This window comes from Clupea harengus, chromosome 10 (assembly GCF_900700415.2).
Source record: "Clupea harengus chromosome 10, Ch_v2.0.2, whole genome shotgun sequence".
NCBI classification, from domain to species: domain Eukaryota; kingdom Metazoa; phylum Chordata; class Actinopteri; order Clupeiformes; family Clupeidae; genus Clupea; species Clupea harengus.
In genome coordinates this window covers 5,671,941-5,744,029 of record NC_045161.1, presented here as the reverse complement: position 1 = coordinate 5,744,029, position 72,089 = coordinate 5,671,941, and the positions used below count along the sequence as shown (strand labels likewise).

The following is a 72,089-nucleotide window of genomic DNA, read 5'->3' as shown; positions in this document are numbered from 1 at the left end:
TAATTGTGTCATCGTGCCTCAACTACTTCAGTACTCTCACTTTATACAGCTACATGAGATCTGCATTATGTCTTTCATCACACCTTACATATTACAGCAGCATTTTATACGATTGATATAGTTGAGTAATTTGCTAATAATTTGGCAAATTATTGGTTGAAATGAAGCAAGACTGGATCCTGTATGTGTCACTTGGTAGTAAAACTGATGTGAAATAGTGAGTTTTTATTTGGTTTATAACATTTTTCATGAATACCCACGGATAAAATGTAAATCTTGTGGTCAAGGAGGTCAACCCTCCACCACTACTGAGGGTGCTAACCATGGTGCTAGCATCAGTGACATTAGCATGAACGCTCAGGATGGTCCAAGAAGACCAAAACTCCAGAAATATCCACCTTGCATGTTTGGAGTCCAACAAAGGAGTTTTTGTAAAAGCTGGTTGGAAAAGTTTGCGTGTTTGGAGTACAATGTAACTAAGGTATTGTTAGCTGTGTAACATTAATTAAAGCTGTCTGATTTGTTGCATGCATTGATTGCCCTGTGTGGCTGAAGACTCGTTTCGGTTGATTAGCATTGATTTTGCCGTTGATTTTGCCGAAGATTTTTTACTTTTTGCCTTTTTCCTCTTTTTTGGATTTTTTCTTAAGCTGCGTTAAAAATATCACAGACTCTGTAGCCTAAGACAGGGGTTCTCAAACTTTTGCAAGCTGGGCCCCCCCAAAGCTGGTTAGGGGTAGTTGGGGCCCCCCCATCCACCCGCGGCCCGCCGCCACCGCCCTCAACTACACCACCATATATAGATAGATAGATAGATAGTGTATTGTTATTGATAGGCCTGACATGTCAAGGTTAGGCTATTGTTATTGTTAGGCCCATACAGACAATTATTATAACTATTTATTTTTATTATTGTTATTATTATTATCAGTAATAGTAGGTATTATTATAATTAATGATTATCGACCAATTATTATTATTGTATTATTATTATTATCATAATAATAATAAGTGGTATTATTGCTATCATTAGGATACTGTTATTATTATGGGCCTCTTGTGATCTTTACAAAAAAAAGAATGACGAAAGAGGGGAGATGCTTAAGTCTACTGTCACTCTTCAGCTGCTCTTTCATGTCTAGTGACAGCTCATCTGCTGAGCAGAGAAATGGATCCCGAACTCAGGCGAATGAACGGTAGTCCTCTTTGAAATAGGACCCAAACTGATTTCTGATATTCGGCGTGATACAGTGTAATTTGACATAGGAGCTAAACTCAGCACAATACCTATCATTATTCTAAACGTGTTGCGTGGCCGGCAAAATCAGTGTTTCGGCAATTGTATGGGGTTTGCCAAGCTTAGCAATTCCATGAGCAACTACATAAGATGCTCCAGACACTGCTTGGAGATAGTGCTATGCTTGGACATGGTGGTTCGTTGTTGCTGGAGGCCATCACGTTTATGTTTAAAGAAGTCCACAGGCTTCTCTTTCTGACTTTTACGAATCAGAAACTTGTCCATGTTGTGTTTGTTTGCTGATACAGCGTATGAAGTTAATAAAGTTCTAATTTCAACGTCGTGTTCTTGTATGTGTGGTTGTGAACGACTTGCACACGAACAATGGATAAGGCTGTGCTAGGCAATGATTCCTAACCAAACGAACTGTACACAATGTAAACAGGGACAGCACAAAATAGTATTCAAGTGCTGGTGTTTTATTTGTTGCGGTGGATGATCAAAAAATGTAAAGGTAGGCTAGGTGTTAAGGAGAAAAGGGCTAGCTGTAGTTGGAAAAGGTAGCTAGCTAGGCTAGCTCTCGGGGCTACGAGCTTTTCTAAAAGATTGTGGAGCAAATTACTCCTTAGAATAGGCTACGAATAGACCTACTGCAAGTGCAGTAAGGTATTACTAAGGAAGGAGTGAGTCTTTAAAAATACTGTTTATAAAGCAATGAATATCTGAATGATAGAGGAAACAAGAGAAATTGCACAAACTCTGCAAAGTGTCGTCTCAGGGTGAGCGCTTACCTCCATGCCTGCGTTTTGTTTTTATACTCGGAAGCGGAGGTGCTACTCGCGTTGAAATGATAATACTCCGTTTTGATTGGTGGATCAGGAGCAAAACAGTATTTGATTTGTTTGGGTCAGTCCAGCCCCTTGCATTTCGCTACTGAGGGAGCTTTCACTAACCAGTGACAGGTCGGCGGTTTTTTTTTCTTTCTCCGTCTGTGACATCGCGCCCCCCCTGGAGAGTGTTCGCGCCCCCCCAGGGGGGCGCGCCCCCCACTTTGAGAACCACTGGCCTAAGACAAGCAGTTTGTCTGTGTGCTAAGTACAGTATACATAAGGTTCTATGTGATTATTGATGATTGTGAACTGAAATAATATATACCTTTTTAATGCATTTCTGACTCTGACTGTTTTAGTTAATTCTATCTGCCTGGCGCCAAACTTTAACCCTCATTACCACAAGTGTTTTAAAGTAAGTTAAGTATTTGGGATTGCGGACTCTATAACATGCTGTATGCTTTTTATCAGTGACCGTCGCAGATGTGTGCGTCCGTCGGAAGTAGCCTAGATAATGATAATAATAATTGTAATAATAATAATTGTTTAGCGCTTTTCATGGACCCCAAAGACACTTCAGAGAGCAAACATGTAAACAGATGTTAGACGATATGGTGGGGAGTTGTTGTAGTAAATCACCATGTGACACGTAGGCCATCACCCTCATTTCATAGCACCCTTGCTAAAACGCCGAGCTCCCCCATAGCACCTGCAAAAATGTCTGGCACCGCCACTTGGGCTTTTTAGCCATTGGCACATTCCAGAGGGAGCTTGGAGACAGGGTGGGCATTTTGCAGCCATCCATCAGCCACAGCCTCCAGTGAGTTGTTGATGGGATCGTCCAACTAGTCACAGATTACATCTGCTTCCCATTCAATGACCAGGAGCAGATCCCAGTGAAGAGGGCCTTTTACGCAATTGCTGGTCTGCCCAACACCATCGGTGCAATAGACTGCAGACACGTGGACATCAAGGCACCCTCTCCAGAGCCGTTCCCCTACCTTAATAGGAAACGGTACCACTCCATCAATGTGCAGATAATCTGCGATGCCCAGAACCACCTGCTCAACGTGGTCTCCCCCGTCCCAGGAGGTGCACATGATTCCTACGTTGTGTACAACAGCGCTGTGGGTGTGCACCCCGAGCAAGAAGACGCTGGAGACGTGTGGCTAATTGGTAAGTATCTGTGCGGAATTGATTGTTCCAGCAACAGTAGGCCTCTATTCTTCTAATTACTTGTTCTGTTAGGAGATCGCTGATATGCGCTGCCCCTTGGCTGATGACCCCACTCACCAACCCCCAGACGGAGCAGGAGGTGGCCTACAACGAGAGGCACGCGCGGATTCGTTCCACCGTCGAGCGCAGCAGGTGGCAAGCTGCTGTACAAACCTGAGAGGGTGTGTATGAAGGCTACATCTTAGAAATGGTGTTTCATTCGTGCTCAAACATTACAGCGTCCACCTCACCCTAATACAATCATTCACATTGAAAAGTTTGGAGTACTGCTCCATCACTTGAGGCTCCCACTCTAGCCATCTGTTCATTGCACCACTCTGCTGCACCCATTTAAGAGTTCTCCTTTTCTCTGCAAACCTCATAAAATCCACCAGTGGTCACTCTAGGCTGTTGCATTTATTTCCATGACAAACATTCTGACTGTTCTGTGTACTTTCCTCCGTCAGTGCTGGCAGCTTTAACCTTTAGGGTCTCCTAATGAAAGCTCAGGTCACAGTTTGGGACAAAGTGCAAATTAGATGAAAATGTGGCGCCCTCCACTGGTAGTGTAGGGAACACAGGGGCATCTGGATTGTTTATATGTGTTCTTGTCAAAACATGGAGACACTAATAGAATAGTACTGAACCGGATGAGGTTCAAACCTGGAGTCAACAAAAGAAAGCTGACAGTCCCCTAAGAACACAGAATATAAGAGGTTGGGGCCTCAGGGGTAAGATAAGATAAGAGGTCTTAAAGTTAGCTGGGGAAACTAAGGTATTAGGAAGTGTTTTGGTAATATTTAGCCTGTATTGCTCAAATGCCACATTTTTTTTACCGTTCTTGTCATCCTAACCCTTGTATCCTCCAACGATTGCTAAATTAGAGTGGACGCAGCGATAAATACTCTATAGCATTAGTTTGTTAGTTCCAGTGTTAAGCTAAATTCACGCTCCTATGCTTGCTACCAACGTAAAGTTAAGTCATGGAAAACTGACCTCAGGATGGATTGTGAGCCAAATAGTTTTCTTTGTATGAAGTTTTCTGGGCCAGGGGAACAGAAATCTCTCATGTCATCACGAGTCAGCTGTGGGGAAATTGCAAGAATCACATGGCATGGAAACTGATGAGTTTCCTATAACTGAACGAAACTAGTAGATATCGTTGCTTCAGTCAAGCCAGGTACCCAGATAGCAATGATTTGTATCCAGATGAAAGCATTTAGCTCACAGAGCTGGGTTCAGACTGGGGTCCATTTTTTTCATCCCTCAGTTGATTTTCATCCCGCTGTTTTTACACGCTCGATTCTTGTCCCTGTGCTCATTTATATTCTATTAAGATAGCAAAATGACGCCATTTAAATTAACCTGGATAAAATGTCTACATGCGTTGAAAATTAAAAGCCTACAGTAAAGCAAACACCTAGGCCAATATAGGCAAACACCATAAAAAGATGCAGACATGTTAGTAATACTTGGATTGATTTACTGTAGTTTTATATCCCAAATTCACTGGCCTCATTAAAACTGTCACTAAGATACACATCACAACTACAACCCGAAACAATAGCTGTGGTGCTGCAGTCCCACGACTGCTTTCCCGTGCTCCTCCTGGCTCCCACACTCTCTCCAACCATCTACCATCTGTGATGGGACCAAAAAGTGTTTGCATGTGTGGATGTGGGTGTATGTTACAAGCCTAGTAAAAGGACGCATTAAAACTAGGTCTGCGTTTGGCACCCTCTGTGAAGCTGTCATTGTACACACTGTACAGATGCTGGTCGTGCTGCGCTGCAGCCTTGTGCAACCGCATTATTGCTCCTGCATGCTTAGATTCTTTGTTACAGTGCATTCTGCTAGCAAACCTCTGATTGCCTTTGTCACCTCTATTGGTCTCTATCATTTAAATATCATGCCATTCGGATTAAAGAATGCCCCCGCCGCATTCCAGCGGCTGATGGAGATTGTTTTGGGCGAAGTACGTGGGCAATGCTGCTTTGTTCATCTAGATTAGTGTGTACTCTTCCAGTACCCAACAACATCTTGACCATTTGCAAACGTTTTTTTATAGACTGAAGGTAGCAGGGCTATAGCCAAATTCATGACCGTCCGTTTACGGAGACATGGAGACACGGAACGAGTCCGTCGAGGCAACTGTGTGACCATAGTTTTAACTTGCTTAAACTTGCTTGAAGATGTCTGCGCAGACTGCGTCTTGCGCCTAGAAGCAGAACAGGATGCTGGGCCGAGAAAAACAACACATTCTGAGAAATGTCACAGAGTAAAACTTTTGGACACCGTCTTTAAGACACAGAAATTTGACAAAATCAATGAATAAACCATTAATAGTCCAGAAATTACGGTATATGTATGAGCTAAGATTCAAAGTATTCATTTTTCAATTTTTTTTTTAGAATATCTGTTTTGGCTCTGCCAGCAATTTGTTTAATTGTTGTGAGGCCAGTACAATATCTGTAAATCTCTTGTGAAGTACAGCCAACGATATAAGTGTAGTCAACATGTGTATGATGTATGAACATGAAGAAATGGGCCCATTCTCTGTGGTGTATATATGCAAAGTATGTAAAAGGATAGATGAATGTGCTGCATGGGAATAAATATTCATGTGGGAAATGGAAAGTTTATTATTTGTAATGTAATCAGAAATACTGATGTTTGGCCTTGTGAAAAACATTTATATTGTGATTGTGTCAGTGTAATGTTTTGAAGGCCAGCCTCTCTCTACAATTGAGTGGAAAGATGATTATTTACTCTATTATTTACTTAGGTAGGGAACTTCTACTTCCCATCGCAAGCCACAATTTTTGAAAATCTGAAAATGAAAATCCTGTTGATCAGCTGCAGCTCGTCTGGGCAGTGCCTCACCAAATATGCATCCACTTGAAATCATAGATTCTTAAAATGAATATTCCATCGATTGTTGTTTGGCAATTACATCTTCAAAACCAGTGAAGCATTTTTTTTCTTCAGTGTTATGTTTATCAGTTGCAAAACAATGATTGGGTGTTGCGTATGAAGTTGAACTTGTGCGTAGCCTCTTGCCTCTCCCGCTACACTTGTAGTATGTACGTGTAGTAGGCTTCATGTGGGGCAGAACTCCACAGCGCCCCACAATTTCCCCATGTAAATCTGTGGCCAGATATGGAACTGCAGCAAGCCCTAATTGACAACCGTTGGGCAGATCAGGTAATGCTGGATTTTACAACGGCATGGAACGCGATTTAGCCAATCACAACAAGGATTGGAACAATCAGTTTTAGAAAGCATTTTAAAATCCAAGCTATCTCCACCAGATAGTCCAGTCACAAGCCATCGGTTGACAGTGGACCAATTGCAGTCAATCCGGGCCGTGATCTGTTCGGTGAAGCGAGGTCGCTGTAAAGGCGCGGCTGATGCACCCTCACATTGTTGGGATTCCCCGGGGATCCCCAGTGACGTCAGTCGGGGCCTCCCCGGCCTTGCAGACACGTTCACCACAGAAGTAGTAATCAACGTTCAGTCGGTCCAATGTACAAAACACCACAACACAGGGCACAGTATCAAGATGGTAAATATACTTCCCTTTATGTTGGGTATTGTGAACGTTGAGTCATTCACGTCGGCGGCTTCTCTTGGTTTCCATGGTTCGTCAGTGGAGTTTCTTCTATTCCGGAAACAGCAACCAGCAGTCCTCGGGTAACCAGGCAAGGGATCAACACTCCGCAGGCCACGTATACAGTATAAATGAAACATGCAAAGATAAAAGAAAGCTTACGTCCCTTAGCTCAGGGAGTATGAGCATTGATCAGCCAACAACCGGAGTTCTCCGGTACGATGGCGTGCTCTCGTCTGCTTCCCTCAGTGGCAGCCCGGTTCGTTCGTTCGTTTCGTTTGTTTGTTTCGTTCGTCCGTTCCATCTGTTCGGTCGGTCCGTCACCGTCCCGTGGTCCCCGCCGGGCACCCCGTGTGTTCTCAGCTCCCTCTTCTTATAGCCCTAGGTAGGTAATTGTCCAGGTGAAAATAGTTAAGTAATTTGCTAGTGTAACCTACTGGACTAATAAGGTCTTGGCTCTAAATGCGACTACGCCACCTGGTGACTTTCACACCAAGTTATAGTGTTAGGTATAATGTGTACCTTTTGATAGAGACAAGTGGGTTCTCACTCAGGTACGCTCCAGTAAGGACAGAGACGAGGTATTCAAAATAGAAGAATGACAATATTTATTAATACACGGCTAGATTTCGTGGAAAGCTGGCGAGAGAGTTGGTAATGGCTGCCACCAGGATAGTAAGGGGCATAGGGAGCAGCTGTTCAGGGGGTTACCTGTCCTGGAAAAGGGAGTGAGACCGACACGCCACCCGTGCTCTTGATTCTTATGCCTACTCACACGTTCACACACACACAAAACTGCATACAACACACGTAGGCACAGGCACCGCAAACAGGTATCACATCAATGGTGAGGTGCACGTTACCACGGCGACCTGCCCCGTAGACAGCTGCAACACTTCCAATTAGGGAACAACGCTGGGGCAGCCAATACCACACCTATCACTCTAGCATCGCGGGGAGGAGAGGGGACGATAATAAAAGTAATATAAAAACAGCGCGCTAAACCTAGCTCCTGCACACAGCCAGGGTGGGGTGAGCGTGTTAGCTACGTGGCATTCGCAAAAATGAAGCGGTCTAAACCATCTGGAGCACAGGGACGAAAACGAAGAAAGGAAGAAGAGGAAAAGAAAGCCAAGTATAGAGGTAAGTCTTCTCATCTCAGCCATTAAGGTGTCAAACGAAATAAATGTAGTATTGTGCATCACCTAATATTGGACGTTTCATTGCTGTCACTTAGGCTAGCTATAGCTAGCTAGCGACTGTTACTTTGCTAATTTGCTACGTAGGCTATTACTAGCAAACGTAACTTCACTGATAACCTACATGGATGTAAATGTCAAAAGACCAGTATCTGGATAACGTATGCTAGTTATGAAAACTACAGTTGCTGTCTACATTCATTATAAATGGCATAAGTTCTGTTTAGTGAATTCACAACTAGCAGGTGCATACACACAGTAACCATTTTGGGGATAGTGGTGTTCACCCTTCTGTACAGTTCCTTCCCAGGAATATACTAAAATATATATGTTTTTTGTTTTGTTTTGTTCTCATTTTTTATTTTTGTTTTAAATTGGCCAGATGCACTCAGGCAATTTTTGCAGGGGCCGGCACCTGCTGGAGAAAGGACGCCTGATTCGCCTCTGTAAGTAGCCTACACAACTAGTACTATTGTTGCTGTTTTTGTTATTGTTGTTATTATTATTATTAGCAATTATTACTTTCATAATCACATCACATTAATACTACTAATTGTAATCAGTAGCCTAGTATTATTTAGCCTTGTAGCAGTGGTGGCAGTAATTGTAATGTATCTACTACAAGTTACATGGTCAGATAAAATGTATTAATGCAACTATGTGGTAGGATGATAGAAATGACCAAATGCAATTGTGTAATGAACAGCATGGATGAATTCTGTGTTTAAATACAGCTGCAGGAGAAGGGACATCCAGTAGTTCTCAAGGGGCCAGTAACACACAGGCCAGGAACACACCGCCTGCATCAGGTGAGTCTATTTAATAGTATTTATTCAAGCCACATCCATACTTTAAAGTACAATAGAAACATGTTAGCATGTATTAAATACAATAGCTTGTTTTCTTAAAAAAGTTCAACCACATTCATGATCATTTCACTTATTATATTAAACACTGCTTGTCTGGCTATACAATATGCTTGAATACAGGTGAAGGTGGCGGGACATCCAGGACCACATCAAGCACTCAGGGCACCAGTGAAACTACACTGCCGCCTGCAGACACCTCACCCTCCGCAATTCCTGATATCCAGGGAGAACCTATAGATCCTGCTGACTGGCCAGCCCTCTGTGATCCAGTAAGGATAGTTAGTTAGTTTGCAGAGGACCATACCAGACAAAGTCCAGACTTTACATTTCCAAAAAAGAGATGATGGGAGAAGCTGCCACCACAACCACTTCTACAGGAAATTAGTAAATGGGGAGAAAATCAAGAGAAGCTGGCTTGTATATTCAAGGAAAAACAATACTCTGTATTGCTTCTGCTGCAAGCTATTTTCACAGAAAAAGGACCACCTCATTAGTAGTGGCCTAAATGACTGGAAGAATTAGTGAGGTATTTGAGATATTTTGTAGTGGTACGAACAGTATCCATAAAAGCTCTTTTGTTTGTAGAGGGTATAGTTAGGGTATAGAGGGTCATAATTTGCTTACAGGTGCTTAAGAGTGTTTTGCACAGTTTATGGTTTTGCACAGTTTATGGAGTTGATTTAGTCCTAACTTTGAGTGTGTAATACATTATTTTAAATAATAAAAAAGAAAATGTTCTGAAACTATTCCGGTGTTTTTTGTCCATGCACCATTTATTGTTGAACTGCAATGTAGAATAGTAGAATTATAAGTGGGTGAAAAAACTGCTATGCAAAGTAAAGCGGTTAAGTTAATATATGTCTCTTCAGTGATGTTAAGTATTGTGTGTGTGGGGAGGGGGGGGGGGGGGCGCAAAACTCAATCTCGCCTAGGGCAACCAAAGGGCTAGAGCCGGCCCTGACTGCAGTGGTTCTCAAACTTTTTCTGTCATTCCCCACTTTGAACAAGGGGGCTATTCAAGCCCCACCTATCGCTCCCATAAAATGGTAGGCCAAGCCCCCTACTTACGGGCTACATTGCCGAGGGGACACAGGTTCAAGTTCAAGTAATTTCCCAATCCTCTCCCCACCTCACTTCCTGTCATAACTTCATGTCCTATCCAAATAAAGGCATTTAAAAAAAAAGAAAAAAATGCAATTTCTTTTTTTTTTTAAGTTGCGTTAAAATATTTTATCGTGTTAATCGCGGCCGCATTAATCGCATAGATTAACGCGTTAACGTTGACAGCCCTAGTTAAACAGTGACGCATCCATACAAAGCTAACACACCCAAAAGCATTTCACTTCGCAAGTAAAGTTTACCTCGACCAGTCTTCTCAATGTAATTCTCAATGTGTTCGCTCGTTGTCATTGAACCAAGACCTTCGGCAGCCAAACGCATGCTGCCCGAAAGCGTCTTGTGCATTACAAACACCTGTATTGTCCTACCTGGTTAGCTTGTTATAGTTGAGCAGCACTTTGGCTAATGAACGAACAGCCAGAGTGCTACTCTGGGGCGTGGCGGAGCAGGACCGGGGCTACGGTGGCTGCTGGGAGACAGGACCGTAATTCTGCCGTTTACACTAGCCCTCATAGAAAGTCTGTGCAGGGAATAGTCTATGCAATGCAATGCAATTTCACACGGTGCATGTAATGATGAGATCACAGCAATACAAACAGTGAATATAAGAGCGTGATACATTTCACTGGCACAGCAATCAGAAAGTCACATCACACAAAATTTGCACACAACTAAACCTATACTGTCCTAATAGGCTGACAAGTAACACTGGTGATTTTATTGAGGCAGCCTTGCCTGCTGTGTGGTGTGTTTTAAGGATTAAAACTGAACTTCAAACTTTGCATTTCATGTAATAGAAATCACTTCTAATAATAGGCAATGGCAAGGATATAATGCCCCCTCCAACTTGGAGCTGCTCCGGCCGGTAATTAAACATTACTTAACGGCGTGCGTTTGGTGTGAATTAGTTCCAGTGTGCCTGCTATTATGAATTTGGGTGATGCAAACTTAACAAACGTCCATATTCTGTCAAACCGTTGACATCACTTTCCGGGTAAGCTAATCTGTACAAGCTTGATATGGTATTGTTTAATTCATTTATTACGTTGACATCTAAAACTCCTGCCAGATGGATAAGGGATTTAAGCTCTACGCTTCCTCACACATTAGCAATTATGAGGGTATGTATGTAACGGGGATAATGGAGCAAATTAAGGTAATCTTACCTGATAGACTTGCCATGGTTTTAGATTTGTGCTTTCCAGCTGTAAGCGTTGTTGGACATATCTAAAATAAAACATCCATGTAATACTGACATTGCTTCAAGGTGCTCCTTAAATTTAAACCTTAATGCATGTCTGATGAGACTGCCTGTAAGTGATGAGAAGGTGGTAGATTGACACCTGAATTAGAAATGAAATTGAATTGAAAGTAATTAGTTGCCAATGCTTAACAGATTACTCTTTGAGTTGAAGCTCTGCAATGTAATCACTTACTTAGACTGATATAACCCAAACCCTCACTTTGAATTGTCGTATTTTGTTTGCTACTTTGTGTTCTGTGTCTGTTGCCTTTTTATACTTGGGAATGAAACTCTCTTCACTATAGTATTGAACTGTGATGATGACATCACCGGGACTAAACCCCGGATGACGGGGACGCTGGCGACTTGACGCCGCTCTGTCTGGATCGGGACTTGTTTGTTTGTTTGTCTCTCTGTTTCTACCTGTTGCACCTAGTCTCCACTACCATCTATTCCCTGGACAACTAGTTAGCTAACTGGCTGTCTCCTGCTACCTGCTGGCTAATTCAACGCAGAGTTTAACGCGGCTCTGCCTAGGTTTGTTTGCCTACCTTATGCACCTGCTCTCCGCTACCGCCTACTCCTTGGACAACTAGCTGGCTAGCTGGCAGCCTCCTGCTTGCCGGTGACTACCGACGAGTCAGTCAGCTCCCTGCTGGATATTCTTGTCCACGCTCCATACTACCACTCGGAGTCAATCTGCAGGCCTGGATAGCTTCTCAACTGTCCTGGCACGGTCAGTCTGGCCGCTGTTTTTTCAGCTAGCTTTCAGCTAGCCCCTCTCCCGTCAGTGAGCAGCTAACGCTAGCAGCTGACTATAACTTCCTCCTGTTCCCTTCACTCAGCCCCGAACACCTGCCTGCTGTGGATTATCCTGACTTGCCTGCCATCTATCCAACTCTGGTCATTAAGCCGTGGCTATTGACAACAGACCCCAGGATTACCATTACATCCTCCTCGGCTGGCATGGCTCTGCTATACTCCTTCTCACAACTCATCAAACTCAACAACTTCTCTCCTCCTCTGTGCATCTCTGCCATCAAAACACTTAGACTTCTCCGTCGACCCCGTTACATTCACAGAGCCTCCCGAAGAAAGTTTGTTTACTCCTTGCCTAAATGTTCCACTCTTTTCATCCCCTCCCTCTGGTCAGCCGTGCGCACCGCTGCAACTCCTGCGCGTCATCACCACAACAACTTTGACGTTCGAGCTGCCTGCCTCCGCCCCCTTACCAAAGCACCCCTGCCTGTCCTAACCCACTCACATCTCAAAATTGCGCTGTTTAACACCCGATCCCTAAACAATAAGGGCCTCTTACTCAATGAATTCATAACTGACAATAATCTGGACTTTCTCTTTTTAACTGAAACATGGCAAAACCAACAGGATTACTTTTCATTAAATCAAACCACACCCCCTGGATACTCATACATGGACAAGCCACGCCATCATGGGCGTGGTGGTGGAATAGCCACAATTTATCGCAAAGACATCACCACAAGTGTCATAACCATCCCGGCTCCCCCCTCCTTTGAACACCTTGTTTTTAAATTGTCTGGCCCCAAACCCTTGGTTACTGCAGTCATTTACCGCCCCCCAAAACCAAACCCTGCTTTCCCCTCTGATCTGTCTGAATTCCTCACACAACTCTGTGCCATCTCTCCTTCCATTCTGCTACTTGGCGACTTCAACATTCACGTCGACTCACCTGACTCCACAACCTCTACAGAACTTCAGGATATTTTTAACTTCTTTAACATCATTCAACATGTCGACTTTCCCACCCATAAAAAAGGACACACACTTGACCTGGTCTGCACTGCCGGCATTACCATCAGCAATCTAACCAGCATTGACCTCACAATCTCTGACCACCTGGCTATCACCTTGGACATTAACACCCCTACCCCCCACGTTAAGCAGAAACGCACCATAACATTCCGGAACACCAAGTCCATTAACCTCCCCTCGCTTTCCTCCGTCTTGGCCGCCACCGTCTCTGCCTCTGTTTCTATTCCTACTGTCTCCCCTACTGCCCTGGTCAACTATTATAATGATGCACTTTCCTCCTGTTTTGACATCATCGCCCCCATAAAATCAAAAGTCACATCCCTCACCCGCTCCGCCCCCTGGTACACCGACCAACTTCGCCACCTCAAACGGCATGGCCGTCAACTTGAACGTCTGGCCAAAAAAACTGGGCTCACTGTTCACCTGGATGCTTAAACTCCACCAGCAACAATATATAGATGCCCTCAACACCGCTCGCTCCTCTCACTACTCCTCCATCATCCAATCTGGCTCCAACAACCCCAGAACGCTTTTCTCCACCATCAACAAACTCCTCAAGCCCATAGACACCATCTCTACCTCCTTCACCACCAGCAAATGCAACTCATTTCTATCTTTTTTCAATGACAAAATCACTGCAATTCACAACCAGCTGGCTGCCTCCTCCCTCCCCACTACCTCCCCCCCCAGCCCTCAACATGACCCTCCCCTACTCCCAAGCCATTCACTCTCATCCTTCAGTTTAATCACCGAAACGGACCTTTCCTCAATAGTACACAGCATGAAAACCTCGACCTGTGCCCTTGACCCCCTCCCCTCTTCCTTAGTCAAGGCCTGCCTCCCCTCGCTCTCACCTCTCATCACCAACATCGTCAACTCCTCACTGTCCTCTGGTCTTGTACCCCCCCCACTCAAGCTCGCTGCTGTCACCCCCGCACTGAAAAAACCTGGTCTTGACCCTGACATCCCCAACAACTACCGGCCCATCTCCAACCTCCCCTACCTGTCCAAAGTCCTTGAGAGAGCTGTTGGCTCACAACTCAAGTCCTACCTCAACCTTCATAACCTCTATGAACCCTTCCAGTCCGGCTTCCGTTCCAAACACAGCACAGAAACTGCCCTACTGAAAGTCACAAACGATATACTCCTCTCTGCTGACTCTGGCTTCCTCACCATCCTCATCCTCCTTGACCTTAGCGCCGCATTTGACACCATCAACCACTCCATCCTCCTCTCACGTCTCCAGCACTTCCTTGGCATAACTGACACTGCCCTCTCCTGGTTCACCTCCTATCTCTCAGACCGACATCAATTCATTTCCATAAACAACAGTAAATCCTCCACCTCCCCAGTCACCCACGGTGTTCCCCAAGGTTCCGTGCTTGGTCCCCTCCTCTTCATCATTTACATCCTTCCCCTTGGACAAATCATCCGTCGCCACGGCCTCGACTTCCATAGCTACGCTGACGACACTCAACTCTACCTCTCATCTAAGACCATCACCTCAGCCACTCACTCCACTCTCACCATCTGCCTTGCTGATATTAAATCTTGGATGCAACAAAATTTTCTGAAACTCAACTGCAATAAATCTGAAGTACTCATTATCGGCCCAAAACACCTCACCCACTCAGCCCAGACTTTCTCCCTCAACATTGACGGCTCCACCATCACCCCCTCCACCCAGGTCCGTAACCTTGGTATCATCTTAAATCCCACCCTCTCTTTCTTACCCCACGCCAACCACGTCACCAAAACCGCCTTCTTCCACCTCAAGAACATTGCACGCCTCCGGCCCTCTCTGTCCTTCGACTCCACCCAAACTCTGATTCATGCCCTCATAACCTCCAGACTGGATTACTGTAACAGCATTCTATATGGCTCCCCAAACACTGTCCTCAATAAACTTCAATATGTCCAAAACTCTGCCGCTCGCCTGCTCACCTCCACCCGCCGTTATGAACACATCACCCCGGTCCTCCGAAACCTCCACTGGCTCCCGGTCAAACACAGGATCAACTTTAAAATACTACTCATCACCTTCAAAGCTCTCAAAAACCTGGCCCCTTCCTACCTCTCTGACCTCCTCCCCCTCCATGCCCCTACCCGTTGCCTCAGGTCCGCCGGCGCAAACACTCTCAAAACCATCAGGACTAAGCGCCGGACCTGGGGTGACAGGGCCTTTTCTGCCGCTGCACCCTCCCTCTGGAACGACCTCCCTCTCCCCATCCGCCTGGCTCCCAACATAGAACTATTTAAACACTCCCTCAAAACTCACCTGTTCAACCTCGCCTTCACCTGACCATCCTGTTCAACCTCGCCTTCACCTGACCATCCCCTGCTCCCTCCCCTCCACTAATAGACTAGTTGCTACTTTTCTTTTTATATAATGTTCTGTTTGTCCGACCCTTTTTGTTATATTTTAGTGTTGTCTTGTCTTGCTTGTCCTAAAATGTCAAAGCGACTTTGGGTATATAGAAAAGCGCTATACAAAATTGAAGTATTATTATTATTACTTGTGTATGCAAATGCCGAAACTATCAGAAACCAAATGCCATTTACCCATACTGTCATATCATGTTACGTCACAAGGGTAATGTTTGTTTAAGTGTGCTCTACAAAGACCTCTCCCAAGCTCTGCAGGTCACTCTCCCTCCGACAGGGCCAAATGGTTCCCACCCCATAGACAGATCAGCAACCGACAACCGAATGGGGACAGATCTTGAAAGGTATGATAGATCCTAGAAGACAATGGAACATTCCAGAAAGCCCTGGTCAACTGATGCCAACTGCTATGCACTGGCTGGGGAAAAAATGACCTTTGACGCAGTGTGAGTGGACATTTTCTGGCCTCTAGAGGGCGCCAAGGACTCCCTTAGCCTGCTGTTTTGCTATTACCATGCGTTCTGTGGACTAGTCATTCAGCATGCTGGAGTTACCTTTTGCTGTTCCCTGTGATGTTTTGCACATTCTTGGTTTTTCCCTTTTTGCTTGTTAGCTGTTAGCTGCTTGAGCTGTTTTTCTTGGCTTGTTTTGTGTTTTAGAATTCCCTGGAATTATTTGCCCCATATACCTTCTGTTTTTGTTTGGATCTTTTGAGCTTTTGGAATTAATCTTGATTTTGAAAATGAAAAGATATATTAGCGCGCTGCACATTAGCAATCCAGCGGCCTGGGTTCAATCCCTGACTCCAGCCTGACAGCATAAGGTGGACTGCAGCAGTTTCTCATCCATTTGTCTAGAGCACAGGTGTCAAACTCGAGGCCCGCGGGCCATATTCGGCCCGCCAAGCGATTTCATCTGGCCCTCATATATTTTAGAATCATTACACATAAAGTGGCCTGTTTTAATCTTGATGATTATGGCTTACAGCTCATAGAAATCAAAAATCCAGTATCTCAAAATATTAGAATAAAGAATTCAAAATACAGAAATGTCGACCTGAGAAGATCTCTATTCAGCTAGTTAACTCAAAACACAAAAAACTATGTTCATTTATGCCCTCAGCACTTGGTTGGGGCTCCTTTTGCACAAATGACTGCCTTTTTTTGTTTTAATCATCAGGCCTCCCCTTTATGTTTCATGCATTTGAGCCGTGCACGTAACAGCACAACAACAGGGAAAGATCTCTTTGAAGAGGTATCCAAATGTGTAAATGAAATGGGGCTGCCTTGGGACAAACGTGTGGGACTGACCACAGATGGAGCGCCTGCTATGATAGAGGCAATAACTAATAGGCCTAACCTTGAGGCTGCTTGTCCCAGATTAAATAGGCATATGTTAAACTTAAGTTCATGTTTACATATGAAAAAATATAATAAATCTTTTTTTCTCCAATGAATATGTCCGGCCCTCGACTTGGACGCAGTTTTTAATTTTGGCCCTCTGTGTATTTGAGTTTTGACACCCCTGGTCTAGAGGGTCAATCTGTAAAACTGTGTACAGCTGAACATCCTCTCTCAGGGCTATTGTAAGAGGGCGTCAGTGACAGGAGAGTTGATACAAGCAGGGCCGTCATTTAGGGGTGAAAGGTGATGACAATTCTAGGGGCCCACAGCTCAGGGGGGGGGGCCCACAAAAACCCCAGTAGCCTATTATGTAGGCTTCCCTTTCTATGACTAAATTATTACGCATAGGCCTAACTAATACTCATACTAATGTATCAGAGTTAAAACAAAGCCACAAAATCAAGAAAAATTGAAAAACAAAGTTTCTATTTTCCGAGCAATAACCCCCTTCTTTAAAAAATGGTTTGGTCCATGGTTCGCTCCTCTTTTGAGAATTTGCGCCTAACGTTATTGCTCTCGAATAGCAGCAGCAGCCAGCTGGTTATTAATAGAGAAGCAATGCCAAAACAGAAACATAAATCGGGACGCCAAAAAAGAGAGGAGAGGAAGAAGAGAGGCCAGGAGCACATCAGGAGCCCAGAATATCACCGATTTCTTTTCGAAGAAAGTGAGAGTGTTAAGCTAGCTGCACAGGTGCCCTGTGGTTCACGAGAAATAGCATAGCTCGCTTCGTCCAACGTCACGATATTGGAGTGACTAATGTTAGGAGCTAGCGCTTAGCCAGCTACTAACATTACTGAGTTAACCGAATGACACTAACGTTTAACGTTAAGTGTGGTCAGCAGTGTAAAATAATCGCCTGACAAGGCTGACATTACAAAATGATCCACTAAATATCATCCACAGAAAAGATCAGTAAGGTTATAATTCGCCAAACGTTATAATACACTGTCAAAAAATTCCAGTAGCAGTAGGACACAATTTTCCATTATTACATGAATGTTTACTAAAACTAAACTGCTATAGTAGCCTATTGACATGAGTCTTGTTAATGTTAAGCAGGGGCTAATCTTACAGCTTGCCGTCCTCATACAATAACAAAGTGAAGCTGTTTGTCTAGAGCTATGGCATTGATAAGCCAATTTAGATTTTTTTTTTATGTTAATGCCAAGACTAAGTAGGTTAGTTTTTGTAGCCGTTTTAGACATTTTTGTCCGGATATAAAGTTTGCATTTGCCCTGGGTTACTTTGGTTCTGTTATGTGATTATATTGTTTCTATATTTCTAAATTGTTTCTATATCTGCATATGGGACTATCATTTGATTGAACTAGAGGATAATTGTTAAATTGTCACCTGGACGGCTCATTAGTAGATGTCACCTGGACGGCTCATTGGTATAACAGAGCATTCACACGCTTCCGTTGGAATGCGTTGATCCGTCAGAGTTGACGGATCTCCATTCACTTTGAATGGGGTGACGTCATCCTTTGCCGAACTGAATTATGGCTCCGTTGGGTTCCCGTGCGTTGCGTTTCATGCTTTGCTTGCGGGAAGAGTTGAAGAATGTTCAACTTTTCGAGAGGCAATGCATGCGTCAGCCAATCAAATTGCCTTTCATGCATAACTGACAGCACAGGCGCTAGCCAATCAGATCCCGTATATGCTCACGTCTAGAAAGCGGCAAGCTCAAAAAAAAAAAAGATGGCGACCAAACTCCGTAGATGGTCGTATTTGTACCCAGAAGTTGTTTGTTTGACTTTTTTTTGCTTAGATTTTTTTAAAGTTACCGAGAAATAGACACTGTACAATGTAAAAAAAACCCTTTATTATAACTGAAAAATACGTCTGATAGGATTTGCGAGGTGTGTGAGAACCCTACCTAATGTTAGCATGCTACTGCTTACAAGGTAAGCAGCTTGCTAGTGGCGTGATTGGTTTGTTGACCTGTCAATCTCACTATAACGTCTCTGGTATCAACAGAACCCCACGCGCCAGACTCCTCCTCCGCCATCCGTTGGCGCAACTCATTCCAACGTGCACGTCTGAATGCTGCCTGTGTGAGGTAGACACTTGTTGGCTCTAAGTGGCACTCTGTCTTAGTTCCATATGCCACTAATGGAGCAGGCTTCTAGCAACCAGTGTGAACGCGACAAAAAATTCCAATCTTCCAAAAATCTTCATTTTAAACTTTTACTGACAAAAATTTAACATACAAACAAAACATGAATTCTTTAGGTCTTATTAACAGTAAATCGATACATTGGTATTGTCGGTCAGAAAAACTGTGTTGCTCCTTAACCTGACCATCTCAAACTAAACAAGCACAAGTTGGTCACATGACCACCGTTCTCTCCTGATTCTAAAACATTCTTTTAACCAATCAAGTTACTTTACAGCTATGAATTAACTAATATTTCTCCATACATGAAATTATGGATTTAGAGATTTAAATAAACAATATTCTAAATAATAATATTTTTATACAACAAAAACTCTTCTTCAAATTGGCTCTTACATTGGCTATTTTGACTAATTAGTGAACTGCTGTACCATTGGCAATTACTTACACATTAGTCTCAGCTCTTTCGATTCTGTAATGAATGGGAAAATGTAGATGTATTTATAAGTCACTGTTCTTGCGGTCTACAGAGCCAGGCCCCTCTACCCAACAAATATCAGAAACCAAAGCTACTACAGACAGTGAAGGGGATAGTGAATAATAATAACATGACATAATAATACCCAGTGACTCTTTGTTGAGTGGTTAATTGAAAAACATAAACAAATTGGGTGCATTGCATCAGGCACTGTCAAGAACAACAGAAAAATAAAGAAAAAATTATAATACATATAGTCTAAGAAGTCTAAAAAGTTGTGTAAAATTGATCTTTGGTGATGAAAAGTTGGGGGGCGAGGGCCCACACCAATATTCTTTCAGGGGGCCCAGAATTCCTAGCAACGGCCCTGGATACAAGTGTTATTACTTATGACAAAATAACATAAATACAACTGGCCAAATCACTGAAATTTAGTTTCCAAGAATTCAACAAGGGTTAATGTCGCCGAACCGGATGCGCAAACCCACTTTAAGCGAGGAATCCCAGGACGCACCACAACAGAGACAGGAGTTTTTTTAGTTTAGAAAAATAATTACACTTTAATTACAATTCATGAATATAAATACACCTTAATTCCCAATCAGGCTTAGCGGAGGGCCACAGGCCAATAGTTGTCACGAATTCCCCTGAATTCTAGTTTGTTTTCATCTGGGTTGTGTTCATGTCTTATCATCATCTCCTGTCATTTCAGATCCGGCCACGCCCACATGCCCGGTAATCTCCTTATCTCTCGCACCTGTTACTCTCCGCCCATCTCTGCACCTGCAGCTCATCTCCGCATTAGGTTCTGTGTATTTATTATATTTTATAATATAATATATTATTATATCTCTATTACTATCATTTGTTCTTCGCCAGATTGTCTTGTGTGTTTTGCCAAGCTTTCCTGCGATTTGTATGTTTACCATAAACCTGATTACCCTGTGCTTAGACCTTGGACTGTATCTCGGATTCCGTATGCCCTGCCTGCCCCTCGTCGGATTTGTATGCTGTTTTGTCTGATCTCCCGGTTTTGACCCTGCCTGCTTGTCCCTGGGATTCGGATTACTCTGCCTGCTCCCTTGTTGTATTATTGAAACACTGGGCTGAGGTCCAGGGTTTGACTCTGTTGTGGTATAACAAAGTAAAATAACGCAATACTACATTCTGTGTCTGTCGTGCTTTTGGGTTCCTATTTTGTCTGTACCTGAAATCGTTACAGTACAATCTGGCCAACATGAACCCAGCCGACAAAGAAGCGCTTCAAGAGGAGTTGAGAGCACAGGCTAGTGCTATCCAACAACATGGCGAACAACTTACCTTCATAAGTGGGGCCCTGCAGGAGATGTTGGATCGCCACACTAGGGGCATGACCGCCATTCAGGGGCAGATTCGGAGACTGTCAGACCCGGGAGTGGGTCATGCATCACACGCCAGCTCCGCGCCTCGGAATCCTTCTGATGCACGCCTGCCTCCTCCAGAGCGTTACTCCGGTGCCCCTCACTCGTATCGGGCATTCCTCGTCCAGTGTGCACCCGCCTTTGACCTCCAGCCTTCCGCCTTTCCCACAGAGAAGTCCCGGGTTGCATACATCATCTTGCTGCTCACGGGTAAGGCAAGAGATTGGGGAACTGCTGAGTGGGAGAAGGGAGCTTTCTCCTGTACTTCAGTTGTGTTGTTCTCCGCTGAACTCAAGAAAGTTTTTGATCATGTGACACCAGGAAGGGAACAGGCAAGGGGCTTGTTCAAGCTGACACAGGGCGGAGGATCGGTTTCGGAATATTCTATTAAATTTCGCACCGTGGCGGCGGAGAGTGATTGGAACAGTAGTTCACTCTTGGATGCGTTCTACAACGGTCTAGCTGACCGCATCAAGGACAGATTGTCAAGTCAAAGTCAAAGTCAAAGTGTTTATTGTCGCATACACCTAATTTCTTCAGCGCAGCGAAATTCTTATGACTTGGCAGCCAACATCTACGCAGTAGACGGCATACAACAGGTAACACAAATAACATATACCAAAATAACATACCAGAAATAACATATAACATATAACATATAGCAAATAACATATAACAAGTAACAACAGATTGGCAGCCAAAGATCTTCCTGTGGATCTGGATGAACTTGTCGCTCTCTCTATTCGGGTTGACGATCGTCTACGAGAACGGAGGAAGGACAGGGACACGTTCTCACATTCACAAAGGCCACACAGCCAGTCACCTCATCCTCTGTTGTTTACTGCTGAAACCGACACTGGCGTTCCTTACGACAGTCCAGAGCCTATGCAGCTCGGACGTACCCGGCTGTCAGGGACTGAACGACAGCGCCGTCTGAAGGAAAATAAATGTATGTACTGCGGCCAGGACGACCATTATGTTTCATCGTGTACGTTAAAAGACGGGGCTCACCAGTCATCCAGAGGGCGCTGGTGAGTCGAACCATGACTTTTGAAATGCCCTCTCGACCCCTGATTCAGGCACAGATGCTATGCTGGGAAGAAGAACATTGTTGCTGTTCTGATTGACTGTTGTTGTCTGATTGTCTGGTGCCAATCTGTTGGACATGACTTTTGCCTCTCAGCTGGGTGTTGGTCGGGAGCTGTATGGAACACCCATACACGCCACTGCCCTGGATGGTCGTCTCCTCTGCAGGGTTACACACCAAACTACCCCTCTGCAAATGAACATGTCAGGTAATCACCACGAAACACTCTCTTTTAATTTAATTCACGCACTTCATCAACCTGTTATTTTGGGATACCCTTGGCTTAGGAGGCATTATCCTCACATTGATTGGGCATCAGGAACCATCATGCAGTGGAGTACCCATTGTCATGCTGTCTGTCTGAGATCTGCTCTGTCACCTGCTTTTTCACCTATTATTTCTGAGTTTCCAGATCTTTCAGGGGTTCCTAAAGAGTATATGGATATTAAGGAGGTCTTTAACAAGGCTCGAGCCACCTCTTTGCCGTCACATCGCCCATATGACTGCGCCATTGACCTTCTCCCGGGTTCGTCTCCTCCTAGAGTTCGACTCTTCTCCCTTTCTGCTCCAGAGACCAACACCATGGAGAAATATATTAACGACTCCTTGGCGGCAGGACTCATTCGGCCATCATCATCCCCAGCTGGGGCAGGGTTTTTCTTCGTGGAGAAGAAGGATAAGAGTTTGCGACCTTGAATTGATTACAGAGGACTCAATGACATTACGGTGAAGAACAGCTATCCTCTCCCACTGATCGCCTCTGCTTTTGAGCTGTTGCAAGGGGCAACCATTTTTTCAAAACTCGACCTTCGCAACGTTTACCATCTGGTAAACATCAGGAAGGGGGATGAATGGAAGACGGCTTTTAATACTCCTAGCGGCCACTATGAATACTTAGTAATGCTTTTTGGTCTTACCAATGCACCTGCAGTATTCCAGGGGTTGGTAAATGATGTTCTCCGGGACCTGCTTAATATATGCGTGTTTGTGTATCTTGATGACATTCTTATTTTTTTACAGATCTAAACAGGAGCATGTGGTGCACGTACGTCAAGTCCTCCAGAGGCTCTTAGAGAATCAGCTTTTTGTCAAAGCGGAGAAGTGTGACTTCCACACCACGGAAATAGCCTTCCTGGGCTTTATAGTCAATGCTGGTAACATCCGGATGGATCCGGCTAAGACCAAGGCAGTTACTGACTGGCCTACCACTTCTACACGTAAGGAGCTGCAACGCTTTCTGGGATTCTCTAACTTTTATAGAAGATTCATCCGGAACTATAGTTCAGGGGCTCCCCTCACTGCGCTCACCTCCCAGAGTGTGCCCTACCGGTGGTCCTCCACGGCTGAGAGTGCTTTTGGTGAGTTGAAATCACGGTTCACCTCTGCTCCAATTCTGATTTTTCCAGATCCCTCTCGCCAGTTCATTGTGGAGGTGGATGCTTCAGAATACTTTCTCAGCGGTCGGCTGAGGATCAGAAGGTTCACCCGTGTGCCTTTTTCTCTCGGAAACTGTCTCCAGCAGAGAGAAATTATGACGTTGGAAACCGGGAGCTGTTGGCTGTGAAGCTGGCCTTGGAGGAGTGGAGACACTGGTTGGAAGGGGCGGAGGAGCCGTTTGTGGTCTGGACTGATCACAAAAACTTGGAGTATATCCGGTCGGCCAAGCGGCGCAACGCTCGTCAAGCTAGATTGGCTCTTTTCTTTAGGCGCTTTGCATTTTCACTCTCCTACAGACCAGGATCTAAGAACAGCAAACCCAATGCTCGTTCTCATCAATTCCAGTCAGAAGCCTCTCCCTCCCACCCCGAAGGTATCCTTCCTGCGGCATGTGTGATTGGTGCGGTTACCTGGGAGGTGGAGGACAGGGTAAAGCGCTCCAGTGCCGGATTGCATTCCAATGTCTGGATTTCATCACCGGCCGGGAAAATCTGAGCAAAGTGTAATTTGCATAATAATGTGGAACGCGGTGTAGATTAGGTGAATAATATAGACACTCAATAACACAGGTAGGCTATACACAAATAGCACACAGCACTTCTGTCTTAACACGTGCACATAAGGACCACCAAGCCCCTACCAGTAACTCCCATATAGCCCACCCCCAACTCTATCACCTGTCTGGGCAGGCAGGCTAGCACTCAGACAAACAGAAAAGAACGTCCGTTCGGTCGGGTCCCTTCTGACTGAAAAAATTAAAAATAAAGGAGAAACTAACAAACTAAGGACTGGATCAGTCAAACTGCAACACCAGGCCACCTAGGTGTAGGGCCGGCGGAAGGTCTCTTGCTGTAGCCGGACTTTTAGTTTGATGCACAGGCCAGGGCCTTTAAGTCCACTCACGGGTGGCCGTGACTTTTAACTTGACGCCCGGTCGCTGCCTTTGGCATCAGTGGTGTTGGGAATGCAATCTGTGCCAAGTCGCTAAAGATTCTGGAAAAGTCCCCCACAGCTTCATGGGTCAACTGCTTGCATCTAGGCCCAATGAGATTGTGGCTATCGATTTCACCCAGTTGTAGCCAGCACAAAATGGGGTAGAAAAAGTGCTTGATATGACTGACGTATTCAGTAAATACACAGGATCAGCGAGCTCCAACTGTGGGGTGCAGCTGAATGAATGGTTTTACCAGTTTGGTTTTCTTAGCCACATTCACTCTATCAGGGTAGGTGCTTTGAAGGCAACCTAATCCAGCAGCTCTGCTCCCTGTATGGCGGTGAAGTCTCGAACCACCCCATACCACCCATATCCTGTGCAGGACTGGGTAGTGGAGCACCAGGCAAGGCTCAGATTGGCTTTTGACGGGGCGCAAGAGCGCTTGCGGGCAGCAGCGGACCGTCGGAAAGAGCAGCATGACCAAAGGGTTCATGAGGCACCTCTGCAGGTGGGCCAGTTGGTTTACCTTCGGGACCACAGTGCTAGAGGTAGACACAAAATCCAGGACCTTTGGAGTCCGGTAACTTAACATGCCAGAAAACTACACTGACATTATGTTGTAGTTGTATCTTAGCTGGATCGGTAGACACTCCCTTATTGGAAATCACCTGTCCAAGACAACTGACCTGTTGCCGGAAGAAAGCGCACTTTTCCAATTTGGCCTTCAGTCCTTCTTTATGAAGCAGACTGAGAACAACTTCCAACTGTTGTAAGTGCTGGGTGACAAAGGAAGAAAAGACAACAATGTAATCTAAATAAAGGAGCAAGGACTGGCACTGTTGGTCTCCGAACATTCGCTGCATCAAGCGTTGTAATGTGCTTGGAGCGTTGATTGTACCCACTGGCAAGGTCCAGCGTGGAAAACCACCGTGCCCCTGCGAGTACATCCAAGCTTTCCTCGATACGAGGTAGGGCAGTAGTCACCAACCAGTTTAGGCCCAAGATCACCAACCTCTGCCTTGGTGACAGGCAAGATCTACCTATTGAGGCATTGAGAGAAAAAGACTGTCCGGACTCCAGACTGTACTTACAACTTAACTTTTTATTTGGCCTAATTGTAATTGAATGAAATCAAACACTTTGGTCCAGCTTTCAAATTGATGTGACCAAGAACACACTAAATTACTTAACATAAAAAGGAATTATTTGTTATCTGCACACAATATGAACAAGAAAAAAACACATTTGCAATGAGCAGGCTGGATACGAACTGTTTTAGTTATTATTTATCAACTGAAGTTACAACACAACACTGATCGCATGTGACTCAAGTCAGTGTAATGGCTGTGACTCTGAGGCAGTCTGTGAGGTGTCTGTCAGTAAGCCGGCTCCTGTGCTTAGATTTGGTGATTTTCATCTGTGAAAATGCCACAGGTTGATCCAAAGTAGGCACTCACTTTTAGTGCACATGCACCTGAGGAGAGGAAACTTCTCTCGGCTGACAGGCAGGAATGGGTTTGAAACAAATGCAGCAATATCCTCCATGACGTCTAACTCACCAAAACGTCGACTGAACTCTGCTGCCAGTTTGTCCAGGTGCACACAGTACTGCTCAGGGTGAAAGAGTCTTTGATGGACTCTGACATTTTCTCCAGGTTGGTAAAGTGTGTCAGCCTCCCTTTCTTAAGATGTGTGGTCCAGACACAGAGTTTGGCCTTGAACGCATTCACTGCGCTTATGGGGGGCAGGTGCTGGTCTTTTTCCCTGGAGCTCGTTGTTGAGTGAGTTCAGTTTTCCCGTTAGGTCTGTCAGAAACCCCAGGTCCAGTAGACACACATCAGTTGATAGTTCCTCGTGCTCCTCGTTCCTTTTTTCAACGGACTTGCTGCCTCGTTTTCTCAAAATATTTTTTTTTAAATATGGGATTTTTGTACACGCCCAGCATTCAATGGCCTATGGAAGCATATTCAAATGGTAACAAAATGCACTAACTTTATGACACAGAGCTTAAACTGCACAAAATGCGTTATTTGATTCATGTTAAATTGTAGTTGAAGGATAACCCATAGATAGTCCTCAGATTTCTAAATATTTGAACCCAATCATGGGTTAAAGGTGAATCTTGATAGATTGTTACATTTAAAAGATCTGTGTAACACTAACTTACATTAAAAAGAAAAGAAATAGCTTGTATACTTTAGTTAGTAATTATCCATGACAACAAAGAGACCTGCGTAATTGAAAATTATGAAACATCAAATTAAAGTTCATGATTTTGCCACAAATATTGCAAATTATTTGAACTCTTTCATAAAAGATATAGCTGCTTTGATGTCACACTCCTTAAGCGTGCATGTACGTCCAGTTGTAGTGGTAGGAACATCTATTTTAGAAATTATGTGTTGCACAAGTACCCAGCACAAATCTTTTATCCTGGGCCAGACGAAACTTTTTGCTGGACCGTGAGGACGCATGAATTGTATCAGACCATCTTGCTGGGCTTCAGATGCATCCCTGATACTTCCAACCCACCAATGACCATCATAAACACAGGTTATATATTTGCCAGGTGTCAGGTTTGCCTGGTGTCATGTCACTGATCTGAAACCTCTTCTTCCACCTCATAGTTGACACAAAATCCAGCTATTCCAGACACTCTGCTGACCTCAAGTTTGGTTGCACTGACTGGCTTGAAACAGTGATTATCTCTAGTACCTGGCACTGTGATTGACTTTGCAAATCTGCTTTCCAGCTTGTCAGCCATGGACTTGACACTTTCCTGACTAATCCAGATCAATTTCACGCCTGAGATGTTTTTTTCTGCCCTGCTGAAGAGGTCTGCAGGGGTTAGAATGTAACTTGTAACAGTGGCCTGCAGGCTCGCTCGTGCAGCCTCCCGCTTTACTGTTCCGCCTATTCCATCACATGGTGACTTACCAAGTGATGTTGCAAAGAAATTCCAGTCTGCAGAAACACTGAAGTCAGGAGTGATACAACAAATTGATAAAGCTTTTACGATTTTTATATTGAGAAGCAGCTCCATCACTGAAATAGTGAATCTTGTTCAAAGTGGGCAATCATTTCTTCACTTCAGGTATGACACTGCACAGAAAGGTGTAAACAGCAGCTGTATCATGCTTAAGGCAGTCACTTACTATACACATGCTTGAACATCTGAGCTGCTCAGCTTCCTTGTACCGTAATTTCCAGACTATTGAGCGCACCTGAATATAAGCCTCACCTACTGAATTTAAAAAAAATAATTATTTTTAACATAAATAAGCCGCACATGTCTATAAGCCGCAGGTGCCTACCGGTACATTGAAACAAATTAACTTTACACAGGCTAAAATGAATATCAAAAGTAATACAATAGTGATGGATATTATTAGTTTTGCCAGTTACGATAAGTGCACTGTTGCTTTAAGAGAGCACAATTGCAAGAGTCAATCAGAAGCTAGAACGTTAGATTGAAGACAGAGAGATAGAAGAAAGACGCTAGTTTGAAACCAGTGAGCTAAAGAACTTGAAAAGACTGGATTTGCATGGTTGTAAACTGTTTTGAGTTGTGTTCTGTCTACGCCGGTAGACTGTGGTTATTTTGACATAAGTTATTGAAATACTGAGAAATCGCGTGGCGCTAAGCATCCATGCGGCTGCATCCATGCTAGCATCCTAGCTCCACAAAGCCACCGTATACAGTCACAGGTATCATAATCCATAAATTAGCCGCGTCGTTGTTTAAGCCGCGAGGTTCAAAGCGTGGGAAAAAAGTAGCGGCTTATAGTCCGGAAATTACGGTAGTATTATAATGAACTCTGTTTACTGGCCGCAGTGGGTAGCCCCGGCAATGGATTAATTATGACCGGCTGCAGGTGGGTGAGACACCTGTTGCCTGTTAAGGGTGTGTGATTGTTCCTGGAGTAGGATGTAAAAGACAGTCTGAATCTGGGCGCAGGGAGAACGCTTGGCAGCACTAAGAGAAACCCTAACCTTTTGTGGACTATTGCGTGATCGTGTGTTTGAGTGCAGGGTGAGTTAGCCCCCGGCCAGGGTTAATGGCCATTTATGCCTGATACATTTTCAGGTCAGGATAGGGAATGGGAAGATTGGGCAGAACAGTTTGACATGGCGAGCGACATAAATGCGTGGAGCGACGCCAAGAAATTGAAAATGATGGCTTTACTACTGGTCGGTAGAGCCAGAGAAATTTACCGGGGATTAGGCCCGGCGGCGCGTACTGATTATAAATCATTGCGGGAAGCTATGGGGAGACATTTGGGCCCCTCCGAAGTGGATTGGAAGCGAGCCCAGTTACACAGTATAGGGAGCATACACAAGGGGAAAGTGCACGAGACTTCTGTAATACTCTGCGAAGATTGGTAGAAAAAGCTTATCCCTCGGTTGATTTCAACACACGCGATATGCTGGCCAAAGACCAATTTATCGCTAAAGTCAGCAGTGGAGATGTGTGGATTCAATTGCGAAGCGCAAAACCTGGAAATCTAGAGACCGCTATGGATTTGGCCTCCGAATTCGAACAGATAAAAGCATTAGAGAAAAAGGAGACCGTTGCAGCTTACAAAATGTTCTCAGCCGAAGGGCCACCTGATGGCATTACCCCTGGTGCGATGTTTACCGAGCTGCGTAAATTGCAAGAAGAGGTATGTGCATTACGGAGCCTGGTTAATCCAAGCGGAATGAATGTAGCAAACCATGGCGGACAACAGCGAGTAAACCCTGGTGGGCGTGGTAGGGGAGGTCGTTGGCTTCCAGAGGGAGAGGGCCCATCTAGAGCTTGTTGGGAGTGCGGTTGCACTCGCCATATGCGGCGTGATTGTCCGTATGTGTCGGGAAATGCCAGCGGGTGGCGCTAGAGGGCCAAGTCACCACCCCTGTTCATAGTGGCCCTGTTGGATGTGCTGTTAAAATCGGGTCAGGGTTATATCTTGAGGGACATGTTCATGGACAACCATGTAAATTATTGGTTGATACAGGGGCCATGGTTTCCATACTAAGCAAATCTTTATGGTACAACCTTGATCCCCATGCTAAATTGGCTCCATATAGTGGTAGTGTGAGGGCTGCAAATGGTAGCTTGCTGGGGGTTTGGGGTATCTGGAGTACAGTGTGTGAATTTCACAATTTGATTTTAAGCTGTGATTTTTTTTGATTGTAGACGCGTCAATACAGGTGATTTTGGGCACCGATTTCCTGTCGCGATATCAAGCTATAGTCGATGTGGGTAAACGACGTTGCAAGCTCATGGGGAAGGATTTTCCTTTAGTTTGCACGCTGAGTGCAGATGATGTTAGCAAAGTCACACTGGCAGGAGATATTACTATTCCTGCGCGGGCAGAGGTCCTCGTAAACAGCAAAATCGACGGGCTCTATGAGGGATCTGATTTGGGGATGTTTAAGCCTAATAACATCTTGTCTGAGCGGTATGATGTCCTGGTTGCGCGGGTCATCGCCAGCCCATCCCCCGAACAGATTCCCCTTCGTGTCACTAACATGTCTGCCAAACCCATTAAATTGCACAAGGGTACACAGGTTGGTAGTTATGAAGTGGGTGTGGCCGTTTTGGAGGAGGGTGGTAACACTCCCTGGTCGGAGGACGACAACAAAAATGGTTGGAGTGTAGACTCTTTGGCGGCTGCTCTAAAACTACCAGAAAAGGGCTTGACTAGCGACCAATACACACAGGATCCTTTGTCAACACCTCCCTGAGTTCAGCACTGGTGATGCAGACTTGGGCCGTACTCACCTGACTCACCATCATATACACACTGGGGATAATAGGCCTGTCAAGATGAACCCTAGAAAAATCCCAGTGCATTTTGAAAAGGAGGTTGAAGCTCAATTAGAACAGATGCAACGTCAGGAGATCATACGCCCCTCTCAGAGTCCATGGGCCGCCCCTGTGGTCCTTGTGCGTAAGAAGGATGGGGGTTTGCGGTTTTGCGTCGACTATTGGCGCCTCAATGATCTCACGGTTAAAGACGCATACCCCCTCCCCAGGATTGATGATGCACTATGGTTTTCTACACTGGACTTAGCTAGTGGCTTTTGGCAACTGGAGGTTAATCCACAGCACAGAGAGAAGACCGCTTTTGTCACTAAACAGGGCCTTTGGGAATTTAACGTTCTTCCCTATGGCCTTACGAACGCGCCCAGTACATTTCAGCGCTTAATGGAGCTAGTACTTGGTGGGTTACAGTGGATAAAGTGTCTTGTTTATTTGGATGATATAATTGTAAGAGGATGGACTGATGTGGGTGTAATGTCGGGACCAATACAGCGTGGGAGCCAACGCACTTAAGCAGGAAGTGCAGGAAGTAATGAGGAGAGTGGAAGAAGACTGCCATATAAAAACTGTCTGCAAACAATCCGCTCCCTTTTGGTTTCTTGGTTTTCTTTGTGCACAGGGGGTAAGGTAGATGGCGTGCAGTTTATTTAGTTTGATTTGTTTGTTATGTGATTGTTGTTTGCGTATGGCAGTGGAATTGTTTGGCATGATGATTGTACTGTTGGAGTTTATTTCTTTTGAGTTTGTTTCAGTCCCAGCCAGGGCGACGATATCTACTGCTTTTAAGTGGCTCAGCCAGCTTGGTGTTTTAAGATCAGCATTGATAGCCCTATTTTTTATCTAAATCTTGGGAATTAACTTAATAAAGAACAAAGCTTTTAATCTATGTATAGCCCTAACCATCTACGGGCCACTGGCTGTAGCTAGGGGGTTAGCTGCTTGCTTTTAGGCTTTTCGGGTTGCTGTGTGATGTGTCCTGGTTGAGATTCTAACTCACTTTAAACTTTGCAACTGTTGATTTGTAGTGTATTCACTTTGCTGTGAGCTTCTTGCATTTCTTAACCCCTGAAAGTAGAGCAGTTATCCCCCAAACTCCCCTTTGTGTGCCCAATGGTCATCTTAATAAATTGTTAACTTATTGACTGACTGACTCTCTTCTTTGGCGCTTTACCACTGGTAGATCCGAGAACCTGGTGTTGCATAATTCTTTTTGGGAGGACGTTCCTTGAGCACATCTCGCGCCTGGGAGAGGTATTGGGGCGTTTAAAATCTGCCCAGTTAAAACTCAAACCTGCCAAATGTAACCTATTCTCTCAAAGTGACATATTTGGGTCATGTAATTTCTGCAGAGGGCTTTTCCACAGACCCGGCAAAAGTCGAAGCTGTGTGCTCGTGGCCTATACCCGCTAGTGTTCACGATGTTCGCAGTTTCCTGGGGTTGGCCTCATATTATAGGCGCTTTGTGGCTAATTTTGCATCTATAGCACAACCTCTTCATAAATTGACCGAGAAAAAGATCCCCTTTCACTGGACGAACGAATGTCAGCAGGCCTTTGACATTTTGAAAAATTAATTAACTACAGCACCTGTCCTGATATATCCAGAGATATCCAAGCAGTTTATTTTGGACAGACGCCTCTGACCGTGGCATTGGGGCTGTGTTGTCTCAAATGCACGACGGCCAGGAACGAGTTATCGCTTACGGCTCCCGGGCCTTGTCTAAAGCAGAGCGTAATTATTCTACTACTCGGAAAGAACTATTGGCTGTCGTCTATTTCACCAGACACTTTCGCCATTACTTGTTGGGGTGTGAATTTTTATTACGAACGGATCATAGCTCATTGCAGTGGTTGCATAATTTCAAAGAACCAGAAGAGCAGGTTGCCCGATGGCTGGAGCAGTTGTCATCTTTTCGTTACAGTATCCAGCACAGACCGGGAAAACGTCACAGTAACGCTGATGCACTATCTCGCTGTTTGGGGGAGCGCGAGGTGGGCGAGGTCCGGGTGAGCGACCCTGAGTTTGAGTGGGAATTGCCCACTATACAACGTAATGATTTCATTTTACAACAGGTGATCTCTGCTAAGGGAGAAGGGGGTAGCTTTGCACCAAAAGAATGGACTGCTTGCCCCCAGCTAAAACCGTATGTGGCTCTTTGGGGGACTGGAGGGCTTGAGCCTCATGCACAGGACACTTCAATGGCTGTGGGTTCCCCTTTACCACAGAGACAACAGGGGGCTGAGCCAGCAGCAGAGACTGGGGAACTTGGGTCGCCTGCACGGGATCCTGCTTCGCTGGGTTCGGAACTGTCCCGGCCCCAGAGGCAACGGAAACAATCCGGATGGTTCAAAGACTTTGATGTGGATGTAAATAATATTGGACGTGAGGGCGCCATCCTTTTCAAAGGAGGGGGTAGTGTAATGAACTCTGTTTACTGGCCGCAGTGGGTACGCCCCGCCAATGGATTAATTATGACCGGCTGCAGGTGGGTGAGACACCTGTTGCCTGTTAAGGGTGTGTGATTGTTCCTGGAGTAGGATGTAAAAGACAGTCTAAATCTGGGCGCAGGGAGAACGCTTGGCAGCACTAAGAAGAAAAGCCCTAACCTTCTGTGGACTATTGTGTGATCGTTTTCCCACCAGACAGCAGTTCGCCCTGGTCGGATCCAAAACCGTTGGCGGCAACGTTGGTAGGCAATGTACCTACGTCTTGGGAGTGAAAGCTGTAGAAAGACTGCTGACCTCCAAGCAGTTCTTCACCTCTGCTCCTCGATATAGAAAAGCGGTTGTGTTTGTAAATACAAACAGGCCAAAAGCGTTTACATTAACGTATAAATGAGCACTACCTTAACAACATCCATGATCAGTAAGCAAACTAACTGTTAACATAGGACGCTCACATGACGTGATGCATTTTTAGTCGCATACTGTGACGTTTGAGAACTTAAAACTCCGTTTGACCTAGTGCACACGCAAACACAAAATTTTTTCAGAAATCTCCACTTTGGCCGGAGTTTTTAGAAATCATCGTTTTCGTGATAACACCTCCGTTTTCGTGTAAATGAAAGGCCAAACCGCATGAAAATATAAGCGTTTTCCCTCCGTGTAAACGGGGTCTTAAGCTCTGTGTCATAAAGTTAGTGCATTTTGTTACCATTTGAATATGCTTCCATAGGCCATTGAATGCTGGGCGTGTACAAAAATCCCTTCTTTTCCATTTTTGTTTTTGAGAAAACGAGGCAAAACACCATAACATTTTTTTAATATGTTAAGAAGAAATCTTTCCAAAAAAAATAGTTTCATGTTGGTAAATGCTGTCATATTTTTGCTATAGCATGCCAAAAATTGCACAAAATGGGTTTTCATCCATTTTCAAGCTTTCATATCTTCCAGACCATTCATCACATAGGGACAGTTTTTTAATACAATATACAGAGCATACATAGGAAGGTCTATAGTATCAAGTCTCTAGCTTTAACATTGAGCTTTCCACAGGCTTAGACTAAAATTTTCGAGCAAATTCAAGCACCCCGAATACTATGATATACCCAAGCCACACCCTTGGAAGTCCATATTCTTCAAGTAATGTTATCAGATTTTAAGCCTAGAAAGCTCTAGTTATAGCAATTTGAAAATGGCTCTTCAGAAAACGCTGCAAAAAAAGCGTCTGAAAATGCACATGACATAGTTGCTAAAACATCTTTTTGTGACAAAACTATTGGGAGTAGAGAGCTAATATTTGGGACTATAGCTACTAAGAAGTCTATGAACAACCTTGAATTTTTTCAGCCAAATCTGAGACGGTCGAGTGGGGAGATTTTCTTAAAATGGTTCGTTTGACTTGGAATGACACGGTTTTGAGAAAAGCGACTGTTGAGCCTTCAACTCCACTTTCAGCTCTTGAACTTTCTTGGCACGGATTGCGCTCTTTGGTGGATAGCCGTCGATCGACGGGTTGGCGACCACTGAGGTAGGGGAAAGGAGTCCTCACGCGTCTTACTGTTCAGCAGGCGGTAGTCTACGCACATGCGAGAACAATTCCCCATCACACTCCCTGGCAAAATGGCCTGGCTGCTGGCACTGTCGACATATCAAGGGACCATTGCGTGGGGGTCTGCTTTACAATGGGGGGTTCTGCAGAGAGATCACAATCTGGGTGAGCTGGTTAAACTGCTCCTGTTGTTGCTTCAACAGCTCTTTCAACTCCCTCCACTCGCTATCCCGTGGAGATACCGGAGAGGCTAGGCGAGAACGGCCCTGCACACCCACCATACGTTGGAAGAGAGAAACTGCGCCCCCTCCAGGGAGAGAGAGAAGACAGAGGCACTGGGATTAGCAATAGGTTCAACAGTGGAAAGGCAATGAGAGAATTTAGTAATCCTGCTAGGCTACTGAGGCTACTTATCTTTTGGCAAAGTGACTAATGACTAAGAGGGCCACCGGCTTTCCACCGGAACCCCAGGGATGGTCGGCGGGGTGTAGCAGTCCTGGTCACAGTAACCTGGGTTAGCTTAGCACGCACACACACACACACTCCAGCAAATGCCCAGTTAGGCTATCTGACAGTCACACTCAGAATGACTCAGAATGAGTCATTTTCATCCTTCTTAGTTTTAGTCTAGTTTTCGTTGACGGAAACTCAGAACATTTTAGTCTAGTTTTAGTCACATTTAATAGTCCATCTTATAGCCACATTAAACTCCTTTCCTTCCCTTCTCAGGCCCATGGACCCCCTGTGTTGTGTCTACAACCGCATAATAGGCTAGCTTGCTGTACTTAAATTGTGGATACAATTAGTCTCTAAGGCATGGGTCGGCAACAGGCGGCCCCCGGGCCTATTCTGGCCCGCCAGCGATTTTTTTTTTTTTTTTTTTTTTTTTTTTTTTTTTTTTTTTTTTTTGGCCTGTCAGATTATTCCGATCGTAGCCAAGTTTTCGACAGGCTCACGAATTAGGCAAACTGATGCTAAGCAGAAATGAGAGAGAAAACCAGGGCACCATGATTTGCATTCTTAATTTCATCACTCGTCTTTAACTGAACTTCAGCCCGACAGAAGTGTTGCAACAAGATTATTGCGTCAGAGCGAAAAATAAAAAAACATAGGTTTATGTTTTGCAAACCGCGACAACTTCGTTGCATATGAGACACATGGGCTTTCCATTAGTGAAACCGGGTAAGATGAACGCAAAATTGTCTTTCCATTCCCCTTTATAGGCTCTGTTTTGGTTGTCAACTTTCCTCTTCAGACTTTTTGACGAAGACATGGTTCCCAGCTAATTCTTTGCTAACTTCTCTGCAAGCTATTTTCCCCAAACAATAAACATTGTTACATTGTAAGGAGGTGCGTCAACCAACTATTTCGAAATAAAAGTAGCCTAAAATAGACTCTGAGTAGTAGCCTAGGTCTAATTAGGAGGCTCAATGTTGAAAGAAGTCCATCATTGCTATTATTCACAATAGGCGACGCTATATTGACAGAGGGGGCTAAGATAGAGTTCATTAAAATAATTAAATTATTCAAACAGACCACCAATGGGCTCATTCACATGGTTTATTATCATTAGTTATTTTTAGGAGACCTATCCATTGTCCATGTAGGCCTAGTTGTTGCGAGGTCACATAAGGGGCACCTATTGCATCGTTTTTTTTCCGGTCGACATGCTCACGAATTAGGCAAGCTGATGCTAAGCGGAAATGAGAGAGAACACCAGGGCACCATGATTTGCATTCTTAATTTCATCACTCGTCTTTAACCGAACTTCAGCCCGACAGAAGTGTTGCAACAAGACTATTGCGTCAGAGCGAAATAAAAAAAACATAGGTTTAGGTTTTGCAAACCGCGACAACTTCGTTGCATATGAGACACATGGGCTTTCCATTAGTGAAACCGGGTAAGATGAAAGCAAAATTGTCTTTCCATTCCCCTTTTATAGGCTTTGTTTTGGTTGTCAACTTTCCTCTTCAGACTTTTTGACAAAGACCTCGTTCCCAGCTAATTCTTTGCTAACTTCTCTCTGCACGCTGTTTTCCCCAAACAATAAACATTGTTACATTGTGTCAACCAATTATTTTGAAATAAAAGTAGCCTAAGGTAGACTCCAAGTAGTAGCCTAGGTCTAATTAGGAGGCACAATGTTGAAAGAAGTCCATCATTGCTATTATTCACCATAGGCAAGGCTATATTGACAGAGGGGGCTAAGATAGAGTAACAGACCACCAATGGGCTCATTCACATGGTTTATTATCATTAGTTATTTTTAGTAGACCTATCCATTCTCCATGTAGGCCTAGTTGTTCGAAGGTCACGTAAGGGGCACCTATCGCAGCGTCTAAATAAGCAGCAACCCAGACTCTGGCCCGCCACTTAGTGGCGAGGAAAAATACTGGCCCACGGCCCAAGTTACTTGCCAACCCCTGCTCTAAGGTATATACAGATCTTCTAGTATATGCCTTCAGCTGAATTCCAATTAATTCAATGTAAATAATAATTTTAAGGCAATACTTAATTAACAGTATTATCATTAAAGTATAAGAGAATATCGGGTCTAGATTTTGAAGATTCAAATTATGTGATAACTCAATACAACTACCATGCCTACCTGGCCTTAGAGCTAAATCAACCACATATCCTCAATATGAATTGCTGTGCAATCTGATAACCAACAGATTTAGCTAGACGGCTAGTCTTGACAGTGGAAAGTGGGGCCAATATATAAATCTTTATTTCAGACGCCAAGTTCCATATAAAATAACAGACATACAACTATAAAAAAGAGAGAAAAACAAAAAGATACATAATACAGTGCATTAAAAAGTATGAAGACTTTTGTGCCAATGTCGTCTTAAGTTCAAAGTAAATCGATAGCAGCTCTTTAGAGCGGGGGTCCGCGGAGGTACTGCAGGGGGTCCACCAAATTATTTCATCTGAAGCATTTTTTCCCTCTTCCAAAAATTAAAAATGTCCAAAAGACTACATAAACATAAACAGAACGTAAAAAATGCTTTCTATTCCTTAAAAATAATATCCTACATAGGCTACCCATGAGTCTTCACGCGATAATTTGATCATAATGGTAACATATGCACTTTTAGCTACATTTAGCTATCTGGTGCCAAAAGACGTTACCTGCCATGACCATATAATATGAAATAATTGATTGTTTTGTAATTTCTCGGAACAAAAGTTCCTCGTCAGACACCACTGATGGCTGTTCAGATGATCTACCTTCAGAGGATGCCAACACCCCTTCCATGAACAGCCAAAAACGCAAACGGGAGAAGACACGTAAATATTCAGAGAATTATCTGAAGTTTGCCTTCACCTACAAAGAGAACGATGGTAAATTAGCAGTGTGCGTGTTTTGCCCTTCTGTGCTATCAAACGAAACTATGAAACCATCAAAGCTGCAACGACACTCAAAGGCAACCCATGCTCACTTGAAAGAAAAAAAACATTTAAAATCTTTTGAGGGCCAGCAGACCTTGATGAGACAATCAGCCAAAGTGTGCGAGCTAGCTTTAAAAGCCTCTTATCAAGTTGCATTACGTGTCGCTCAGACCAAACAGCCATACGTAATTGCGGAAAGTTTAATATTGCCAACAGCTAGTGATATGTGCAAAACAATGTTTGGGAAAAAACTGAAAAGCATCCCAATGCCCGCCCTATTGATGAATTGGCAGCTGATGTGAGTGCACTACTAGTCGCAAAACTCCCGAAGGCAGATTATTTTGCACTACAATTAGACGAATCCACCGATGTGTCAAACAACGCTCAGCTTTTAGCTTTTTGTGATTTGTCGATCAAAATGAAATGCAGGAGGAATTTCTATTCTGTAAGCAGCTGCCTGGAGGTAAAAAAAAGTTCAGAGATTTTCAAAGTGATCGACAATTTTTTCCGTGAACATGATATACCCTGGCCAAAATGTGTCGCGATGTGCACAGACTGTGCAAGAGTCATGTATGACTCACTGCATGCTTCATAGGGAGAATGTTGTCGCCAAAGACATGAATGATGAATTCTCAAACGTCAGATCTGTCACTAGGTATGAGATATTTCATCCATACTTAAGCTTCTCAAGCTACTCATTTATGTGTCCCTCCCTAATTGAATACAGAGTGATGGCTAACTGTAAGGGAGAAAAAATGTCAATAATAAACAGAATAAATTGAAACGAGTTGTGTGTCACAGATGATTTGTAATTCTGTTCAAAAATGTGTAGGGGAGTGTGTGTGTGTGTGTGTGTGTGTGTGACTGACACTTATAGGCCGCAACATGAACCACGAAAAGTCCTTTAGAAAACGAATCCCGCTCCACAGGCGCGCATCTACACAATCTTTAGCTCATAAAAAAGAACGAGTCGTGCTTAGCTACCAAAAAAAAGTTAGTCGCTGACTTTCCAGTCAATTTTTGGTGCGTCTATGTTTTATGCCGAACTAGTTTCTTCAGAGCGCACAAGGATCTTGGTCGCGAGTGCTGGCACTTTTCGACACGTGATCATGCTACACCAATAAGGTAGCTGCTTTTTGTCAACAGAGTTGCAAGATGGCGTCCACCATGCCTTCGTCGTGCAGTACGGAAGACGAAGAAAATACACCGGAATGTCTTAATAAATCAAAAAACAAACATTGTTTTATGCATATTACTTCAGTCAAGCACGAGGAGGTACATTATTTCACCACTACACGATGGAATACATACAGGACAAGCCTACAAACGTGGCTCGGGTTGGAGGGTGAGTCTCGAGACATGGCTGAGAACTTCAAACACTGTGTTGATGTGGAGTTTGAAAATATTCCCGAGGATGCATGGGCCAGCTGAGGAAGGCCTTAATTGAACTGGTGAAAGCCAATGAAGGCCTTGATGCTTCAAACTACAGGTAACTGCAATGCATTTTTCTCTCAAGTCTTATTATTTGTCATGTGCAAGTCCAGCTTTACACAACATGTGTGTGACAGGCCTGAGAAACTGTTTTTAAGTCTTGCTGTTTGCACAGACATGTACCAGTTGGCAACAAGGAGAATAGCTGGTGTGTGTGTGTGTGTGTGCGTGTGCGTGTGCGCGTGCGCGTGCGTGCGGTTAGTGATGTTGTGTGCCTTTCTTGGGCATCTTTGGTGTTAAATGTGCTGTATGGCAGATAGGTTCTAGCCTGTTATGTCTTGTACCACCTCCACCACTCTCTGCTTTTCATGATACTCCTGTGACTCTTAATTGTCACTGTTTTGTTGTGTTGCAGACAGGATATGTTGAAGAAGAGGCTGACTCGTGATTTCCCCCATCAGTATCAAAAACCTAGAACGGTCACGTAGAGCTGATGCAGGGTCACAACGCATACAAATCTTAGACCCGGATCAGAGGACCCCAACCCAATGGAAAAAGTTTCTCTCAGAAGGAACAAATAAGGAAGCACTTGCCGAATTCCTGTATGTTGCATGGAAAAATGCAGACCTTACAATAGTGGGCAAAAACCTCTGCTTGTACATCGCACATACAAATCAATGTCACTGTGTGACTGTTAAGGAGAGTGTACAGTCTGTTCGTGTTGTTGAAGACCTGTTGTTGTTTTTACATGCACAACATGCTGCACGGGAGCATAAAGCTGTCATTATCAAGAGCTCTGACACTGATGTGGCAGTCATTGCTGTAAGTGTGCAGACAGATTTCCCATGCAGTTTATATGTTTTCACAGGGACTGGCAACAGGACACGTATCATTGACATTACCAAGGTGTCATCAGCAAACAAAATATAAGTGCTCCATCACCTGCTGAATGTGGTTGGCAAATAGAGGATGGGACCTTGCACCTGGATGACCAGAAATCCGGCCCCTGACAGTGGTTTGCATGTGATACACTGCGGCTGCAAAGGTGCCTGTGAGACAGGAAGATGTTCCTGTTTTTCTGCAGGACTGTGTTACAGACTTATGTCGTTGCTGTAATTGTGCCAACACAAAAGAAACTGAGGAACTGGAAGATAACTCTCCTGACACTGACAGTGAGGACTGAGTGTCCTTAATCTGTTATTTCTTATTTAGTTTTGTACAGTTTTATATATCATATTTCATATTTTTCATAAAGATTGTTTTTATGGTTCATCAGTGTTGTTTTCATTTGTGGAAGAATGAATGAATGAATGAATGAATGAATGAATGAATGAATGAATGAATGAATGAATGAATGAATGAACGAACGAACGAACGAACGAACAAATGGTCATTGGTATAAGTACAATTACTGCCTTTTATTGATACAAGGAAGGAGGTTTATTTGTCACATACATAGAAATACTAATGTAAAGCATGTAGTCATTGTGTGTGTTCAGGATACGGAATGCTTGAGGAAAGAAGCTCCTCCTCAGTCTCTCTGTTCTGGTCTTGTAGCAGCAGAGACGTTTGCCTGACCTCAGTGTTTTGAAAAGTCCATGGTCAGGATGTTAGGAGTCCTTTACAATACTTTGGGCCCTGGTATGTAGTCTTATCTTGTAGGTCTCCTGCAGAATAGGGAGAGGTGCTCTGATGATGCGGCACTGCAGTCACAGGCTGTACAGTTCCCATACCAAGTGATGATGCTGTCAGGACACACAGCTGATGGGTGCTGATGCTATGAACTTCCTCAGCTGACGTAGGAAGTACAGTCTTTGCCTTGATTTCTTCAGTGTGTGCTGGGTGTTCACAGTCCATGTTAGATCGTCAGTAAGGTGTATTCCCAGGTATGTCAAACTTGATCTAAATGACTTAACATAAGCATAACATTATCGTATATTTGCCTCATTGTTCTTATGGGACGCGGCTATGTATACAGCACTATTTAGAACCCATTTAGCCCACTTTTGAGGATGTTCTGGTGTTTTCCTCTTTATCGGTAACGTTGAATCTAACCACGGGAGCCGCCATCTTGCCATTCTGTTGACAAAAAGCAGCTACCTCATTGGTGTAGAACGATCACGTGTCGAAAAGTGCCAGCACTCGCGACCAAGATCCTTGTGCGCTCTGAAGAAACTAGTTCGGCATAAAACATAGACGCACCAAAAATTGACTGGAAAGTCAGCGACGAACTTTTTTTTGGTAGCTAAGCACGACTCGTTCTTTTTTATGAGCTAAAGATTGTGTAGATGCGCGCCTGTGGAGCGGGTTGAAACGAAAACAGTGTTCATGTTGCGGCCTATTAGTTCCAAATAAATTATATGAATATCAGGCCCACATTTGGGGGGGTGGGGGTCCCTGCTCAGTGTCTCTCTCAGCCAAGGGGTCCTTGGGCTGAAAAAGGTTGAAGAGCCCTGCTTTAGAGGGTTGACCAGCGCCTCTACTATACAGTTCTCAGACTTGTCCAGTCGACACATGAAACCATACATCAATTGTCTCAAGAGTGCCTCACAGGTTGGTAGGTGCTTAGACACAAACAACTGACTAGCACTATGCCACCTAGGCACATGAAGCAGCAATCTAAAAGCATCACTGTAAGCTACTTTCAGTCTCTGTATACTCCTTTTCCTGTTATTAGACCACAAATGAGCAGTGTACAATGGCGTTATGTAGGTTCTAAACAGGGAACATTTAACTGAATCTGAGCACACAGAAAACTTCCTTAGTAACATATTGGCCTGAGAATATATTTTACAGCGCTGTCGATATATATCGTTGTCATCTGTCCAATCATCAGAAATTACATGGCCCAGATATTTTATTTCCTCACAAACACTAAGGGGACTGCCAGATAAATTAAAGGTAGGGAAGGTTAATGTCCTGTCCTGATTACATCTGACTCATTATGTGGCTTTTCTTGATGATAATAACAAATGCCCAAATAGACAAAGATATGTAAAATCACATATTCATTTATTTTTTCTTGATCAATGTCATGCGTGGCCTGTCCTATAGTCCATTCTGCAATGAGTTTACTAGCCAGCTATCGTATAACTAGTATAACTAAGTTATGCTACCTCATCGTTATCTGATGTTAGCTAGTTAAACGTTTTGGTGATCATTTGCCAAGGCTAACAGGAGGCTTTAATCGATAATTATTAGCTAACTATCCAAGCTGACACCCTATACACTCCACTGCCCATTTGAAGGTGACTTAACGTTGGCTAATATATGCTAATAACTAGTTAACATTAGCTAGTTATCATTGACAGCTACTAGCTAATTTACAGTGGCATGAATTGCAGGGTTGTGCGCTTTCAGGTACCTCTTGAGGTTTGTTGTGTTCTTCCCACCTATTTGGAAGCCACATGGTTTCTCTTGGAAGCCCCATGCATTAAATCAAAGAAAACAAACAAAAAGATAGCATGCGGGTCAAGCGGAGATGGAAGGCAGCATATCACAGCATAGCCCCATACATGCACGAAATCAAAGAAAGCAACTAACAAAAATGAGCATGCCGGTCAGTCCTAAACATGCACCAAGGACTAAAGATAATGAAACAATCAAGCATAATTGTAATGAAGCAATATTTTAATCAATTCAATTAGGATCACCCACATTAAAATTCAATAAAATACAGCTGGTAAAATCTCTGTCTTAGAGTGTGATATGGGTTTACTACATACAAACACAGATTTATCTAAAATAGACCCAGAAGCTATATAATGAAGCAGTCATATAGGGTATAAAAACAAATGTGGAACTGATTCTTTTTTAAAGTAGATTTTGTTGAAGTAGATTCTGTATCTGGGGGATGTCTTCCATCAATTTAACCCATGTCTACACATTAAACAATATAACATGGGAAAAGAGGATGAAACTTGGGGAAAACAGGGGAAACTGTTCAAAAAATCATCATCATAAAACCATTTCCGGTGACTAAGGAGATATGCATCTCTTTTCCATGCGAAAACAAAAGCAATAGCAACTTTGTCCTATTACATAACCGTAAGGTCTTACGTAGTGTGGTCAGGTCTGCCGAGTTCATCATAGGCAGGGAGCTCCCAGCCCTGCAGGACATCTTCCACACACGATGCATCAGAAAAGCTGGCAGGATCCTTAAAGACTGCTACCATCCATACTTTTTCCCCCTTTGCCTTCTGGTACCGAAGTATTCGATCTCGCACCCGTAGATTGGAGAGCAGTTTCTTTCCAAGGGCCATCAGGCTTTTAAATGGACAGTGATACAGTCTCGCCACTTTACATGTTACAGTTTTCTACTGTTGCACTATTAGTAATATTGCACTACCTGATACCAGGCACATTTGATTTGTCTTTAGGTTAGTATAGGTATATTAGGTTAGTATAGGTTACTATATGTGTATTATATGTTTAGCAGATTGTATTGTATATTTATTTTGTAGATTTAATATATGTTTATTATATGTGTAATCTATGTTCAGAGTACTTATATGTTATGTTATGTTATTTATGTTATGCTATGGTAGTTTGTTGTGCGGCGTCTTGTCCTAAGAATTTCAGTGCCCTGTGTGACTCTGTTTTTCTGTGCATCTGACAAATAAATACTTGAATTTGAACTTGAACATTACATTAGTCGGATTTGCCTGAATAAAATATTGACTGCACTTCTTCGAGGGGAATCTGTATTCCAAAATTTTAAGTTTTAAGCTTTAAGTTTTAAAAGATTTTAATTATCCAAATACTGTATTTGTGTTGCTTAAGACCTGTAGCAATAATTTTCTTGTCAAGAATGCAGCAAAGCGTCTTCCCTGCTGGTAGCTGCAACATGGACTTTTAAAAGTGCACTTGGCAGTGAGATGATTCTGTTTTTTGGTGACACAGCAAGTAAACTACAAAACTACATTGTGAGCCAGGTTGAGTGACTATTCTTCACCCCTATATCAGAAGTGAAACGGTCCATTTGTGTAAGGGTAATACATGCTAAATCACACAATGCATACAGTACATCTGCATTTTGTTATCATTTACCTTCTCTTAAATGAATACAACTGTAGAAAACATTACTTAATGTAAAGCTTAAGAAAACAACCCCATAAGGGTGCAAAATATTTTGAAATGAGTGTCCTATAGGTCTTTAAATAATAGTGAGGACTGGAATAGATGTGCCTCACAGAGCAACGGTCTCAACTTCTTGAACTGGCCTTAGGATGACTTCTTTTCTATAAGCGAAGCGGGTTAGTTTGACCCTGTTGTACAGTTGCTGCCCTTGCTGAAAGGAACAATACAGGGAGTAGGTGAGCTTGGCAAGTACTAAAGTAAAGAACAACCCCACTGCCAGAATGGCAGAGTAAAGAATCAACTGCTCCTTAAAATCTCCAGTGGGGCTACCACCCGATGGAGGGCTGTGAGAAGGGGAGAGTACCTGCTCAGGACAATGGGTGCTGAACCAGGTGAAATGGGTTGGGGTGGTTGGTGACCGAGTGGTCATAGTTACTGATAATGTAGTTGTAGCTGTTGTGGTCGGCAGTGTTGTAGTCTGTGTTGTTGTAGGCACAGGTGTAGTAGTGGTTTGTAAGGCTGTTGTTGGCACTGGTGTGGTTGTTGTAGGCACAGGTGTGGTAGTGGTTTGTAAGGTTGTTGTAGGCACAGGTGTGGTAGTGGTTGGCACAGGTGTGGAAGTGGTTTGTAAGGTTGTTGTTGGCACAGGTGTGGTAGTGGTTTGTAAGGTTGTTGTTGGCACAGGTGTGGTAGTGGTTTGTAAGGTTGTTGTGGGCACAGGTGTGGTAGTGGTTTGTAAGGTTGTTGTGGGCACAGGTGTGGTAGTGGTTTGTAAGGTTGTTGTGGGCACAGGTGTGGTAGTGGTTTGTAAGGTTGTTGTGGTTGGCAGTGTAGTGGGGCATATGAAGTCACTCTCTTCTAGACTGATGATCTCTCTGCTTTTCAAAGACTCAGGTGAGGCACATAGTGGTTGAGATTTTAAGATCTTTTCATGTGATTTCATCCAGTTGTATAAGGGTATTAGGTTACAGTCACAATACCAAGGATTGCCATCCAGGTATAATTTACTCAATTTTGGTAGAGAACTGAAAACATCATCTGGAAGCCATTTCAGTTCATTTTTAGAAAGCCTTAGGGTTGTTAGAGATTTAAGTTTCTCAAAATTGTCTGATGTAAGGGATTTAATAACATTTTTCTGAAGATTAAGGTCTGTGACCTTCTCCAGACCATCAAAAAACTCCCCTCCCACAGTTTCAAACTGATTCTCAGACAGATCCAATTTACGCAGCTTTGAAAGGCCTTTCAAGCCTCCTGGAGGAAGTGAGGTGAGTTTGTTGGTCTTCAAGCTTAATTCTGTAAGTTTAGGCTTTTCTCCAAATACGTTTGGGGGGAGATGTGTTAATAGATTACTCTGCAGTGTTAATGATTTAAGTAATGGAAAGTTGACAAACATCTGCGGTGGCAGCTCCGTTAAGAGGTTGTTGCTTAGAAATAACTTTTCTAATTTGTCTTTATTCTGAATTAATTGTGGCTGTATGTATGATATTTTGTTGTTCTGTAAAGCAATCTCTGTAAGACCTTGTAGATTGTCAAATAATCCATCAGGTAGGGATGTTAATTCATTTTCATACAATCTGATTTTTTCGAGCTTCTTCAATTTTGAAAGGAGAGATGATGAAATGGAGCTAAGATTATTCTTTGCCAGATGAAGAGTCTGAAGATTTTCTAGCTGATCAAATGTTCCTTCCTCAATGGTGACAATCTCATTAATGTGCAGCTGTAGTTCTCTGAGTTTCTCAAGACCATCAAATAAGCCCTTCTGTAAATTCTGGATTTTGTTGTTTTTCAGGACCAGAGTTTCAAGGCTGCTCAAATCCTGAAAGACTCCAACGTTAACTGACTCCAGCGGTGTACTAGATATCTCAATGATCTTAATGTTATTTAATCCCTCAAATGCTCCAGTCTCAATGGAATCTGTTATGGTACCAAGGAACTCGATCTTCTCAAGCTGAGGATTGGTGGCAAACGCTCCTTTTGGAATTGAGCTGAATTGACTGCCCACAAAAAAGACCTCTTTGGTTCCAGCTTTCAATGTGACAGGAACAGACGTTGCTGTTTCATCATAGACATCCATGTTTGTACAGATGTCTTCATCCGGGGCACAAGGTTGACCAGCACAGCCCATTAGCAAAGGCGCCAAAAGCCATATGCAAATGTGTAATCGGAACATTTGTCCTAAAATAAGAGAGAATAAGAGGTTTCATTATAATAATTCATGTTTCTTTTTTTTACGGATACTTAGCTTAACATTTTGTGGGTGTTCATTGGCATCCGCAAGTCAATTATGATGATAGCTTTTTTAACAACCAAAAGAAGAGGCAAGAGAGATTACATTTATGCTAAGCACACACAACAAAGCAAAATATACAGGCTACTTGAGGTATTTTATCCTTCTTTATTGTGTTTTTGAGTTGTTGTTAGTTAATAGTATGACTTCCGTACTGTCCAAACATTGGACCACAAATGAATGGATTAACTGTATTTACATGAGTAGTAGAATGTCTAGTCAAGTCTAACAGTAGTAGAAAAACAGGCCAGATTGCTCAATATCAGTATTGTTCTGGAGAAATGTCAGTCATGAATATCCAAACTGATTATTGTGAAAACAGTTATACAAGGTCAACAGAAACAGAACAAGACGTACCCCTTTGATGTGTCTTGCAGGAAGCTATGAACATCAGCACTCTGCGGAAAACCACAACCACGTAGCTGACCTGCCTTATCTTAGACTTGCCATAGGCTTAGTCTCAGTACTTTTAGTTGGCCAGTAAGGGCGAGGCCAGCTGGCTTTCTGTTTGAACAGATAAGACATGGCATTATTTACTTGCTTTCTCTGTGAAGGCATAATAACACATATTTGTGCAAATATTGCAAATGCATATGAATAACACCCTTGAAATCATAAAGATATGAATCAATTAAATATTTTAATTTAGTTCAATTTTATCAATCATATTATTGAATAGTTTAAGTTCATAATTTCACACTAGTGTGTTTAATGTACAGCAGAGAGAGACCAGGCCTAAACATGCAATTCCGAGTACGAGCTGGTATAATACTTCTATGTGTGCTGTGGAAGCTGTCCTTGAAATACACTGAAAAAATGTTGACTTATGGGAAATGGACTTAAAAGCACCACATTGAGATGAAGCCACAAGATCTCTTGCTAGAATGAACAGATCAATTTCACTGCAATTTCTTAGAAATTTGGACACACGTTTATGACGTGTTCTGTTGAGTTAATAAGTGTGTATTACCGTGTGTATCTAAGTTTATAGACAGGTGTCAGCCATCAATCATGTGTTGCCAGTGGATGATGCCAAAAACTCCCACTAAAGAAGTACAGCTAGCCGACACCTTAATGGCACAAACTCATCCAGCTCCAACAGAAATCCCATGTTATATGAATCAGGGTGAATATTTCTAGAGGCTATCGCAGGCTGACAAGTTAAATTACTCACCCTAACACCCCAGATTACATGACATCCTTCCAAAAAAGGTATTGGCAAGTCATCATGTTGTAACATTTTAATCAGATTGTGGCCTTTTTTTTGCAAGGAACTACAACTCTATTTTTAACTGTGTCATCGTGCTTCGACTACTTCAGTACTCTCACTTTATACAGCTACATGAGATCTGCATTATGCCTTTCATCACACCTTACATAGTACAGCAACATTTTATACGATTGATATGGTTGAGTAATTTGCTAATCATTTGGCAAATTATTGGTTGAAATGAAGCAAGACTGGATCCTGTATGTGTCACTTGGTAGTAAAACTGATGTGAAATAGTGAGTTTTTATTTGTTTCATAACATTTTTAACGGATAAAATATGATATGTAAATCTTAAAATGTTTACATTTTTAGCACTAAGAGGCATTGAATTGGTTTACACACTAAACATTCCCATCCACATTGAAATGGTTTACACACTAAACATTCCCATCCGCAGATTGTGTTGTCCTATAGTTGTCTCCATATGTAATATACTGTAGCTCAACAAGGTTAGAGAGCTAAAGTATCTAAAATCACAATAGTCTACTGGCACAACATTTCCAGGGAAAAACTCGACTCAACTGATAAAGCCTGTTGCATCAACAGTAGGCCATGAGTGATTTTGTAGGGAGTAGGTAGCACACATACTGATAAATATATACCTTACTAAAAATAAAAGCAACTGTAGAATGACTGTAAATGTATAAAGCCACAGCAATGACAATAAAGGTAACTGTTTCATCCATTGCGCCTCTTTCACAGTGGCACTGCCATAGTTTGTGCTGGAATAACTCATTTCCTATGGTGTGGACTTTGACATGACAGAATTTGATATGGCATGCTTGACATTTGCTGCCAGAGACTGTGATCTTAATTTAGAGTTGCAAGCTACAGCCCACATATTCCAGAGTGTAAAGATTTATTGGTCATGCAAAGTACTGAAGTAGTGAACATGATATGTTAGAAACGCTATAATATACATATAGTATATTACAGCAAGACAGTAAGACAATTTTGACACCTTGAAGCCAGGTGTTACTTCATTACAGTAAAGCATGTATTCATTTCCACAGCAGTTTGCAAATTAATATAGATGCATTTATTAAAATCAAATTTAAACTGCTGGTATTAAAAGTGTAATTACTCAATTTGAGGCAGTAAAACCCACACATTCTCAATCAAAATATGTACAGAGCATTTCAAATCATTGAAATCATATTACAAAGACAACAACAAATCAATGTTAGAGCTTAAAGCAGCGCTTAGGAGATTCTGACTAAAAGAAAACCTAAGCAAAGTCTTTGTGCAAGAGAGTCTTCATCCTAGCAGGTGTAAGAACTGACTTTAGATTTCAGCCCTGAGAAAACATACAGTCGGGAGACTAAGCAGCAGGCCTTCTGTTTAATAGGTAACAAACAAAAAGGAAAGATCTCCTGGAGCAGTGTCAAGCATTTCTGATTTAAGGCTTTTGTAAAACGGGCTAGATGACTGAGTTTTTTGGCCGCTGGTGCAAGTCTCTACTATCTTTCTTGTTCTTCTTCCAGCAGGCCACACCCAAAATGGCACCTACGAGGACAGTCGTGCAGACCACTGCGATGATGATCCAATCGGTGTCCTGTAACTGGCTCGAACTACCGCCTTGTCCACTGTTAGTGTCCCCTTCCTGGTCTGGCTTTGTTGTGGAATTGGTGGCGGGAAGGGGTGTGCTTTTCCGTGGTGGGTGTGTGTGTGGTCTTCTCCTCTTTTCTGTCGGGGTCACAGAGTCTGTCTCAGTAGGGCCTTGGGTCGTTGGCTGGATAAGACGCTCATCTGATAAGTCTCGAATGACATAGTCCAAGAGTGGTGGTGGACTCAGGCACACTACAACATCTAAGCTAGGCACTTTCTGGGGAAACCGTTGCAACCAGTCCCTGAGAGGAATAATGTCCTCGTCACATTTCCAGGGGTTCAAAGTCAGAAGCACTTCATCCACAACCTGGAGAGACTCCAAAAAGTCTGGATCTAGATTTTGGAGAGAGTTATTTCGCAAATCCAGTTGGTGCAATTTAGACACGCCATGGAGAACATCCCCAGAGATCGACTCAATGTTGTTGTGCTCCAAAGAAATGTTGGCTAGCTTAGGAAGTCCACTGAATGTGCCCTTCTTGATATTAGTGATGCGGTTGGTGTGAAGAGACACTTCCCTCAACTCGGTTAGGCCACTGAAAGCACCAACAGAGATGGACTCAATTTGGTTTCGGCTGAGCACCAGAAGTTTCACGTTAGTCAGATTGCTAAACACATCGTCTTCCAAGGTGCTTAATCTGTTATCATAGAGCCACAGGTCTTCAATGAGCATAGGTCCAAAAGTGCCACGAGACAACTTTTGCAATTCGTTGTCATGTAGAGTAATTTTGGTAAGGTTTGGTAGGCTTGTAAAGATACCCTCAGGTAGCTCAGAAATCTTGTTACTGGAAAGAGACAGGGTTTGAAGTTTCTGAAGATTAGAGAACAAGTTCGCTGGTAGTTGAGTGACGTGGTTGTCCTGCAGTGCCAAGGCTTTAAGGTTCTCAAGGTCATCAAACGTGCCTGCTGGGAGCTCCTTAAGGTAGTTTTTGTTCAGCCGCAGAGTACTGAGCAGACGAAGTCCACTGAAGGCATTGTCTGGCACTGAAGTCAACTGGTTTTTGCTCAGATCTAGATTCTGTAGTCCTTTAAGCGGTGTGAGCAGAGAGGGAGGTAACAACTGTATGTTGTTGTCATTTAAAGTCAACGTTTGCATCAAATGTAAGGAATGGAAAAGGTCTTCAGGAAGGGACACTAGCTGTGTACCCTGAAATGCCAGGTTCATCAGATTAATGGTCTGGTCAAAAGTATTGTTCAGGATTTCATGGATATCTGTGTTCTTCACAGCAAAGGTTTTGAGGGACTCTGCAAAGTCCTCAAAATCTGCAGGTTTCAGTAAGGAGATGTTTGTGTTTGAGAGGTACATGGTATTTGTGTCAGAAGGGACGGTTGATGGAAACTGTGCGATTGTCCGACCATGACAGAGGACTGTACTCCCCTGGCATTGACACTCCGATGGGCATGCTCCAGTCACAGCACTAATTGCAGAAATTAGCACAAAGTAGATTTGCAGATCCATTGTGACCTTAAAAAGAGAACAGGGTGAAATGTTATTTTCATTTATCTTAATCATTTATTGATATCAACAGTTTTTTATTTTCCATTAACAGCCAAGGGTAAGGTGACAACTCTGATAACTGGGTGAATAAATATTCTTTGCTTGACTGTATGGGGAACCCTCAAGAATGATGTATCATTAAACATCTAAATATGTATTCCAATGATCCTTACTCTAAAGCATTTGAACACCTCTGTCCACAAAGCAATACGGAAGTTATCCCAATGCTATACTCTATGAATGCCTCATATCCAGTAATGTACTTGATCATTTACAGCAAACCCTTTACAGAGATCCAAAGAAGTCACAAATCATTCAAGGAGCACATATGGTATATCCAACACATACAGTATTGTTAAAAAAAATTTGGTGGCAAAGGAAACAATGGTATTATATCTCAAAGTTTTGTCTAAATGTATTTGATGTATTTGGTGGGCACAGAAGAGCTAGATAATGCATTATTCAATATGCAAATTGAAAAACATTGAAACAAATTGCTCTCTGTCATAGGGATTAACTATGTAGCACTGTAGTTTGTGATTGTTGTCCAACATGGACAATTTCCAAAATGTCTGCCAACTAGATTTTTTCGCCCCAAAAAAGGTTGTCTAAATACCTAGATGGTTCTGGTAACTGAGATCATACTGAGATCATTAGTTAGACGTCATGACTCATGCATGTACAGAGCCGCCCATGTTCTTCTCTCTGAATAAGAGAACTTCCAGAATGAAAATAAAGAAACCATTTCTATTTCAGTACATTTTAGGAGACACGCCAAACCAGAGTCAGGACCTGGATGAAATTTTGAAAAGCGTAATCTCAAAAACATTTCCAGTCGTACATTAGCTGCTGTGATTTCTTTCTGTCACTTCTGGAAACCCTAACAAAACTCACAACGATGCTTACTAAAGACCACAAACTGCCACTTGTGAGAATGACAAAAAAAATACAGTGGTAAATTATGTACTGTCACACATCTATAAAAAGGTGAAGGAATTCCTACCATCAGGCTGGAGCAGATGTGTTGAATGGAAGAAAAGGGTCTGTGATCCAGTCGTCCCGTCTGAATTGAGAGCGTGGTGTTTGCCTGGCTTTTAATAGTAAGCCCTGTGCATTAGTCAGACTTTAGTCACTTCCAGTCCGCCTGATTTCTATTCGTCTGTACATCTGTGACAACAACTTTCTACGTGACTGAGGAACAGAGTGAACTCTCAACAAAAGTTACCTCCCAATTTTGCTCTCTCCCACCCGTTCTCTCACTCTCGCTAGCTCCCCTCCCTGTTTCTCTCTTTCCCTCTCTCTCTCTCTCTGAAAACTAACCGTGTGGAAAGTACTGGTTGAGGAGGGCCTCACCCATCTGGGGAGGGGTGACTGGAAACAGGCTGGATGTGTGTGTGTGTGTCTGTTGCCATGCTGACAGCGGGCTTTTTAGTATTTTACACAAGCAGTGCTCCATGAGTTCTCTCGCTGTTCCCCATTGCGCTGTTGTGTGGGCTGTGCCAGGCAGGCCATAAATATAGCTAAGCCCCAGACCAGATAAAGATGACATTTAACACATGGTAGTCTTCAAAAAAAACTCCAAGAAGAATTGTAAACTTACATTTTAAAGGGTACATAACACTAAAAGGCAGACGCTATTCATTTCTGCATTTTCTTACCTCGGATTATTTCTAGATATCACCCTAATTTAATGTGGGTATATAATCTTTCATTGGATCTGATTCCAAATGCATTCAGTGTCAACTTTTTGAGGGAAAATCCCACTCACCTATTAAATCTCTGTCCAGCTTTATTTCCAAATGAAGTATGGTTTGCATTAGTTATACTAGCAGCCGCCTTTAATTAAAGAGTTTAGAGTGGGGGAGGGTTGGGTGGTTGGAGGCTGAACTGTGGTATGCAACATTGCCAGAGTTATGGCCTTGTAGGCCCCTGTTTTAGTAAGGCCTACAGTATCTCTACAATAGTCCAGGCACAGGCAGAGAGTTACTTGAACCTGCAAAGGCAGTTCTTGTATGAAACTGAAGCAACAATATTGTTGAATAGATGAGGCATGAAGTAATCTATTCTAGCATTCAGCATGCTTTTACAGCATTGAAGATACAACCTGTAAGGTGAAATGTACAATCCTATGTACATAAACACATGGATTTTCTAACATGAATACAGTTTGTCAATATTAACAAGATATTTAGAAGTAAAACACACAGTACCCTTGACAACTGTGTGAATTTCACAACTGTGTTACAGTTATACATTTGAGGAACTCTCTGTCATGTCTATATTACATCAGACGTTCCACAGTCATCTGTGTACCATAACGTTTTTTTTTGGGGCATTTGCACAACTTTGTGAAGTATGGCTCTCTATATGAAATATTTCAGTTATTTAGTAAATTCCTTCACGTCAATGCATGAGTCAGTACGTTTAGTATCAAACCACACTGTCATACTGACAAACAGAGGAGAGGAAAAAAAAAACGATTTCAAAGACAAAACCACAAAAATGTCTAAAATGTGAACATCTGAGCACACCAGCCATGTATTATACTGGATTATGTCTGTGCTCACAGAGTTGTTCATGGGTTTTCTTTCAGTCTTTGACTGGCACCATGTTGTAGATTTCATTATATGCAGCAGCACTCCAATTTTCGTTGTATGCGAATACAATGACAATAAAGGCTTTTCTATTCTATTCTATTCTATGTTGTAGATTTCATTATATCATGGCTTGGTTGAATTGCCTATTGTGTTGCATTCTTTCGAACGCCAATTCAATTTTGGCATTTTCACACCTACGAAGTAGTTGCAGTTTTTTTTTTACTGTATTGCACTTGCAGTTAGTTGTGAAGTTTGAGTGAACCGTTGCATTGTGGCGGAGTTGTACATTTGTGGACAGATGGAAGCAGAGAGTAGCAACATGTTACATAGGTATGTCTGTTACGTACCGTTACACAACATTTGGTCTAAGAACCACAGTGATTTTACAAAGATAAGCCTCAACAGAATGCTGGGATATGCTACCTTGGCAACGGGAGGTAAGGACTCTGGCCATAGCAACCATGCATTTAGAAATTGAAACGGCAGTTTGTCCTGTAAGTTAAGAAAAGACTCGATGTGTGGCAGAAAGAAGTAGTTCCACAGACAAGTCAGTTTTAGCGATCAAAACATCGAAAAAAATTGCAAATTATCATAATGCCATAGTGGTATAAGCGGGATAATGGACTTCACATTACCACCTGGTGGCATTACCACTTCAAATGTGTATTAATGTCTGTTAACCGATCCGTGCCATCCATTATCACTTACAGAATAAGTCAAGAAAAAAATGTCCTTTATTGATGTTGATGTTTACAGAATTCTGGCATGAAAGCAAGCGGTTCAGAATAATGATGCATAGCAAGCTCTCTGACTTAAACTTCCTAGTTACTCCCTATGGATATAGTTAGTCATCACAGAGCACGTAACAAAGTACAAGCATGACGGTAATTTCACCCACAGAATGAATTCCTCATCCCCTCTGTAATTATGGAATTTTACAATTAAATGTAAGTTGTCGGTTGTATGGTCTTATTTCAACATAGCAACAGGGTGGTGGTGGGATCTGAGTATTAAAGTTGGCATATTTAACTTTGCCCTTTGAAGTATACACATTATAAACTTGAATATAGTATATTACTAGTATATTTAGTACATTGCATTTCACTCATTCACTCAGTTTGTAGAGTCAAACAAGCTATGACCCACAATCTTTTCATTTACCAAGTTTGCTTGCTATTTATGTACAAGATAAATAGCCACTGAAAATGCACCAGTTAGGTTAGCAGTTACTTAATAGGCATAAAGCTGTCAGAAATGCTTTTATGTCTGTGAGATAGCTTCCACTTCAGTGTAATACAGCAATACTGAGTATACTTTGACCAACTGTGGCCTCATAGTCAGGAAGGAGTGATACCATCTAATCAAGATTCCATTAACTTCGAATAGTTTCTCAAGGAGCATGGTGGATGTATAGTATCAAAAGTCTTGACTGCTGGTTTTGACAGGTCTGCAGTGTGTTTGAAATGTGTATCAGATATGTTTTTAAGTGGTCATTCTGGAATCAGAGCAAAGAAAAATCTCTGAATCACTATAAATCTGTTTCCCCGCCTAATTTACCGGGGGGGAAATGGAAAATAAAATTGTCCCATGGACCTTGTGATCAACCAGGAAACCTGTAATCAGCTAACCCATGCGTGTAAGGGAAGCATCTGCCTCCACAACCAAAAACAGACAAACAAAAAGAAAGGCAAGTATGATTGCATGTCCCATACACACCAGCGGATACAAAATGTGTGATAACAGGATAACCAAGGTTTAATTATTCGAAATAAAGAAGACTTCCTCATAAAGAACATACATTTGTCTTTTAAAACTTTCATTTCATTTCAATATTTGGTAATTTCTTATAATAGTAGTTATGGAAGGGTTTGCTGTATATGCTCATTTTCAGTGTCATTTAGTTATTGCTGTAGTTTCAGTGGTAGTTCAATACTATTTTTAATAGATACAGCTAATGAGAGCACTTTCCACAAAGCAAGGGAATGTACGATGGCCCGGCCCACAGCATATGACTGCCGGTCCCTCTCATCCACTGCTATAGCCCAGTGCCTGTGTGATTCAGATAAGGCTTTATCTTTTTATCTGCCCTTTGTTCAGAAACGGCCTGTGACTCAGCCGCTGTGACACAAACAAAATTGACCGGTACATGGACAAAGTGTAGCATATGACAGAGAGGACAAGGAGAGCAGACGCAAGCTCATCTCAACCCTCTCATTTGTGTGTGTGTGTGTGTGTGTGTGTGTGTGTGTGTGTGTGTGTATGTGTGTGTGTGTGTGTCTTTTTTGTGTGCCCGCTAAGCCAGTTCACCACGGGCGCCTGTGACTCAGTGGCTCACGTTCCAAACATTTCCCAGCATAGAGACTGTTCAGAGAGGACACAGGCCAATTCAGACAAACACTACTAGCCAAAATCCTACTCCTTCACTCATTTGTACAGTAATGAATATCTGTTGAGTGATCAAACAGCAATATGTTTTCTTGACTGTAAAATGTAAAATGGCCACAGTTTAAAAAAAAAAAATGAAATACGTGTTGGAGGAAATGGACTTGACATGAATGAAAGATGCTCCATGCAAACACTGAACAGATGATGATAAGAGTTTGTCTCCACCCAGTGTTGTAACACTAGAATACAGACACATACCAAGACACAAAGGTTGTGAAAATCAGTACACTAAGTAGACTCTATACATAACTCTAAACAAGACTAGGATATCCACTTTATACATCCTCCATGTATAGCATGAATTCTGTTTGTTTACACAAGGTTGTTTTGTGAATTATTTGCTGCGTTGAAATTATGTAGCTATGTTTATTTCTGATTGGGTTTGTATTGGGTTTACCTGACATTATCAATGTTCATATAATACTTATGTCAGTTGTCAAAAAGGGGTTATTCCATGCAGCTGAAGATTACTTTCAAACACTCCATACAGTTAGCTTAATATATCGCAAATATTAAGATATATTGTAAATATTATTGTGAACCAACTTTTCAGTTAGGACAGACAAAGAATGTATCTATATCTATCTGACATGGAAAGCTCCAGGTCCATTAAGTTCTATTAAATCTGATGCATGGAATATTAACTCCTGTTATTGTCATGATCTTTGATGTGTTTGAAAGTACTGTTTCAAGAATACATTTCAGATCTACATAACTACAGTATATGAGTACTACCCTGTGTGACAGAATGGACAATGCAGTTGGTGACACGTAGAACAATTATCTAAATATGTTTATATTCACTATTTTATTGTTACAGAGTATTATTTTTCTGTTATGATCTTGTTTCCTCAGCTACTGCATACTTACAATAATGCTGAGGTAGATGGAAAAAGACTGTGCTCACTCAGATGATGAAATCCACCCTCCTGACCTCTTCAGTTCCTGTTATCTCCGTGTCCTCCACAATGGCTTTCTCTGACATGAAGTCTTGAGAATGATCTCAACCTAATAACTAATCAGTAATGTATTAACTAAATAAATAACTGTTAACTATAAGAACTTCTCTGTAAATACAAATAATCCAGGAAAACCTCTCCCTATCCAGAAGTGTGTGGGACAACCCCAGGAAAAGTTCAGTCCACTCTCAGCTTTTCTCTGCTATTCCGATAAAGAATCTCACTGATATCAGAAGCTATTGTGTTGCAGATATTTTCAGCAATTTTGAAGGAAGTGGCCCATAACTTCCTTGAATGGTCCCTTCAGTCCCTCCTCTCACATGGGGTGGTCACTGGAGGACAACATCTTTTCCTAATTAGAGTCCGTTGGGTCTTATCTCAGGGCAGGTGAGGAAAAACTAGCTAACTGTTACAAAAAGGTTTTTCCGTGAATGATGCAGGGCCCACCTTTAACACAACTTCAGTCCTCCTATGAAAAACATTAAGGGCAGTCAAACATTTGGATTTAGATTAAAGGATGAAGTCACATTGAATCAAAAGATTATTGGAAAAATATATCAGTAAAAATTGTGAAGCCCCTTATTCTGTTTCCATGTTCCATGGGTCCCACCCACCAATGGCCATGAAAAATTCTAAGAAGAAAATACCCCCTGAGTCAGCGAGAGCAGGGGCAGAAGATGACTTATCGGCGGATAACCCAGTAATTGACATAAGAACAGAACAGACTACGAGTTGGATGATCAGCATACCCGAGACTGCAACAGCTACAGCAGGACACATGCTCCAGAGCTGCATATGTCACGGGGGTACGTGGGTGTAAAGAGCAGGTTGCGGTAGGAACTGTATGTGAGGGAAGCATAGGTGAGGGAAGCAATGGGGTGCTGCACTACACCAGCAATTTGTCTACCAATCCTGCATTAATTATCCTGTAATCAGTCAATTCAAGGCAGCTGGTTTATTTAGCCATAGCGAGTAGGAGCCTCATAAATGGGGAGAGAGGAGAGAGTGTCGGAAGTTCCCCCGCCCTGGCTTTGCTGTTATTTGTTACAGGATCTCGGCGGAGTGCCGCGAGTTGCAGAGGAGAATTTGGAAGCAGAGGGCCGAGGAACACCGTCTTTGGGGAAAGCGAGAGTGGAGACGTGACGTCTCGTGGGGATCCCTCGTTAATCAGCTGACGGAAGGCTGACTCAGGACAATATAAACCAGCCGCGACTACAGTGGAGCCGTAACCAGTGTGGACATACACCTCCTTCTGCGCAGCTGCCAGGGAGGAGAGAAGTGTGGAGCTTTCCTCCCTCAACGAGCTAAGTGGCCCTTCCTTGCCCTGTTAGTTTAGATTAAGCAAGACTGTGGATATTCTACGAGTGGTGAGCAGTGTATAGCGCCGCTAGCGTAGAAGGGCAGTAGCCTGCTAATGACTATGTATGTTGGTTAGTGAGCCTCCACATTCACGGTAGGCCTATAGGCAATCTACAAGTGGCTGCCTACCTGACGGTGTGTGTGTGTGCGTGTGTATGTGTACTTCCTAGTGAAGCCCAGCTGCGACAGTGAGGGACCGGCACGCCTGCCAGCCATACGTAGGAGGAGAGTGGACTGCTTATGAATGAATTGGACTCTTTTACTCGTTTCACCTTTTCTACATATTTTTTAGCTAATGTATTAAATAAAGATTATTGTTTCTCTACTTCTGCATCCATGTCTGTATGTTGGGAAGGGGTGCTTCACAGCCAAAGGATATTGATAAGCTAACTGAATAATACAGTGTACCGGATAAAGATAAGAACTAAAACTGAACCTGTGACACATATGTGCTGGGCAAAGGTTACTTCCACCAGAGGCCTAAAAATACATCAGGGCAAGAAAGGGTGCATAAAGAAGGGTCAACAGGGCTCTCGCATCGACAGCTACTTTCTGAGAAGCAGGTTCGAGTCAGTCAACTGAAGTTCAGCAGCAGTACAAAAACTACAGTCTGCAGGACATCAACATCCCTGTCCCAGAAGAGGAAGAACCTGGCACAGGAAACCAACCTGAACCCAGCCCATCAAGACCTGCAGTGGAAAAGAGGATCCAGGGACGAAGGCCACTGATCTAGTGGCCAAAATCCTGTGAAAAGGCACTGTGGATGGAGGTCAACACTGACCTCTGCAAAATCTTAGAGTGGCTCAGAGGCACCACCAGGAAGAAGCTGGAGAAAATGGGAGATCTAATCTACAACTATGGATCGCAACGGTTTGGAGCAGTCAAAAGAAAGAGATCTGAACCGACAATCCAAACTAAGTCTAGGAGGCAGATTGTAATAGATTGTCTAGTCAGAGAGAGGAGGCAGCTGAAGAAGCAATGGAGGAAAGCCACATAGGCTTGTGACACTGAGGAGAGCGGAAAATCTGGTGAAAGAAGCGTAGGAGGAAGGAACAGACAACATCACGCTTCTACGAAGACCCTTTCAAATTTGTGAAGAGTGGAAGCCTCTCAGTGTCAAAGGCAGACCTGGAAAAACATCTGGAAAAGTCCTGCACAGAGGCCAAACGCCACAAAGAGGTAATTCTCCCATCTGACATGCCACCAATCAATCCGCCAGAGCACCAGCTAGATAGAGCTGGAGAAAACTGTGTGTAGAGCAAGGGCTGCTTCGCCCCAGGTCCTAACGGAGTTCCATACAGGCTCTACAAAAGTCAAAGTCAAAGTGTTTTATTTGTCACATGCACCAAATACCTTAGCGTCATCAGAGCAGTTCCTGGTAGGCAACATCTACGCAGTAGAAGGGCATAAAAGATAAAAAAAAATTAATATATAAGATATAACAGAGTAACAACAATTTAAATTTAAATAAAAGGCTATTAGCAGTTTACAGGGTGTAGGAGTGGGGAATATTAAATAAAATAATATAAATATATATGTAGTAAGTAAGGTAAGTGAGTTGTAAGAGTGGGGGAGCAGAATGTACATGGTGATGACTGTCCATATTGATGACTGTCCAAAAAAAGATGTCCAGGGGATGACCATAGAATGTTCACATGATCAGTATGTCAGTGTTGCTGGTTCAAAAGCCTTACGGCCTGGGGGGAAAAGCTGTTTGCAAGTCTAGTAGTCCGTGCCCTGATGCTCCGGTAACGTCTACCAGACGGCAGCAGTGTGAGAAGTCCATAGCCTGGGTGGCTGTTGTCCTTTATGATGTTCCATGCTTTTCTAAGGCATCTTGTGTGCTAGATGCCTTGCACAGAAGGGAGATGGCAGCCGATGATACGCTCCGCTGTCTTCACCACCCTCGACTTTGACTTTGACCTTGAGGGGAAGATATTCTTAAGTGTGGTCGCTCACAGGCTGGCAGGATACCTGCAAAGAAACCATCTGATTGACACGTCAATCCAGAAAGCAGGCATCTCTGGCTTCTCCGGTTGTCTGGAACATGCGAGTACCATCTGGCATCAGATCAAAGTCGCCAAGACGGAGGGAACAGATCTTCACGTGGTGTTCCTGGATCTCGCCAACGCCTTTGGCTCAGTCCCTCACAACCTTTTTTGGACCGACTTCTTCAGGGTCCCTGTAGCCCTAACAAGCCTTGTCAAGGCCTACTTCCAGGGCGTGCATGTGTGCTTGTCAACAGCAGAGTACAACACAGCATGGCAGCATCTAGAAGTGGGAATTATGGCCGGCTGCACCATCTCCCCGCTAGCCTTCACAATGGCCATGGAGATGATAATTCGAGCATCTCGGTGGGTGGTTGGAGGACAGCTTGTAAGACCTGGCCGGAGGCTGCCGCCTGTGAGAGGATACATGGACGACCTTACCACCCTCACCACGACCAAGGCTTGCACTGTGCGGCTGCTGAGAAAGCTGCAAGATAACATCGAGGTGGCTCAGATGAAGATCAAGCTGAGCAAGTCCAGAAGCATCTCCATCGTCAAGGGGAAGCTGTCAGACCAACGCTTTCTCATTGGCGATGAGCCTATTCCAACTGTCTCCGAGAAGACTGTGAAGAGCCTTGGTCGATGGTATGAAGCTTCCCTTAAGGACAAAGAGCAAGTAGATCAGCTCAGGAAGGATGTAGCCAGCGGCCTGTAGAACATCGACAGAACCGCACTACCTGGCAAGTTGAAGCTCTGGTGCATGCAGTTCAGGCTCCTTCCACGCCTCATATGGCCATTAACCCTATATGAAGTCCCGATCTCGCAGGTGGAAAAGCTGGAGAGGCTGGTCAGCTCATATGCAAGGAAGTGGCTTGGGCTTCCCAGGTGCCTCAGCAGTATAGGGCTCTATGGCAAAGAAGTACTAGAACTGCCCATTTCCAGTCTAGCAGAGGAGTATAAGTGTGCCAAAGTTAGACTGGAGATGATGCTATTGGATTCGAATTATCCATTTATAGCCCAAGCTGCTCCCATCCTGGCTACTGGGAGGAAGTGATCCCCACTGGAAGCAACCAGGCAGGCAAAGGCAGCACTCAAGCACAGGGACATCAAGGGCTGAGTGCAGCAAGGGAGGCGTGGTCTTGGAACTGGAGCCAGTAAACCAGCCTGGAACAAGGCTACTCCGTTCCAGAGACGCAAGCTGGTGGTCCAGAAGGTACGTTATCAAGAGGAGTACACCTGGCGGCACAACCAGGTGCTACAGTGTCTTGCGGCAGTGCTGGAGAGTCGACGGATGAGCGTCAATGCCTTTCCTCCACCATCATGTAGGCCGGCAAAAACATTTGTTCGGGAGGGCGGGGGCCAAGCCACTCTCACCACCTCAAGACCAGAAACTGGACAGCTAGGTGGGGCATGGGACTGGAAGATGCTGGCAGACGTAGGCCAGAAGCTCCGCTTTCCAGCAGAAATAACATCAACAAATCTACGAGCAGACCTCGTGCTCAAGCAGGTGTATATCGTCGAGCTCACGGTGCCCGGGATGCCGGATCTCACTGCTGAACTCTCTGGAGGTGTCGTGGGCCAATCAGCGAAACATCGAAGAAGGAGGGCGCCTACTTGATAACCCATAAGATGCCATCAACCATTCGACCAAGCCACAGAGTCTCGAGTATGCAGAAAGGGATATTAACACCTTGTCCTACATAACAGATCTTGTTAGCCCTCTTGTTTTTAAATCATATGGGAGAACATATTGTTGATTAAAATACTGTATTGTGTGGGATATCATTGCATACTTCTCTGACATGAAGTCCTGAGAAATATCTCAACCTAATACCTAATCAGTAATGTATTAACTAAATAAATAACTGGTAACTAAGACCTTCTCTGTAAATTGTTACAGAGTATTATTTTTCTGTTATGATCTTGTTTCCTCAGCTAATGCTGAGGTAGATGGAAAAAGACTGTGCTCACTCAGATGATGAAATCCACCCTCCTGACCTCTTCAGTTCCTGTTATCTCCGTGTCCTCCACAATGGCTTTCTCTGACATGAAGTCTTGAGAATGATCTCAACCTAATAATCAGTAATGTATTAACTAAATAAATAACTGGTAACTATAAGAACTTCTCTGTAAATACAAATAATCCAGGAAAACCTCTCCCTATCCAGAAGTGTGTGGGATGACCCCAGGAAAAGTTCAGTCCACTTTCAGCTTTTCTCTGCCTTTCCGATAAAGAATGTCTCTGATATCAGAAGCTATTGTGTTGCAGTTTTGACGGAAGCAACCCATAACTTCCTTTAGTGTTCCCGAAACGAAAACAACTCAGGATTCTAACACTCAGCAGATAGGTCCAAAAGGAGAATGCACAAAAGGCTGACTGGAGACAGGGGAAAACTGGGAATAGTCACTGACTAAGAAACTCAACTGCGCCGTTGCACAGGAGTAAACTGGGACTAATACGACTTGGAAGTTGTGGTAAATACCGAACTTTAACAGTGCCTTAGCGCAGGACTGGACTAGGGGCTTGAACGACCTGGAAGTCGTGGTAATCACGAAACTATGATGGAACGACCTTGACGTCGCGGTGAACACTGGTGTGGCAGCAGAGGTCGGTCCCACAGGGCCCACAGGGCCCACCTTAAACACAACTCCTATGAAAAACATAATTAAGGGCAGTCAAACATTTGGATTAAGATTAAAGGATGAAGTCACATTGAATGAAAAGATTATGGGAAAAAGATATCAGTAAAAATTGTGAAGTTCCGTTTGCTGTTTCCATGTTGTAAGCCCTCCTTAGTTTTTCTTCATATGGTAGAACATATTGTTGTCGTTAAAATACTGTATTGTGTGGGATATCACTGCATACTTCTGGTGGTATGATTACTTTATTAAAGATTAATTTAATATAAAAATATATCTCGTACATCAGACCAGCAAGACAACTAAATCCCTGCTGAAATCCTGACCTTGTTTCGTATTATGTAGATTTTTACATTGTGTCTTTGGGAGGATTCTGATTTATGACCTGACATCACAGTTATTATAATTTTGGAGGGATGTTGGAGTGTAATATCCCAAATGTCAGACAGATTTTTTCAAAAAGTTTCTGTTCAATACCAAATATATCCTCCAGATAAAGCACCTTTCTGAGACAGGAAGGTTCGACTGTTGAAGCCACCTGCCATAGCATAGCATTTGCTTAACAACAATCTGCAACACTTTTAAATTGTAATACTAAATACATTTGAGAATGATTTGGGGCTTAAATTAAATTTCATCTATTTAATTTGGTCCACATGGAATTTCGCCTGCCTTAATTGGGTTTACAGATGGGTGATTGGGGTTTTTTCTTTGATTTCATACTGTGACATTGCAGAGAACTCTGTCAAATGTGTTTTTTTATTCAGATCCCCAGATGAAGATTTATATGAAAACAGCCATCATAATGTGATCAAATAGCCATTAAATGAAACACATGAGCATGGCACCATCTAATGATTATTTTTCCATGCTTTTAGAAGATCGTCTAGCTTAGTAAGCCCCCTCCGATGTTGTTCCTCCTGCCTGATAGTCGGATGCACCAGAGCACAATTAAACTGTCTGCAGGAGGGCATAGACTGGATCACACAACGAAGACTCCCCACTCACAGGCCATTACAGTGCTGTCTTCCACAGTGTAAACAACAACATAAACAAACCTTAACCCCATCAGCCTTCAAATCTTCCCCACCTACATACACATAGGAGAGGCCTCGTGAAGGATCCCTTGTTCGGAAAATGAGGGGATATTAGATGTGTCACAGCAGGGGGGGGCGAGCATGCAGGATGCTGCTGATAACCATGTCTGATTAAAGATGCTTGTGTTTGATTCATTATGCGCGTGTTCGTGCCTAGTCTTTTTGTTCTGTTTTACACACAAGTACATATACACTCACACGGGTCAGTCATATAAATGCCTTGTATATGAAGCATTTCTCACATATGCCAAACGTATGTGTGTGTGTGTGTGTTATATGTTCCACCTGAAGCAAAAAAAAGAAACTGTTGGATATGCTGGCAGGTGTCTCCCTTCCTTTGAGCCATATTCAAAGATAAAAAGCACAGTTTAAACTTGCAAGGCACATCATTGCATATCTGAATATGGTATACATATGCTATGTAGAAGCTCTTCAAGTGAAAATGTAGTATACGTATTTGTATATCTATATGTTTTTAGTATAAAATAGTATATTAAGTTAGTAATTAGATTAGCTGTGTCCTTTTCATTACCCTTTGACCTTGCATTGTGCATTGTAATAATAGACCACTATTCTATGATGCTGGACACAGAGCCAATTCATCACCTTCACTTTTGCCATTTACAGACTGACGCTATGAGCACTTAGGACAGCAAAGTCAATTATGTACCAACAGCCTGCCTCTGGCTCAGGTCACATTTGATTTCAAATCTTAACATTCCCATTTTCTCAAGTTTTGGATAAAGTTCAGACTTTCTGAGGTTTTCTGTAAAATGTGTTACAGACCAACCTGTAGTGTTGTGAGAGATATAGAATGCAAATAAACTGAGGAAATATTTTGTGTCTGTCTGTCTGAAGCCCTGAACTGCATGTGTTAAAAAAAAAATAGAAACTAAACTGAAACTTTTTTATCTTGTTATTTCAAGATAGGAACTCATTATTTCAAGATAGTGTCTAATTAAAATTCTCAAAATAACGAGATACTTAATAATTCAAATAATGAGATATATCTTGTTATATCTTGTTATTGTGAAACATTGTCTTGAAGTAACAAGTAACAAGATAAAACCTTTTATCACATACGGTTGAGGGCTTCCATAGTCTGTGTGTCCAAGAGAAAGGGAGAAATAGGAGTGGTCAGGTTGTGAGTGCGAGTAAGTGTCTTTGTGTGTGTGTGTGTGTGTGTGTGTGTGTGTGTGTGTGTGTGTGTGTGTGTGTGTGTGTGTGTGTGTGTGTGTGTGTGTGGAAAGTGGAAAGTGAGTAACAGTAGGTGAGAACAAGTGCGGCTCATGCCAGGGCCTGTTGGCCGTGTTGCCAGGGGAACTGGTGCCTCAGTGTTGCGCTGAGCATGAAAGATAAAGTGAAACAACATCGGGGACGTGAGGCTGTCCTTGGCCTCCGCTGATGTTTGTCTGATTGCAATGGGCCTGCAATTGCCTGCTGCATTCCAATTACCAGGTACAGCTCTGTGGGAATAAAAGTCGCTCCGACTGAATTCTCAAATTAATTCTTACAAATCTCACACTTTGTTTCATTGTATGGAAAAATAGCTGCAAATGAGTTATTACCCATCTCCTACATAGCTGCTGAAATATTAATTGAGTCCATTAATCATAACAAATGCACTTGTCTTGCTGTTGCCCTAACTTGTGTGGCATTTCCATTAACTTGTACATGCCTATAAGGGAGCATATGCATGTACGTACTCTGGGCTTTGAGATATTGAAACACCATTAATGAGGCTGTGACTGAGCTTTGGCAACAACAAGAGAAGGAAACACGCTGACAAACAGCACTGTATTAGTGTTGTTATTATTGTCATTTATGATTATTATGATTATATTGTATATTATAGAATTTGGTTTGATCAGAAAACAATCTAACAGTCAGCTCAGCTATTGCTAACCTGTGCTATTTTTTTTTTGGTACACCCGCTTTGGTAGCATTAACCTTGCTTAATAAAAGAAGAGCTTTAATGAGACTAATAAAATCAGTCATGCCCCCGTGCTTCTCAGAGGCTCCGTTTCTCACCAGAAAATTATCTTTACTACAGATGGAGTAAAGAACCCTGGAAGATTCTAGAAAAACACAGAGTAAAAGTCGCTATTTTATGGCGTCAGACTGTGACTCAGTCTGTGCAAGAGATGGGGGGAATTCTGTATTAAATGACAAGAAAGAGAAGAGAGGAAGTCTGGAAGTCACATCACACAGTGAGCCCAGTATGTTTCAGAGCAGTGTTCTGATGTCACACTTAGCCTCTGAGAAATGGCTAATGCCTCTTCATGGTTTACTTGGATGCATAGTACCTGTAGAAGCCCCCATAACTGGACTGAGAACTGCATTGCGACAAAAATCTGTTCTGTCCTCCTGAAGTCTTCCCTCTCACAAGCTCAGCAAAGAGGTAGCTTGCTGTGAAGATCAATGCTGGGATGGATTCAATGATCTTGTGGTTCTTGTAGGCCAGACAACATAATGTGTTGTTCACTGCACAAGGTTATCAGGCAGTGTCTCAGGACTGGCTAACCTCCCGGAGTAAGGTGAGGACTGAGGGGAACAACAGACAGAAGAGAACATAGCATTAGACTCCTATAGCATTACACAGTTTTCACTCGCCTTCAGACAGTCCACCTATTGGCCCACAGAATGACCTGAATTTGTTATGATTTTACAGTTATGGTTACAGTATTAGGGTATGAAAGTACTGATTGATTGCTAAGAATAGTGTATGTCATTTTTTTTTATCAGTGTAGTACTGGACATACAGCACATCAAAGAACACATTATCAAAATAATCACAATACTTCTCAGCACTGGAAGTTGGTATTACTGAATTCCAAATGATCAAACCTTACAGATACTGTAAGTAATTTATGCAGCATGACACACACTTAGAAACAGAGACAGATACTGTCCTTTAATCATTGAATGGAGTGACAGCCTCATTTGTGTACTCAGCTGTTTGTTTTGTAAGCGCTTAGCCTAGTTAAGAATCCATACAGGTGCACAATTTTTCACTTCGTCTTTGGGGAGCACAAAACAAACACAGAACTACATGCTCCAACATTACTCTTGCTAATTGCCTCTCATAAATCACAGTGTGGGAAAACTGACAGTAATCAACGAAAGGCAGAAAAAGCGTGCTCAATGTCAGTGTGGTCTTTCGTTTTTTAAATGACTTCCAGTGCTCCCTTACCTTGGGTTTGTAATCTTCCCCACAAAGTCAGAGTGGAGCATTGCTTAGGTGTCATCATGAATTTTTCATGCAAATGCAACCCTTGGAAATAAGACACAAAGTGCAGAGAGACCAGACCACGGGAGTCATTTCCATAAATGTAATTATGGAGTGATGGAGGTGGGAAATGGCCCCCTGGCCTTTCACCGTAAACCAAATAAGAACCCTGCCATGGGAAGACCGCGCCGGCAGCACCTGGACAGGTCGCAGGTATCACATCCCCAAGCCTTCGAATGAAAATCAGATTAGTAAAGTGATTTTTTTTTTTTTTTAAACCAAAGACTGACTCAGCATATTGAGCTGCCATATCTTTATTTTATGACCCCACAGACAGACTCTGTGTCAGTACGTACGCTCATCAAAGCACTGAGGAAAATAAGGAAGAGTGAGGTGGATGGTGGAGGACAGGTAACATGTTGGCAAATATTTGAAAGCATTTCACACAAACTCATAATACATTTAATATGAGAAGCCTGGATATTCAAACATATTACACTTTGTTCTTTTGGTGCCCAGCATAGCAATCGACAAACTGTATGTAACTTTTAAAGAAAAGAACACACCTTTACCATAACTGTGAACTGAGCCTCACTCTCAACAGCCTGTTAACTGACCCTGACTTTAACTCCCAGTCTAATTTTCTTCTGTATCATTAGCATTGTCGCAGTGTGATAGTTTGTTCAATGTGGCCTATTAACATAAAGTTGGACCAAATAATGTGTTGAGAACAGTGAGAACTATGGGCGTGTTGAATCACACCATCTAGCCTTATTATCAACAGTCAACATTATTTCCTAAATAACAAATAAACAAGCACTTTATGTTTGTATTTAAACAGTTTTATTGTCTATTTTAATGAGCCTTTCATCTACATCATTTTAGATATTCAGCAATTCATATATTATGAAAATGCTGGTTCTTCATATTTGAAGGATTCCAAGTCTTTTATGGGCGACCCTATTCATAAGTATCTGTTTATGAAGTACCATTTCATTAGCATTTTCATTGCAAAACATATTTATTGAAATAAGAATCATAATAAAGTTTTATTTCTTTCCTTACGATAATGTTCTTTCAATATTTTCCTCATTATTGTTATCAAATGTTTATGTACGAGAAATAAATGAATCACATAATTACCTGCTAAATTCCCCTCAATAGTTAATGTTAAGGCTCCCCTCGACACTTTACTTGTCTGATATTGGCAGTGAGAACGTGTTCCCATTAGGTTTATAGTCCTACAACATGCATTACTGTATTTACCTCCACACAGTCCAATTCATACGTTCATATCAATACATTAGGCATCAACATGTAACAGAAAGCATAGAATAGAATAGAATAGAATATATTTATTTGTCATTGCACAAGTACAACGAAATTGAGGTAGCAGCTCTCAGACACAAAAACAATAAAAATATAGATTGAACATATATATATACATATTTACACTATAAAAACACAAGACATATAACACAACAGAGAGACAAATACAGGTCAGTTTTGTGCATTGTTAAGTGCTATGATGGCTCTGGGATAGAAGCTGTTTCTCAGCCTGTCTGTTTTTGCTATGATGGTCCTAAAGCGTCTCCCTGAGGGCAACAGTTCAAATAGGTGGTAACCAGGGTGTGTTGAGCATGCATTTAAACAAAGGGGGGAAAAGAAAATAACACGCGTCTGTCCTCTGGTTCAGCCTGTGACCTTAAGCATGGGAAACGGTGGTACCAACAACCACTCTCCATTGGCCACAGCCACTACTCCAGCGACCACGCCACTAAGAGACAGCATCAGGAGAAAGCTGTACGCTGTGCTGCACTGGAGTTCGGGCCTTTAAGCCTTTATTTGGACAAGGCCGTGAAGAACGGATGGAACAGAAATGAGTGGGAGAGGTGAGGGGTAGGACTGGGAGAAGACTGGAGCCCAGGTCCTCGTGGCCACTCTTACCCCATACATGATACACACATGATGTGGGATGCTGTTGCTACTGCTGTGACATGGCGTCCCCATATCACAACATTAATGTACCAGATTCATTAGGCACATATGGTTTGTGAGTAAAGCAGAGCTAACAAGGCGTTCTGCATCTGGCCCAGCAGCTGGATTTAAAAAATGTTACGATCACTCCACATGTTAAGAAGAAAATAAGGATTGGCCAATGTGGAATTACTAAACACTTCAAATGAAACGAATCAAGAATCTTCAGGGTGTAATTGTCAGCCTGCCAGAGTATGTCATAGTTTGCACTGTTTCTCCTTGTGACTGCAGCACAACTGAATGCTTTGAAACCTTGATCCTGCACAAAGGCATCAGGCTCGCCTGGAGCTTTTGATGTTCCCAAAAAGACAGGAATTCAACACAGATCATAGGGAGCATCACAAATCAGATGTGTATGTGCCAGAGGATGCAGAACAGTGATGAGCTCTTAGAACTGTGGGTGAGATACGAGATGAATCTCGGCTTCAAAGAACCTCTTGTCCTACAAGAGAGGAGAAACACAAACAAAAATAAAAACAGGGTTGAAATAATTTTTTTAAAGTTCATTCAGTCGAACAATGTCACTGTGATTTTTGGAAGAAGAATTGAAGAATAGTTTGGATTATTTCCGTGAGTTAAAAGAGTAATGTCTCTCAGTTTGGTAATCTTGCACCATACATTGATGAGCCCCCTTAAGCCCTCTTTCCTTCTAATCCCTTTCTGTGATACACGAATATAAATCTAGGCTTACTGCCTATAAATATTTGCTAATCTCTCATGGTTTAACAAATTAAGTGTCCCAACATCCACGGATCCCTTTAATACAAATGAAGGGTGTGGGGGCCAAAATAAAACAAACGACAAAAAGAACGTGGAACTCATGAAAAAGAATGTGTGTATGATGTATGTAAGAATTCAGGACTCAAACTTGACTTGTCTCAAACTCTTCTATCGTAGGACATCTAGGTTTGAAATTCCCTGGAGACTCAGGGACCCACATGCAAGGCTGTGCAAAAAAAAAATAATGGCAACCTCTTGGCTAGGGGTGCTGCAATGTCATAGTTTGTCTTCTCCTCTCTCGCTTTCTCTCTCCCTGTCTGTCTCTCCAGATACAGACCACAGATGGGCTAGATAGATGTGGGGAGAGTGATAATACTCCCCAGACCCCCGAGAGGAAATTCACTGCACCTTGAAGAATCAGAGATATGTTTGACCCAGTTCATGGAACATCCATCGCGTGTCCATCTGTCACTGATGGGAAGAAATGGCAAGATGAGGGAGTCACCGCTGTCAAAGGCGACCGCCATCAGCACGTCTATGAAAGTGACTGATGATTGAGTAAAAGCCTCCATTGTATCCAAGAAGCCCCGTGACACGCAGCTAACTGTCCACCTTCTTTTTTCTGACGATCCGTTTGATTTGTGAATCCTCTGCAGATGCACGTCGGGAGTAAAAAAAATAGGAACAGGTGTTGTAAAACAGCATTGCAACTGGGATTTGTATGCAAAATGGGTGGTTCACCAGGGAATTTGATTTTCTAAACAGAAACCACTGCATGGTAATGCTCACATTAATCTATAGGAACACAACTGGTGCAGGAGTTCTCTCCTTTGTGCCCTCTATGAATCCAAACTTATCCCGTGTGGATCACAGAATTAGACATTGCCCTTCTTTTATTAAGTCGTCAGTCCTTTAAATCATGGCCATTTCAAGGTTGTCATGGTGTTATTTCAGGGCCAAGTAAAGTCCATCCATTCTGAGATTACCCTTACTGGTAACACTTAAAGCCAGTATTCACTGCATTATAAACACATTCATGAAGGGTTATAAAGTATTTATAATGCCACATAATGATTGACATAAGTCTGTAATTATTTATACATAGTAATGACTGCACTAATGCAGTATTGCGATGTTATAGTACAGGGGTTTTCAACTGGTTTTGTCCCAGGGACCACCATTCTGACTAGAGAGTAATTCGCGGCCCACTGATGTGCCTGCACGCGCGTGCGTGTTTGTAACCGCCGCTGCCACGCCCCCTCCCCCCGCACAGATATTCTGCCTATAACACTTAAATATGTGAAATCATCAGGGTAGATCACTAACCGCCGTCGCCACGCCCCCCTCCCCCCGCGCACATATTCCGCCTGTAGCACTTGTCAGCGTAATTTCTTCGATATTTTTATCCAAGAGTAATCTTGAAATGTGTTGAAATATCAAAGCAAATATATAAAAATAAAAAAATTCAATGGTGAACTGATCATCATAGGCTCATGTCACGGACCCCCTGCAATGCCGTCGCGGACCACCAGGGGGCCATGGACCCCCGGTTGAAAACCCCTGTTATAGTATAAGCCTTTACAGCTTCAGAAGTATCAGAATGCATAATAAAGCTTCTTTACGTAAGGGATAATGTATTGTCCGGAGGTCATTATCCAAAAATAAATCCCGACGGGGCGAACAGCAACCCGACGCGCAGCGGAGGGGTGTTGTTTCGTCCTGAAGGGATTTATTTTTGGATAATGACCTCCGGACAATACATTATCCCTTACGTAAAGAAGCTTTATTATGCATACCGACGGACAATACATTATCCCGCTTATTATACGGTTACTTGCCAAAAACGATAGAACACATTCCTCCAAAATACCTCTTTTTAATGATTTAGTTGCCGTTTTGTGATTTCTGCAAAGAAAAAATAGTTCTTCAAGCAAATAGAACTTTTAAGTTTCAGGTGTTGCGTAGCAACCCATTACTTGCTGACTTCAAATTACAATGAGTCTGTTACGTTAAATGACCGGACTACTTGCGGAATGATATGAAAGATGTGAATTAAAAGCACAAAACCCGTTGCCAATGACAGCGGTCAATATCTTTTCGCAGCGGTGAATATCAGGAAATATTCACCGGCGAACGTTGGGATGGCCCATGCAAATCAACTGAACTTTTTGGAACATTCTGAAGAGCCGTATAATAACTCTTGATAATGGCACTGATGACATCTTTACCTTTTGTCAAATGCTGTGCATTCAGCAAATGCTCTTCATGAAGCCGTATGTGACTCCATACAAGCT

At 42.8% G+C, this 72,089-nt stretch overlaps 2 protein-coding genes across 2 annotated transcripts; both read right to left on the bottom strand.

Moving 5' to 3' along the window:
* Positions 1-44,431: 44,431 nt before the first annotated feature.
* LOC116222079 (carboxypeptidase N subunit 2-like) lies at positions 44,432-57,321 on the bottom strand. Its single transcript, XM_042708952.1, has 4 exons — positions 56,637-57,321; positions 46,708-46,854; positions 44,708-46,238; positions 44,432-44,594 (listed from the first exon to the last, which is right to left on the bottom strand). The coding sequence occupies exons 2-4, from the start codon at positions 46,739-46,741 to the stop codon at positions 44,432-44,434; spliced, it is 1,728 nt and encodes a 575-aa protein (XP_042564886.1). The 5' UTR covers positions 46,742-46,854; positions 56,637-57,321.
* On the bottom strand, positions 47,577-52,360 carry lrrc15 (leucine rich repeat containing 15). Its single transcript, XM_012834147.3, has 2 exons — positions 51,728-52,360; positions 47,577-50,691 (listed from the first exon to the last, which is right to left on the bottom strand). Exons 1-2 carry the CDS (start codon positions 51,728-51,730, stop codon positions 49,042-49,044), a joined length of 1,653 nt encoding a protein of 550 aa, XP_012689601.2. The 5' UTR covers positions 51,731-52,360; the 3' UTR covers positions 47,577-49,041.
* Positions 57,322-72,089: the final 14,768 nt, after the last annotated feature.

Bases quoted from the DNA above. Each gene is read 5' to 3' on its own strand.
- LOC116222079 (XM_042708952.1), bottom strand. From the start codon at position 46,741: ATGTTCATAGCTTCCTGCAAGACACATCAAAGGG. The intron at 46,239-46,707 runs GTACGTCTTGTT...CTCTTATTTTAG, and splicing joins CTGCAAGACACATCAAAGGG to GACAAATGTTCCGATTACAC. The intron at 44,595-44,707 runs GCCAACAACAAC...CAACCACACCAG, and splicing joins CAAACCACTACCACACCTGT to TGCCAACAACAGCCTTACAA.